At 47.5% G+C, this 72089-nt stretch overlaps 2 protein-coding genes and 2 pseudogenes across 2 annotated transcripts; 1 reads left to right on the top strand and 3 right to left on the bottom strand.

Moving 5' to 3' along the window:
- Positions 1–15557: 15557 nt before the first annotated feature.
- On the bottom strand, positions 15558–17509 carry LOC133930600 (FCS-Like Zinc finger 7-like; annotated as a pseudogene).
- Positions 17510–43343: 25834 nt separating this feature from the next.
- LOC133930215 (transcription factor bHLH25-like) lies at positions 43344–45670 on the top strand (annotated as a pseudogene).
- A 9626-nt stretch (positions 45671–55296) lies between these two features.
- LOC133930214 (uncharacterized) lies at positions 55297–56296 on the bottom strand. Its single transcript, XM_062376880.1, has 2 exons — positions 55886–56296; positions 55297–55635 (listed from the first exon to the last, which is right to left on the bottom strand). The coding sequence occupies exons 1-2, from the start codon at positions 56294–56296 to the stop codon at positions 55297–55299; spliced, it is 750 nt and encodes a 249-aa protein (XP_062232864.1).
- Positions 56297–59007: 2711 nt separating this feature from the next.
- On the bottom strand, positions 59008–71456 carry LOC133930599 (protein CELLULOSE SYNTHASE INTERACTIVE 1-like). The gene is made up of 8 exons (XM_062377273.1): positions 71187–71456; positions 70601–70739; positions 69101–69168; positions 65007–68055; positions 61298–63836; positions 60511–60965; positions 59575–59691; positions 59008–59471 (listed from the first exon to the last, which is right to left on the bottom strand). Exons 2-8 carry the CDS (start codon positions 70664–70666, stop codon positions 59331–59333), a joined length of 6435 nt encoding a protein of 2144 aa, XP_062233257.1. The 5' UTR covers positions 70667–70739; positions 71187–71456; the 3' UTR covers positions 59008–59330.
- Between the last annotated feature and the right edge of the window lie 633 nt (positions 71457–72089).

The raw sequence follows: 72089 nt of genomic DNA, 5'->3' as shown, positions 1-72089 counted from the left end.
TCATTGTCTTTTTCTTTCTTTTCCCCCTCTCCTTGACTTGGTGTCTCTGCAATTTATTAGATTCTAGTTATAGAGGGATATTACGGACTTGTGAATGTTTTGAAATTGGCAAATGTTTATGTATCACTCAAAAGTGAAAAACAAAATAGGATATAGAGGGGCTATGGCTCGTGATAGGCATTTTTTAAGGAAACCTGCAGGAGACTATTTGTTGTATTAATAAGAAGAAGATCCGATAGGCCAACGAAAGTTTTTAACAACCCTGGTACAAAGGAAGATTTGGGGAGTGATCTGACACCTTTTCACGTAGTGTGACACGTGTTTGCCATTGCCGACCACCATTCATGCACGAAATTTGAGGGTGCCTAATAAATGGGGTCGATTAACAGCTAGCCAAGCTATGACGCAACTAGGCCCCAGATACGTTGGGTGTATCGATAACCCACCAGAATATGATGAGAGGTTTTCGAGCTTCATCAGCATAGGATGCAGGCTGTGTTGGAAGACCATCCTCTCTTTGCCAGGCGGTCCATAGTCCAAAGCCTATTCTGGATAGCTAGCTAAGGAAAAAACTTGCATTTTGGTGGTGCCCATGCTATCTGGAAAATGGCAATGAAGTCAGTGTTTGTGCAGCCCCAAAATTGCATCCTGTAGGATCAGGATGTGGAATAATCTATGTTGGCATTCATCCTCCAAATGATGTCATCCGAAGCGTGGGGTCGTAAGGAAACATCATGTGTAGCTTGCCACAGGAGGATAGCCTGGCTAACGTGTTGGTGAGACGTCAACTAAGTGTAGTCGGTGTCACTAGCCCAAGAGTTGTTATGCAAGGCTTTTCATAGGCTTTTGCGCTTGGCCCTGCACGTATTGAAGAGGAGAGTGGCAAAAGTCCACATGTCGTTGCCCACGAGCCCATGCCGTTTGCCAGAAGGAGATGGATGCACCATTGCCAATCAAAATCTCTGTGGCAGTCGCAAAGAGAAGCTTGTGGGTCTTGTCGCAAGGAATCTCGGAACCAACCCATAGCTTCAGCAGGTTCTTCCATTCATGCCAAAGCCATCGTTGCTGAAGCACCCGACCAAAGACTTCCAGCTAAAGAACGACCAAGCTACCCTTGCCCTTAGGATGGCAAACTTGGTCCCAATTGACCTTGCAACTCCCTATGGTGATCCATTGACAACCCGATTAGAGGAAACATCGTCAAGCCGCATTGATTTCCTTTAGCATTGCTAGAGGGGCTTTGATAGCCATAAGGAAGTAGATTGGCTGTAAGGAGAGAACCGATTTGACCAAGGTTAGACGGTCGCTATGATTGATGAACTTTCCCTACCAGGAGGATATTTTCACAGTAGTTCTATCCACCAACGGCTGCTGATCGACTCTTTTGAGTTGCTTCGTGGAGAGTGGGAGGCTGAGGTATGTGATCGGGAAGTCGACACGATGAGCTGGAAGGTCGGCTAGCACTTCATCCATGTTTTTCCTGGAGCATCTTATCTTGGTGACCGATGTTTTGGCAAAGTTTGTTTTCAGGCCAGTCATTTCCCCAGAAGAGTTAAGGACAAAAGCGAGGGTGGAGACATCCCTCACCATTGGGGACACAAAGACTACTACATCATCATCGTACATCAAAATCCACAAGTCAGGGTGTTGTCCTTGTAGTGGTGTCAAGTGGCCCTGCTCCACAGCCTGCGAAAGGATATCCTACAACGGGTCGATGGCTAGGACAAACATAAGTGAAGAGAGAGGATCGCCTTGCTTGAGCCCTCAACCATGCTTGATCGGTGGGTTAGGCACACTGTTGAGGAAGACCCTGGATGATGAAGTGGCTAGGGTTGTGTAGATCCAAGCACGCCATTGTCATGGGAAGCCAAGATGTGAAATAAGGGCCAGGAGGTACTCCCAACAGATAGAGTCAAAGGCATTTGCAATGTCTAGTTTGAAGAGAAGGGTCAGTGTCCTTGATCTATGGAGTTGCTTGGCCGTGTTCCGCATTGCCATGTAGTTGTCGGGATAGACCTTCATTTTATGAAAGCACTCTGGCACCCAGACACAATGGAGTGCATGTGGGGAGCCAGACGAAGCACTAAGATTTTGGAGATGATCTTTGCCACCGAGTGGATGAGGTTGATGGGTCTGAAATCCATGATCTTTTCCATCCCGCCTTTCTTCGGAAGTAGCAAAATGTTTGCCGAATTGAGGATGTGGTATCCACTATTGCAACCGTCATTGATGAAAGCACGGATGGCTCGGATCACGTCCCTTTTGACAATATGCCAGCATTTGTGGAAGAAGTGCCTGGTGAAGCCATCCAGGCATGGGGCCTTGTCTGGTGGAATGCGGCAAACCGATTCAAAGATCTCATTGTCCGAGAGAGGCCTGGCCAAGGAGCTCAAGTCATGTCTGAAAATGCCTCTAGCCCTTAAGTGTGGTTTTGGTAATTATTGACAATACCTATGGACTAATAATACTGTGGAGAATTGTTAGTAGGTTATTCCATAGGTGATGCATGGAGAAGTAATATGCATCAAGATGAATGATCTCTAGGTGATGCTCGGGTAAATGGTGACAATACCTATGGACTGACAATTATATTAAGAATTGTTATTAGGTTATTCCATAGGAGATGCATAAGAAATGAAGCATAGATTCATTAAAGAATGATACGAGATTAAAAGAAATGCATCGTTGTCATTGAGCTCTTAGTGATGCTCATGAGAAGAAGGAGAAGCTCATGAATATTTACAAGAAAAGTGAATGCTAATTTGCTTGTGTAGATCGAGTAACTTAGGTTATGAAATTGTCATGTTTTATATACTAACTCATATATTTTGTGCTTGAGAGTGAGTTGGGGTTAGGTTTCATAAGAGTGCATGAGTTGAATTGAGATATTCAATATGCCAAGTTAGAAGAGCAAGATCAAGACAAGCTTACTGGACAACTTATATGCTTAAATGCTTACAGTTCATGCCTTGGTGGTGAACAAAGTGAAAAGTGTAAAGATCCAGGATACAAAGTGGCTTTGTATGATAAGACAGTGAAGGGCAAGCAATACTCGAGTGCTATGGACCATTCGGTGGTGAAGGGCAAGAAAATAGTTTGGTGCCAAAGGACTAATGCAGTGGTGAAGGGTGAGTAAAGGCTTTGCGCCAATGAATCGTGCGATGTCATGGGAAGCTATGGGTGATTCGCATCAATCATATAAAGATCAAGAAGGGTAGCGAGGACAAACATCATCATCATCCTTAAGTGAAGAGGTGATGACAAGCCTTGAAGAGCTACGAGAAGCGTCGTGACTTGGATGATATGTTCGTCAAGTCCGATAGGATTGCTCAAGGCAAAGGTATAACTAGAATAGGTTTTCTAGTTTTGCCGATCTCAAGCAGTTTGGTGGGAGATAGAGTTATAAGTATGCCACACTATCAAGAGGGACTGCCAAAAGCATCGCTCGATTGTTGCGTCGTGTGCTCAACCATGTGCTTAGTGTGAGATAGGTTTATGTTGAGTGTTCGCTTTAGGAGTTCGGTGCCAAAAATGTGGAAGTGCCCGAATTGAGTTTCGAGTGTTCCTAGTTTGATCCTATATGTTTGATATCATGATTTTTGATGGGACATGTAGCCCTCTAAATAAGCTTTTCGTAGAGTCCAACATCACTGAAATCGGGATCAAAAGTTATCATCGTTTTTCAGAGGGTCAGTTGTGCTGAACCCAGTAGTTCTAGGTGAGATCCCGATGTTTTAGGTAGCTGGAACCTCCGAATATACTCCAAGCAAGGGTGCTCGGTTTGGGCATTTTAGTTTAACCCAGAGGTTCCAGATCAATCCGGAACTTTCAGATTTTGGTGTCCTGCACCGAAACCTCTAGATGGAGTTTGGGTTGGGGTCCTTGGTTGCTAAGGTTGTGTTAACTCGAAAGTTTCATGTTAGGCCAGAATGCCCTGTAACGACTAGTTTCTGACCGTTGGGATTCTTGTGACTCGAAAATTCCGGGTTGTGTAAAATCTGCTCAACGGCTAGTTTTTGAGAGTGGGATATAAATACCCCTTGTTCTTCTAGCGTGGAGGAGGTTACTTGGCTGGCTTTGTGCTGGTGGTGTGAGGTGTTTTGAACTTGGTGTTCCACCTTTGAGTGCTCCCTCTCCCTTTCTAACAAGATTTGGTGAGAATCAAGCCTTGGTGGCTTAGTGAGTAGAGAGAGAGAGAGGTGCGAGAGGGTGTGGTGCTTTGGTAGCCAATGGATTACCGCATAGGTTGCGTGTGTTTGAGCACTTGGCGTTGATCGTGCGCAAGTTTGGGAGTTTGTTACTCTCTGAGCTTAGAGCTCCTGGGTCGCTAGGCATCGTTGGCGAGCACCCAAGGTTGTGGTGTGCCATGGGAAATTTGTGAAGGCTTAGATTTGGCCTCAGTAAGGGAAGAAATTAAGAGTGAAAGTCCAAGCTCAAGTGTGACTGAGCTTGGTGAGGAAAAGGGTTGAAAGAGATCTAGCTCAAGTATGACCGAGTTGCTCAATAGAGACATAGGAACCTCAAATGGAGGTTTCCAAACTTCAGTAACAAATCAAGTGTCTTCGTGTATCCTTTACTTTTGTGCTTAATTGCTATATGCTTGCTTCCAATTCATTCTATCTCTTTTGTATATCTTGCATAGAATTGAATTGCATGCTTGTATCTATGTTTGTGATATCAATTCTTGAACCCTCTTGCATATCTTGCTTAGAATTGTTATGCGTGTCTATCACCCTAGGATTTCAATCCATCACACTTCTTTTAGGGTGTTAGAGCACTAGTTGAACCCAGCGTGTTTAGGTTCTAAGCTGAACCCAGAAGTTTCAGATTAAACCCGGAAGTTCCGGATTAAACCCAAAAGTTTCAGATTCTATATAATCCGCTGCAAAGCTCTGAACCCAAAAGTTTCGGATTTTGTATAATCCGTTGTGAAGTTCTAATTTTGTAGGAACGCTTATTCACCCCCCTTTAGGCGACATCAGTGTCCTTTCAGTGTCTCGCGATGCCCAGTGAGGTGAGGATCATTTCCAGTGACCTTGGCGGTGGTCTCCCCGTGATATTTCAGAAGTGTTGTTGGATGACCACAACTTTATCCTCATGATTGATCACCCACCTGAGGTATTTTGTAACCTTGAAATTCTATTCTTCCTCATCTTCAATTCATCTTTAGGTGAAAAAAAGAACCTCATGTTTTCATCACCCTCTTTGAGATTGATAACTCTGGAGGCTTGCCATTTCCTGGATCTATCGACAACCGCTAGGCCCAAGATGCGCTTTTTCAAGTTGCCTCGCAACTGAAGCTCCCGCTTTGAAAGCGCTTTACTTCCTTGGGCAATATCCAATCGGGGAATGGCATCTAGGGCCATAATGTGCTGCAATTTGAAGTCTGAAAAGAGGGTATGACTCCTTGCCTTGAGAGCTGAGGTCATGTTGCGCAGCTTGGAATCTAGGATGCGGTGGGGGTTATGTTGATTCAAGACATGCTGTCTGGCTGACACGACCACCTCTATGAAGCCTGAAGTCTTGAGCCAGAAGTTCTCAAATTTGAAGGATCTCAGAGGCTGTGGACCATTTTGTGATGCAAGGACCAGAGGGAAATGGTCAAAGTGAGATGAGGAAAGAGGATGAAGGGAGTGCCCTCCAAACATAAAGTCTCACTCTGTTGCAGAACGCACGGTCCAATCTGACCATGGTCGGATTGCACCTGCTATTGCTCCATGTGTACTTTCTATTTTGGAGGTGGATGTCCTTTAAATCGCAAGCATTTATCATGCTCCGGAAATGGCGCATGAATCTTTGGTTAATGTTGGAGTTGTTCTTATTTGATGCTCTGTAGACTAGGTTGAAGTCATCCACAAGCAGCCATGGAAGGCCAGACACAAGCTTGAGGAACTCAATCTCGCGAAGGAAGGCCCGTTTATTCTGTCCAAGCGTCGGGCCATATACTGTTGTCAGCTGGAAGATGGAGAGATAGTCATGAAGTATCCTTGCCGAAATGTGGAAGTCACCCACAACAGTATCTTCTACCCCAACAAGGTCCACATTCCAAAGTAGGATGATGCCACCTTTTAGACAGGGACCCATGGAGGCTAGTTTGGAAGCGAGACTGACCATTCACGCACCCACAAGTGAAAAAGCAAATCCCGGGTTAACATCCGAGAGTTTAGTTTTCTAAAGGCGGGCTAGATGGCAAGGGGTGTCGGCAATGAATTCACATGCCACCAATTGTCTGGTCATGAAACCAAGGCCACATAGATTCCACGAGAGTAGGGAGAAAGAAGAGCATGTCATGGGGAGTGTTGGGCAACTCTCATAATCCGGAGGCTGGTTGAGATATGGCCAGGAGACGTGAGGGGCAAGCTAGGTGGTAGCACAAACATCCAGCACCAGTACTGCAAGGCAGTCACACGGCAAACCCGATAGTTGTGTAGGGACATAACACATCAGCATACGACGGTGGCCAAAAATGTTGGCCCATTAAAGTTACATCAACATAGTTTGGAGATAGCAAAAGCAAGCAGGCGTTCTGCAGTAGCATCAGTGGCTAGAGTTGCTGGCCATGGTGAACGGGTCCTAGAAGAAGTCCTAAAACCATATAGCATGACATAGTATGACCAAAAGTTCAACGTTGAAGGAACGTGCTGGCTAAGCCACGCCATACATGGCTGCTAGCTCCTGAAGGGCGTTTGGGCTCTCTTCAGCCAATGTGTCCACAAGCACCACATCCCTACACTCAACGACTTAGTCTTCAAAGTTGAAGAGCTCTGCCGAAGCCAGGACTGAGTCGGGGAGGGGTCCATTGAAGAGGCACACATATTCTTGGATAGCTACTTCTAGCGGTTGCTCATCATGGAGGACATCAAGCTTGAGACAAAGGTTCTTCTGCACCTTCTTCATAGTGGTCATGCCAGCAGTCTTGGGTAGGCACACGCTCCTCCTGAGTTGTGTGGTGTCGACATCCCGGCTCTTCCTCGTTCGTTTTGCACATGGCATCACCTGAGCTGGGGAGGATGACCCATCCAGCAGTGGTAGAAGCAGTGCTGAGAAGAGAGGTGCACCACCCGCCGCAACACCGGTGAGGTGGTGCTCTTTGTTGGGCCTCAGTCCTGCATCTATGGGCCAGCCAGCCACCCATTGGTGCCTACGCGAGGGCGCGAAGCAGGTGCTCGAAGGCCCTATTGACCAAGACGAGGTAGAACGAGGGCATCATTGGTGAGGCTAGCTTGTGCGGAGGGGGTGCACCAACTTGCGCGCCAGGCCCAGCGTAGCCAGAGTGGTCGACATCGACGCCCTGCTGCTGGAGCAGTGACAGACATACGCACCCTCGGACAATATCATTGACGGCGTGGTCAGATTGCTGAGAGGAGAGAAAGGGGCCGGTCGACATGACAACGGTCTGGGCTGGGTCAACGAGGCAGACGACAATACGGTTCGCCATGGACAACAAATCGCCCGTTGTCTTCATAAGATGTTATTACCCTGCAAGGAAGGACTTGACTGCACAATGGCAAGCATTGTGCGAATAATTGGTTGTAAAGTGATGTCATCCATGGGGCCATAAGCCATCACGAGGAACATGGAGGTACTCCTATTAGCTTTGAGGGCACGATCTTGCAGGGCACCTGGGCGGAGGTCGAGGCACAGGTTCACTAGAGCTTGGTGCGGCGAAAGTGTTGCTGGATGGCCCCCTATCGATGGCACAGCTCCACGGGAGTCTCCAGTTGTGGCTGAGGGAGGCTGACTTCACCGGCCTAAGAGTTACTCACGTCGCCCGGCACAGAAGGCTTGTGAGGCATGACTGGCTCCGGAGCTCCCGAGGTGATCTGCTGCATGCCAAATGCCGCATGTTGGTGCCCACTCACGTTGTCCACCTGCACCACAGCACCATGGGGGTGCAGGAGCATTCCCTGCGGACCTCATCGTGCCTACCGGTGGTTGGCTCACCGGCCGTCGTGGTGGAAGCCGCAAAAGGCGTGGTCACGACCTCCGAGCGGGGGGGGGGGGGAGGGAGGGGTTCATGATCGTAGTCATCATGGCGGTGGTGGTGATGCTCAGGGCGCGGGTGCTTATCACGTGAGGAACGAGAAGCATGGGTGTCATGGTCGGTTCCATGGTCACAGTCGTCAGCGTCGTTTGGTGGCTCGGTGAAGACCGGGACACGGTCACGGCCCGACTCTCCATCCACCTTCCCTCTATACCAAGTGAAGTTGCGCGTGGACAGGCCGGACGGTAAGCCGTCGGCCATGCCCCCTTGGAGGAAGATCGAGCTCTCGGAGAAGTCTTCCATCACGTCCAGATGTACAAGCACCATGAACTTCGTCCCATACTGCCACCTCTCCATAGGCACTGAAGCCACCTGTAACAAGGAAGAAGCACCTTAAGCCGTGCGGTGTGTGAAGGTAAGTCACATCACCTTTGGGATAGGCATTGTTTGTCACAATCCAAACAAAGATTAGTGCATACTGACTTATAAGGATTAAACACTATGTTTATCATTAGCAAAAATTAGAAGATGATATGAACTTAAGGAATTAATGTTGTCTTAGAATGCGTGTAGTCAAACTTTAAAAATTGTGATCACTAATATACACAAAACTATTAGAATTTGACATATAAAAATAATAGTAGTGAATTTGTCATGAACAATACTTTAGCATCATATAATTTTTATCAACTTTTACCGAGAGGTAGTTATCAAAATTAATAGTTAAACATGCTTGTTAGAGACCGTGTCGATGTCCTAAACGATACTACCTCCGTTCTGAAATAGATATCGTCCTAGAATACGTGCATTCAAACTTTAGAAACTTTGACCACTAATATACATAAAACTATTATGATTTGGCACATAAAAATGATAATAATGAATTTGTCATAAAAAATATTTTAACATTATCTAATTTTTATCAATTTTTATTAAGATATAGTTATCAAAATTAATAATCAAACATGCTTTTTAAGACTATATCGATGTGCTAAACGACAAGTAAAAAAGAATATAATTAGTAAGTAAAATAGAACGAAGGTAGTAGATTAGACCCAGAGGTTTGGAATCCTCCCTCCGTCATGAGTTGTGTGCATGAAGATTCATCTTGCGCTACACCTGGTTCCAGCTTGGTACCTCCAATTCTATAATTTGCAGGCTCGGTATCATGCTTCTCTAATTGTCCTTTCTCCCTCTCTCTTCTGAAAATGCAGCCAAGAGATGCTATGATATTACTAGATCGCGATGAGATCTCGGGTAGTAAAATCTTCGTCGTCGTCATAGGATTCAGATCTTGACAGTAACACAGTCGGTCGGATCACAGATTTGAATCAAATTTCTGTCAGTTAACCAAAACTGCAATGGCTCTTCACAACTATATCCAGATTTAGCAAGCCATATCTGGTACTGCAAACTGCCACCTAATTTATTCGATTAGGTTGCTTCATGCCCAGATCTTGATCTAGCAACCAATTGCCACCTAATTTGGCAGTGCATATGGCCTAGTCAAGTTCAATATGCACTTTCCTTTAAAGATTAAGATCTTCCTATGATTATTTCTTAAAGGTCATTTTTACAAAGAACAATTTAATTAAGAAAAATTAGCATGAAAATAAAAGATGTTGTTTCTATAATTGTAATGAGACGATACAACATCTTTTCTTTAATTGTTTTTTTTTTGTTGCAAAGTTTATATGAAGAATTGTTCAAGTTTCTTTTGGTTTACAACCTCCAACCAATGTTACTAACATGTTCGGGACTTGGCTTGAGAAATAGAGAAAGGGCTCAAGAAACAAATTTTGGTTGGAGCTACTGCTCTTTGCTAGTCTATATGGATCAGCCGAAATGAATTGGTGTTTGACAAGGTAACGAAACATACTCTCATATAAGTCATATACAAGAGCATGTACTGGATACGGCTATGGGCTTTTCTCCAGAAACAGAAAAGCCGGGACCGAATGAGGGCGGCAAGTTGTAGTTTGGAGACTACCATGATGGACATTTTTGTCAAGTTTAGGTGAAGATTTAGTAATAGATTAAATATTTGAGATGAATATGTGTGTTTACTTACATTCCCCTTCCGTCTTATGGTCTGTTTGCTCTTGGGTATACGGAGTCAATGCCTACGTTTGAACTTTTGTAATAATGAACGGTCAGATATATCATTGGATGTAGAGGTCAGAACACTTTTATTTACTTATTGAAATAAACTCCTTTTATCTAAAGAAAATCTTAAAAAAAGTCAAGCTCAATATCAAAGCAAACATGGCCCGCGTGTCAATGTCAGATATTCTCACACCCAAATTTATTCGTTTCACCTTTTTAGAACCCAATCTAATGAATCTATAGCCTGGAAACCAAAACCACCACACACTTTGGTTCCCTCCCATGAGACACATATAACTAAGCAACTCACGAAAAATTGTCAGTGCCGACTGCTTATCGTGGTTGTTAATCGTCTAGAGCTAGCAAATGCTCTTATTTTCTAGTCGTTAGGACCACCAAAGCCAGCAGTAAATTGTTGCAAATTGATCACTAGATATCGTACTTTGACATCCATCACAAATTTAACAACCCAAAGTCCATGTCTCACGCCAACCAAAATATTCTGCAGATAAGTGAATTTCAGTTAGGAAACAGCTAGATTTAACTGAATCTTGCATCGACGTTCATGTATACGGGAACAATTTTGTTTTTCCTTTTCGAGATGTGTCTTTGCAAAGCTAGCGCCCCATACCCTCTCAGATCTCGGAAACACGATAAACTAGGGCATTTGTTAAAAAAAAAAACTAGTGCATCAAATGCATTCTATGTCGCACGGCTATCAAGAGGACAGTGAAATGGGGGAGAAATTCCTCTATAGTCACACCGAGTTTAATAACATAAACCATGAAAAAATTCCCTGGATTGTAAAATTCCTTTCTGAAGTTACTTGACAATATTTTCATATCATTGTCAACTGATTGTGATCCCATCCCACAATATACAATCTTTTTGGTCCCATCAATTGACAACTTCTAAACATCAAAATTAACCTATGAATACACAGCAGACTCATATATACAGATCTATGAAACAATTCAAGCCCGTTTGAAATGCTAATATTTTTAACTATTTCCTGCAAAAAGCCTGTGTAATTTCCTTTCCAAATGGCCCCTCAGGCCTCAGGTGCTATTTTCAAGAGAGGTTTCACATCCCAGGCAAGTGCAGGTGCTCTGCCTCTTGAACCGAAAGAAAGGGCAAGATCTTCCACTATTTCAAAGTTTCAATACCCTTTTATGGAGAAAAGAAGAAAGATTTTGGTGGTTATTGTCCAGTCTTTTCAGGTATTAAAGATCTGTGGACCGACCACGTCAACTAACCATATATGATATAGCCAGTGGTGACATCCTACATATTGCAGAAGATCCATGGGGATGGAACCATGGAACTCTTACCTTTACAGTTTCAAGATTGTATAGACTTTGTCAATAAATAGGTTTTGTATCGATCTTAAGGAAACCTACCATGAACAATCTAATTTACATGTGGTCTTGCGGGATTTTAATTTTAGAGTTAACACAGATGATCATATACTCCATCAACTGGATCGTGCAAAAGTTCGCAACAAAATGATTATGGCGATGAGTAATCAACACTACGAGTAGTTGTAAAGTGCATGGCACATTTCTAATGTCACCAAAGAGACTAGATATGTTCTTTTACCCTGTTGCAGCGACAATGGGGGCACAATGCAGTACTTAGCTCAAGGCAATTGCAAGTTGCGAAGTGCAACAAGAACGGGACCTTGAGCAAGAAACAACTAACGCAGAACGTATAATATGTATGTTTCGTCACAATATTTTCCTGTCATTCCCCCAACGTTTAACTATCCAATTGTCCACAACCAAACCTCTCTTTCAGAATGTCACTCAGCGAAATGTTTTAAGCTAGGAGTCACTGGATGAAAAAGTTTACACTTCTCACGCCCTCAAACCAAAGCAACCGCGAGCCTCTTCTATTGCAATGCACAAATTAGGTACTTTCTTACCCTTTCTATTCAGAAATGTTCAAAGATAGTAGACGTATTTTATTTTAATTTGATCTTCGAAATTAGATTTTCACTAATATTTTCTTACAAAATATATTATTTATAGCTACAAAACCTATATAATATGAAATCATTTTGAATTATAAATTTAGTTGTAGAATTTTATATACTAGATATTCTTATAATTTGATTAAATATTAGTCAAAGTACACAAATTTTAACATTTCTAAAAAGAAATATGCCTGCAATTTCTGAGCAGGGAGTAATTTTCCAATAGACATTGGTTTAAACGTGTGCAATTAAATTTTAAAAGGTTGCGCCACTAGTACACATAAGCGTATTAAAATCTGTCCAAAAATATATTAGTATATTTATTGTGAAAAACACTTTCAAACCATTATGTTATCAGTTTTTTATACACATATATTCAGTAAAAATAATAATTCAAAGATGTGTATGGAAGATTGTAGCGATGTCCAAAATGAAACCTTAAAAGAATTAGGAGTATCTACTGAGAGTCGCTAGATATCATGTCAGCATGTCGTTCTAGATGGTTTAACACATATAAATTTCCATGTGCAACTTGTCGCGACGTGCTGTCGTTGTGCCTCGTCACGTCAGAGCTTGCGCCCATGGCTTGTACACAGGCGTTTTAAAAACAGGATAGATGGCTTCCTCGTCCTCAGAACTTAGCAGTGGATGCCAATGGTACGGAACCCAGGGGATATGCTCCTCAGGGGAAATAAATTTTACAGGACTTTTCTATCAAAGATCTTTATAAAATTATGATTTAGTTATGCATCATCTGATCTAATAGTTGATACTTTGATCCAATGATCAAACTGAAAATGAGAGATAACACGTATCATCACATTAAAAAAAATTATAATACCCAGCCTTATAAATTTGCTTCCTCGTCAGGGGTCACGAGAGCCATGGGGCACCAAACACTCCACCACGAGCTGACGCAAAGCGAAGCTACGGTTAAGCTAAAAACGCTATCAAAGTGAGTGCCACTAGTTGCAGTAATCTAGTAGTACTAATTATGTTACAGATTGCGATGCTAATGTGGCACCTTCTGCCTCTGTTCATGCACGGGAGAGGACACGGTCTTGGTGTGATCAGGAGACGTTTCGAGCCCGGATTGGCCATTCCGGTGCCGCGAGATGGAATATGTCCCGGCACCAGGGGAAGAGCATCTGAGGCGCAGCAAAAGCGCGCCAACTTGCTGGCTGCATCGGCTTCGTGTGTCCTCCATTAGCCAGCTGCGAGGTAGTAGGAGCGTAGTGAAAAGATGTTTGGAAAGATTCACAAATCTAGTGCGTTTCAAACGAGATTTCTTTTTTCAACTTGGAATGGCGTAGCATTGGATCAAGCACATAGAAGGAGAGTGCCTTTTTTTTGTTCCTTCCAAAAACCAGAATCGACTTTCAGGAGAAAAGGTTGCACAGATTCGAAAAGAGCTGCGGTTAGCAGTTGCTTAGCGCGGACCAGCTCTGTTCTTGAATATTCGACTATGGCGTGAACAATATTGTTTGAGAAGAAGCACTCAGACTTATGGTACTTATGGTTTCGTGAATTTGACGTTTCTTCCCAAGTGAGAGGTCCCATCAACGATCCATGTGCTCTCCGTTAGTGTGAAGTAGAAACTGCATCGTCTGAAAGAACAAGGGATGACTAAATGAGAGCCAGAATGATACCAAAATTTTAGATTGAGATGTGATGAGAGGGAGACCGAAATTTGGTTCGAAGGATGTTTTATGCAATCCGATGTGCATCTTTGATTCTTGGTGCTACTGGGTACACCGAACAGATGTGTCAGTACAATAACATACAACCTCCGTTTACAAATAGCTAATATTTTTTACTTTACTTTTCAATGTCTGGCTGTTTGTCTTTTTTTCATAAATATTTGGTCATTTCTACAAATATTTTGTAAATAGCTAGAAATATAAGACATGCTTAAGATATTTCTCCACTTTACTAATTAAATATTTGCATAAATATTGTTAGTTAAAGTTTAAACAATAAAAATAAAAAATGATAAGTATTTGCAAACGGAGGAAGTGCAACGCGTCAACTCTTTTCCCTTATCTTTTAAGGGTAACCAGTGGCTGGTCACTTCACTCCGGAGATGGCACGACACGGCGCGCACGCGCCTCTGCGCTCTGGCACGACAAGCCATGCGGCCCAACTGTTCCGCACGCGCCAATCGCCATTCGCTAGTCACGCTCAGCCAAAAGCGACCGGCGGCCGGCCACGCACTTGCCACGCCACCCCCCCCCCCCCCCCCCCGGGAGGCCAGGCTCCCGAATAGGCCGACGACGACGACGACGACGCGTTCGCGCGCATACGCCGCGCCCGTCCGCCCGCCCGCGGCCCCGCCGCATCGGGATACCACGGGGCCGCGCGTCCACGTCGCGCGCCCGTGGGTGCCCACGCCCGTCCTAGTCGGGTTCGCCATCGCGCATCTGTTTTCTGTTCGTTTCTGCGTAAAAAAACAGGGGGGGGGGGGGCACTGGGCAGGGCAGGGCAGGGAGCTGCACGGGCACTGGCGACGCATAGTGGTCAACGGCGCTGCAGATTCTCGGTGGACGCTCCGAGGTGTCGAGATCTTGGACGCTTGTTCGCACGGCTCCTGATTCCTGTAATTTTTTCCTTTCTCTTCTCCCCTCTTGTAGTTGGTTTCTCCGTAATTTGTTGGATTCTAATTCTAGTGGATTCTCCGTAATTGTCCCGTGTACAGTTAGGAGAAGAGGTTGTGAAGTTAAGGAAGGATTAGACCAATAGTTTTCTGCAACGTAAAATTGGAACCCCAGAGGATTGGAATCGCCGCTCCGTCACGAGTTGGGTGCGTGAAGATGCATCGTGTGCTACGCCTGGTTCCAGCTTAGTATCTCCATCTCCAATTTTATAATTTGCTAGACAATGACAATTTTTTGTAATAAAGTATCATGTTTCTCCACTTGTCTTTTCTCCTTTGCGCTTCTGGAAACACAGCCAGGAAATGAGATCTCGTGTAGTATAATCTTCTTCGTCGTCATAGGATTCAGATCTTGACATTTGCAGAACTTGTTACCTTGACAGTACTGCAGCCGGCCGGATCACAAATTCGAATCAAGTGTCTGTCAGTTAACCAAAACTGCAATGATCTCATCTTTAGCAGCAGAGCTAGCTCTTGTCAACTACAACCAAATTTAGAAAGCCATTACTGGTACGGCAAATCCCGTAATAAATTAATAATACTGAAGTACTATCGTTAGGCTAGCTGTGAGATTCTCTCATATGTAGCTTCATGCCCAGATCTTGATCTAACAAGAAATTGCCACCTAATTTGGCAGTGTATATGGCCTAGCCAAGGTCAATATCAAAGCAAATATGGCCCACCACATGTCAACGTCGGATTCTCATAACCAGTTTACAACATCATAACCAAAAACTTATGATAGCTTGATGCTTAGAATCACTTGCGTGAGAGATTACATTGTTCAACTTCACATGGAGTCATTGAGTGGGATAAAAATGTTATTTTTTTGCATGTGGTAAAAACTTTAAACAGATAATTCAAAGTCTTAATGAGAAGGCGATTTTCCAACAATTCAGGAGAACTTAAAGTTCTTCCTTCAGAAAAATTAACAAGATAGGTCCAAACGCCAAGTCCTAATTTGCACAATAATTTAAAACACCCCCCTTATGCTCAAGAGACATCCCAACAGATGCAGTGCAAACATATTGCAAACTTTAGCATGCCCATTTTCAATCTCTACATCCTTCCCTCCCCTTCTGGATTACAACCTGAACCACCAATATACACACAATAACTCCACAAATATATGATATACATACTTCGATGGAAACTAATGGACTTGGGCCCTACAAGGGTGCCAAAAAATTCTCCTTTTTTTCTCCCCTCCGGCGGTGCTAGGCGGCAGCTACGGTGCTGCTGTTGCCGGACTGGTCCGAGCCGCCGCCACTGCCGCCGCGCCAGCCGTTGAGAACCACTTCTTCTCTTTGAGCTCGTCGAGGTTCATCTGCTGCTGCCTGCATTCAAGGCTGCAAAAGGCCACCTCACCCCTGCACAAACACAAAAGTTGAAGCCAAATGATGATTGATTACACAACGATAGTATTTTTCTACCGATTAGTTTCTGTTGGATGAACGATATTTCATCAATTGATCGACAATCTTTTTGCTAACAAAAAATGGCAGATCTTTTAGTGGTGGAGTACTGTTTAGTTGGAAACCCATTCACATTCCATGATGTAGAGGTTACTACTATAGAACGCCACTTGCACATGAACTACTTCGAAAAGGATACAAAAACTTCTTTTCTCCTCATCATTACGTAAAAATGGATTCTTCTTTTCCCTCCTAAAGTGGAGAGATCAATACAAAAGTGCATTTGTTGCTCTCATGCAACCGAAAGGGCAAATGGTTCTTATTTTTCTCTTCTACTTGTTCATTTAATTTTTGTTCAGTTCACTTGTCCCCGTTCAGACTGAGCTCGAGTGACTCATCATACATCATCAAGCATTTACAAGAGCAGAGACAGAGAATCTAACGCGTTAAACACGTCGAATATTCTCCAAAGTCCGGGGGCGATCAGATCAAATTAATATTACTCTGTTTCAATTAGAGGGGGGAAAACAGAGATACTTTCTCTAAGAAGAAGAAGAAACCAGCAGATCATCCAAAAATATGACACATCCAAGAAGCATCAGAGCAATAAACTTATCAACCCCGTATCACAAGCTCACGAAAAAACAGTTTTGCCGTAACAATCCTTTTTGAGGAAATAGCAGGAGTTCCACCGTAACAATCTTTAAGAGGAAAACAAGTAGCAATCTAAGTGGCCCGACGAATCTTTAAGACGCAGACAAGGAGAAAGACTGGATATTTTTCGAACAGAGCATACGCAAATCCCAACAAAAATTGGATATTTTCGAACAGAGCATACGTAAATCCCAACAAAAAGAGCAACGGCTTACGCACATGTAGATGAAGGTGTCGCGGCCGGGGCCGAGGCGGCGGTTGCAGAGCCCGCAGGCCTTGAGGAACGCGGCCGTCTCCGTCCCAAGGAACTCCTCCGAGTGCCGCCTCTGCACAGTGCCCCACGCCACCCCCGTCCCCGTCCCCGCAGCCGTCGCCTGCGTCTGCCCCCTCGCCGGCCGCGTCGGTGGCCGCCCTTGCTCCGGCGGCGACGCGAGCTCCGTCAAGCTCGTCGTCCGCCGCAACGAGGATTCGCTGCCCCTGGGCCGCTTCATGGTCCCCACGGCCTGTCCTCGGACGTACCTCCCGGCGGCGGCGCGCCTTCCTCTCCTCGTCTTCTTGGGTGGGAAGCGTAGGGGAGAGGGGGAGGGAGTGGCAAGGCTCTGGAGCGAGGGAGGAGGGCCGGAGGGGGTGGTTAAAGAGGAGGGGCTGGGGGTGGAATCGGGGGATCTCCGCCGTCCATCGGAATCTGATGGATGGATGGATACCATCCCCCATCAGCGAAGTGATTCCGACGCATTATGTGTTTAGTACTTCTTTCTTTTGAGAGATTATGACGTCAATATTTGGGATTGGGTGCTCTCCCTTTTGCTATGCGTACGGGATTCAACGTATGTATTTGGGATTGGGTATACGGGCTGCTCGCCGGCATCGCACTGCGGTCAATCGCGAAATCTCTTCGGCCTCGCGGAAGGAGGAGGGCGAGCGTGGTGTTCAGTCGCGTGAGCACTTGCAGCGCGCGGTGGAGGCTGGTTTCTTCCGTTCGGCTACATCGGCAATCAGATCTATACCGGAGGAAACTCAGATCGTCACTGATGTGGACACGAAAGGCTTTTCTGTATCGGATCTCGCTACAGCAGGCCATTGCCTGGTGCCGGCAGCTGACCCAGAGGTACGTAAATCTTGTGGTGGTGCAGGTGTGACGGCGGAAGGCGATTCATCAGTGGTGCTTCGCCATTCATCGTCTGTGCTGCTGAAACCGTGGAAAGGCCCGCTGCCGAAGCCAAGACTCTCTGCGGCGAACGTTCGGTGATTGTTTGCCTGAGCAGTACGTGAGACAGGTATCGCAGTCGCCGAAGCTCCATAGCTCACCGGTGTCTGATCCGGATTCTGCGGCGGTTCAAATTTTGGACTGGGTTTCTCACGGGCCTACTGGTGGGCTAATCTCAGACTGGGCCAGGCGGAATCCGGGTCTGGCCTCTCTCCGAGCCAAGCTTGAGGTTTTTCCACCAAACCCTAGCTGGCGCAGGTCTGCTGATCCTTCACGAGGCAAGCCTTCTCCACATCTATCTGCTTCTGCTCGCTCTTACACGGAAGTGGTGATTAATGGGATGGTCGGAGGTGGGCGAGTTGATGGCGGTTAGGGCGAAAGTGTTGGTGGCAGGAGCTCTAGCCGGGGGAACGGGGGCTTTCGACATCCTCGTTTCTTCCGGTAGGGAACTTAAGGGGAGCGTAACATTGGCGGAGGCTGTGATTCGCACTGAGGTCGTGGCCTGAATGGATGGGGTCTTGGCATTGGTGGTGGAGAACATGGTCATGGACACAGTGGTGGTCACAACCACGGACAAGGCAGGGGTCAAAGCGCTGGTCGTGATCATAATGCATCGTCGGCGTAAGATGGAAAGGCTAACCTAGGGCTTAATCATCAGGGGGCCTCAGGTTCAGCCTTTGTCCCGGCCGTGCCGTTAGAGACCAATGAGAAAGACAAAGACTGCTGCTAAAGAGGGGGCATCCCAAGGGGATCTATTCCAAATCCCAAGGGATACCATGGTTGCTAAATGTCCCACCAGCTGCAGGCTAATAGCTTTGGGAGATGAGGACTTGATGACCAAGGTGAAGCGTTTAGCAGCGAAGTGCAACCTGGATGGATGTACACAAAATCTGTCTTTCCTTTCTTTACCTAATGATGTTGTTATTTCGAACATTAAAAATCTAGGTGTGTCTACGGGTAGAGATGATAGGTTTATTAAGCAATTTATTATTTCTATAAAAACATAGAGATTGATCATTTATCTATGGTAGCCAATACATCTAGTTCTAGTTCCAGAGGTAGAGGTAAATAAGATAGCAAGCTTCTAGTTCCTTATGAAAGGAATTTTTTGGAATAGCAGACGTCTAGGAGACTTGGCTAAACACAATTATATTTCAGACTTAGTAAATGAACAATATCTAGATTTCCTTGCTATTATGGAAACAGGTAGAAGCACTTTTCTTGTTTCAACCTTGAATCGTTTATATTGTGGTTTGGATTACTTATGGCATGTTATGCCATCACAAGGAAGATCAGGGGGAATGATTATTGGGGCTAATGCTTCTGTGTTTGACATTGGCTCCATAGTTGAAGGAGATTTTTACTCTCAATTCCTTATAAAGAACAGAGAAGATGGTTTCACTTGGACGTTATATGCAGTCTATGGACTGGCCTAAGAGGATTTTAAAGCAGAATTTCTCACTGAAATGTGTCGGAGAGTGAACTCCTGTCGCAGGGATCCTGAGAGACCCCTTTTTAGAGATTCGGCCGGGGGGATGATCCTGGAAAAACTTGTTTGGGAAATAAGCGGGAACGGAAATAAATGCGATGGCTGGCGGGAGACGGTCACCCTAATGCAAGAAAAAGTGGGTACACCGGGTTTTAGACAGGTTCGGGCCGCACGGAGGTGTAACACCCTACTCCTGTATGAACACTATATTTATCCTTGAAGGGAATTCTTCAAGGAGGTATCTGGTTCTAAGGGGAGAGCTGTTTACAAAGAGCTTGAGGCTCTTATGTTCTAGCTTAACTTGAGCTGGTTCGAGTGTCTGTCGATCTATCTTTGGCCTGGTTCGTCGGAGATTGTTGGTCGTCTGGTGGTCGAAGGCCTTTTTTCCTCCTTGCTTTTAGTGTTCTCCATCCTTTCCTTTTATAGGCGCGCCGACCTCAACATATCCTGAATGGGAAAGAGGGGACACGAATGCCAAGGTGCCACGGAGAAAGGCGTAATCATTTCATTTTGGCGAAGTGACAGGGGCGGTGGAGAAATGCGGCGCGCATTCGACCACCAGCCGCTGCGGAAGCCTCGGGGCGCCCTAAAAGGGGCCCACCGGTCAGCCTCAGAGGTGCCCAGTGCGCCCACCCTGTCTTGTTCTTCTGCCAGGGCAGGGTGGCAGGCGGAGTGCTTCGATTCTGGCAACGTTATCCCGAGGCACCTGGATAAAACGGGACGGGACCCGTGCATTTAATGGACCCACGGCCCCCTGCTAGTGCATGGCAGGGTCTGACACTGGGGCGTGGGCAGCTGAGAATGTCAGGATGTCAGACCGCGCGTGCCTATTAAATACGGCATTGGGCCTTTGACTGGATGACACCCTGACGACGGGACCCTTCGGGTCGTTGAATGATCTTGCGCGAACCTTCGGGGCACCGAGTCCTCGGGGGCTGCCACGTGCAGCCCCGAACACTCTCTCCCGAGTACTGCGGTGGGACCTTCGGGGCACCGAGTCCTCGGGGGCTGCCACGTGCAGCCCCGAGCACTCTCTCCCGAGCACTTCGGTGGGACCTTCGGGGCACCAAGTCCTCGGGGGCTGCCACGTGCAGCCCGGAGCACTCTCTCCCGAGCACTTCGGTGGGACCTTCGGGGCACCGAGTCCTCGGGGGCTGCCACGTGCAGCCCCGAACACTCTCTCCCGAACACTTTGGTGGGACCTTCGGGGCACCGGGTCCTCGGGGGCTGCCACGTGCAGCCCCGAGCACTCTCTCCCGAGCACTTTGGTGGGGCCTTCGGGGCACCGAGTCCTCGGGGGCTGCCACGTGCAGCCCCGAGCACTCTCTCCCGAGCACTTTGGTGGGGCCTTCGGGGCACCGAGTCCTCGGGGGCTGCCACGTGCAGCCCCGAGCACTCTCTCCCGAGCACTTCGGTGGGACCTTCGGGGCACCGAGTCCTCGGGGTGCTGCCACGTGCAGCCCCGAGCACTCTCTCCCGAGCACTTTGGTCTTAGTATTTGGACCCTGCAGATCATCGGGGAACTAGGGTGCTCGGGAACCAGAGGCGGCGGCCCCGAGCACATTCTCCCGGGACTTAGCTTTTTCTTACCTCGCAGGGTGGTGACATGTGGTGGATAGCCGGCCTGGCCTCGGGACTTAGGGACCCCTGGTTCTGAATACACCGACAGTAGCCCCCGGGCCCGTTGGTAGCCGATGGGACGGAGACTGCGAATGGGCCCTTCGTCGCGACCGAGGCCAAGGCTAGCGCGGACGCCATGTGGCAAGCTTTCGAGAGGTGGCCCTTGCGGACCTAGACCTCAAGTACGTTCCAACGGGAAAATGAGTGGACGCGTGTCCACACAACTTCCGAAGGGTATGATAACCATACGGGCGGCACGCGCGGTCGCCGCGCAGATCGAGGAAAATACGCCTGGCAACCGCTGACATCGTGCGATCGGCGGGAGATTCGCCTGACAGTTGCGTCGATCGAGGCGACGCTTCGCCGAGCGAACCGTCTGGGGCGGCAGTTTTCGAATTTTGAGATATAAAAGGGGGAACGGATCGGTCCGTTTCCCCTTTTTACGCTCTCTTGCACTTGCGCTCCTGGCTTCTTGGTGCTCCGAAGCCCTCAGGAAAATCCCAGGCGACCGGAGCATTCTCCCTTCTCCCTCTTCTCCACCAAAAAAAAAACACCTTCCACCCTGTTGAGATGACGAGGGTTGGAGGAGGACGCCGGGACAGGACTTCGGACAGCATCTTGCCGGAGCCTCGTCTGAGGAATGAGGAGGCGGCGGATAAGATTAGGAAGCTGTTGGTACCGGAGGGTCAGGAAGGTGCCGTGGTGGTGAGGCCGGCGACTCTGACGCCGGCGACGACCGTCCCTGGGCGGACCGTTCTCTTCACCTCTTTCGTGGCGGCGGGGCTAGTGCCGCCGTTCTCCGCCTTCTTTCTGCAAGTTTTGGAGACGTACGGCATACAAATGGCGCACCTAAGCCCCAATTCCGTCGTGGCGTTGGCGGTCTTCGCGCATCTCTGCGAAATGTTCGTGGGGGTGATGCCGTCGGCGACGCTGCTTCGCCATTTCTTCGTTCTCCGGCCGGTGGGGAAGAAGAGGGGGTACTCCACGGCGGACGTCGCGGGGTGCTGCAACCTTCAGCTCCGGGAAGGCCTGGGGGATCATTACATTCCCCAGGTGCTGCGCAGCAAGTGGGAGGAGTGGCGGCGGGACTGGTTCTTCGTCGACATCGACCCCCACGAGCGCCTCGAATTGCCAGAGAGGGCGGCGGAACCTCGGCGATCGACGTGGGAGGCGCCGCCGCCAGAAGACGCGAGGCTGAAGCCGGTGCTGGAGCGCATCTTGGAGCTGCGCGAGTCCGGGCTGACCTCAGTCATGGTGGTTGTGGACTTTCTGCGTCGTCGGTTGGCACCCTTGCGAGAGCGGGCCCGACCAAGCTGGTTCTACACCGGACCGGAGGACATCACCAGGACCCAGATTGGCGCGAGCTGGGATCTGGGGCAGGCGGAGCTGCGAGGGATGACCCGAGTGATCACCGGGACGGAGGACATGAGCCGGGCGGAGCTCCCGTGGCCGGAGATGGCGCTCTGCGCCAATCTCAACCGGGTGGCCATCATGGCGGGGCTGCCGGAGTTCGATGCCCAGGGGCCCGTGGACCGGCCACGAAGCCGGAGTCCCGAGGCCTCCGACCTCCCCGGCCTGGAGGAACTTCTTGGCGAGGAGGTCGCTGGTAGTTCGGCGCGGGCTGGCGACGGGGCCGCCGCAAGCAGCAGCCGCCGTGCCGGAGAGGAGGGTGCCACTGAAGTTGTTGAAGAGTTGGCGCCGGGAGACCGGGGAAAGCGACCCCGGGCCTTGATCCTAGTGCCGGATTCTCCGCCGTCGCCGACGGCAGCGGCGGCATTTTCGGTGCTGGAGCCGCGCCTGGTGCGGATGGGGCCTGCATCGACGCCTGCGACCTGCACGGCGGAGACCGAGACCCGTCCGGCGGCACCCGAGGTTCGCACGACGGCGCCCGTGGCCTGCGTAGTGGCTCAGCCGAGCCCCCAGCGGAAGAGGCGGCGGGAGGAGTCCGGACCGACGGCACCGGACCCGGACATCAGACTCCCAGCGGCCAAATGGCGGTATCGGTGAGTCTTCTTTCTTGCTTTTCCATGGGCATTTTCGGCCCGAACTAAGTTTTGACAACTTTCACTTGTCTCCCGCAGGCCAGCTGCAGGCGCTGCTGTGACGGAGAGAGAGCAGGCGCCGGAGTCAGAGCCGAGCCTGCCCGCTGCGACGGCGGAGGCCGGCATAGGATCGGCGGAGGTGCCAATCGACGTGGCGGCCCCTGGGAGAGAGGCGGAGGTGGCAGCCGAAAGAAGGGTGCCGGCGGAACCTACCCCGGGCGCGGAGAGCCCGGGGCGGATAACGGTGGAGGCGGATGTTCTGCCGGGGCCGGTGGACAGGGCGGCCGATGCGGGAACGCGGCCGCCGTCCGAGACCTTGGCTCCGGCGGAGCCTACCCCGGGCAGGCAGAGCCCGGGGCGGATGGCGGCGCAAGGCCCGGCGGAGAGCTCGGCCCCCCTGGAGGCATTGCGCGGAGAAGCCTGGGCGCCCACAGTGCCCGGCCGGCCTGCCGATCCCTTCCTGGCCGCCATTAAAGGCGTCCAAGCAGCAGTCGGGCAACTGGGCGCAGTGGTGAAGGCCAAGGAGGGGGAGCTCGAAGCCGAGTGCGCCCGCCTGGCACTGGAGAAGGCGCAGCTGGCGGGCGCCCAGGAGGAGGCCCGTGCGGCAGCCGCGCGGGAGCAGAAACTCCTAGAAGACATCCGCGCGGAAGCCGCGCGGGAACGAGAAACTCTGAAGACCGCGCGGGCAGAGGCCGCGCGGGAACGAGAAGACGCCGCCCGCTTGGCCGAGGCGTCGAGGCAGCAAGCTGCCGAGGCCCTTGCCAGGATGGGGCAGGCGCAGGAGAGGGAGGCGGCAGTCGCAGCCCGGGAGGAGGCTGCGGAGGAGCGGCAAGCCGAGCTGGCCCGCCGGGAGGGCGCGGACGAGAAGACGCGCGCCGACCTCCAGCGCTGGGAAGATGACCTCCGGAAGATCAGAGAAGAAATCAAGCGCTGGGAAGAGGACGTCTCCGTCCGGGAAGTAGACAACGAGCTATCAGCGTCGGATCTCGGAGCCCGGGAGGATTCGGTGGTCCAGCAGGAGGATGTGCTGGCCCGGCGGGAGAATGAGCTGAGTCGCCGAGAAGGCGAACTGAGTCACCGAGAAGGCGAACTGAGTCACCGAGAGGGCGAAGCTGCTGCTGCGGTGGCCGCCGCGGCTACCAGGGCGGAGGAGAATGCGAAGCACGAGGCGGAACTGGCCGCCCGTGAACGCGCCTTGTCCGAGATGGTGGCCAAGGCGAAGCAGGCTGCCGTCCCCGCCGCAGCTGGCGGTTCTTCTGGTCCGGCCAGGGACCAGGGACTCGAGGCACAGCTGCGGGCCGCCAAGGAGAAGCTCGAGACCGCCTTTGTCTCGCGGGTCAACCTTGAGCATATGCTGGAGGACATCCTCCGGCGGATGCGACGGGCCGTGGAGAAGGGTGGTCTCGGACAGCTTGTCGACGACAAGAAGGGCGATGGCCCCGCACGACAAGTGTTGGGGCTGCAGCAGGTCTGCGAGCGCCTCGAGACCCTGCCCTGGGCAGTTCAGGAACTTGCCGCCCGGGAGGGACGTGGCTTGGCACGTGCCGTGGCCGAGCACGTCCTGGCCTGCTACCGAAGCAGGGACCCGAACTTCCCGTTGGAGCCAGCGCGGGAGGGAGTAGTCGAGGCTGAGGAGGAGGCCGCCCGGGCAGCGGTTAGGAGTACCACCTCCGTGGTGGCGGCCGGCTTCAGGCGAGAGGTGCCGCCGCCGCCAGCCCCCGGGGACGACTCGGAGGATTCAGCTGACGCCTCTGCCGCCGACTAGGCCTTCTGTGCCTTCTTTTCTTTTGTTGTAGATGTAGGAGTGAATATTAGGAGTGAACCCTTAGAAAACGCCTTGTATATGTCTTGTGAATATAATGGCAGCTTTTCCTTGGGCTCGTAACTCCAATTTCTCTGTGTGTTTGATGTTTCTTCTGGTGCTCTGCCTGGAAGTCCCGGGGAGTACTCAGTCGGGCCGTTCCCGACCTTCCCATCCCCGAGAAATGAAGTTGTTCCGGTCGCTGGCGTTGGCGCAGCCAGCCCTCAAGCTCTCGCGAGTCCGCACTGCCTAGGTTAAGAAACGAAGACACAGACTCCCTTGCCCGGGAGATAGATCGATCCTGCTCGGAACACGCCGTGCCTAATGAACACTTTTTCACTTTGCGACCACTCAGTTAGCAGAAGGGAGACGTGTGCGGGCGAGAATGTGACCAAGAGTCCTCGCGGTCCGGTGGTGCCCGGGCTTGAAACGGGCCGGACCGAGCACTGACAGCCTGCCCCCGAGACCTGAGCTCCGGACTACCCGAGTAGCTCGAGCGATAGGATTACCCAGGGTACCCGAGGACTCGGTAGTGCTCGGGGTCCATAAAAGCAGACCGAACACCACGACGACCACGAAGGGCTTCGGTCAGACATTATCGCAAGCACAGTACTCCTTTCTACAAACCGCTATGTCGTTCTGGGAAAAAGTAGACACGCGGCAGGGTTTTTGCGTGCAAGGAGACCACCTCGCCGAACAGATTAAAGCGCGAGAGCCCCCGAGAATGACTCGGGAACATAAATTTACTGAAAGCAGACTTGTCTGAATATAACCACTCACCGGACAGCTGTCGGCCTTCTGGCCAACCGATCCAGGAGGGGTGTGCTTCCGAGCTCGGGGGCCCGGGGACTTGATTCTTTCAACGGAGCGCCCGAGGGCCCAGAGGCATACGAGGCTCCTAGGGTCGGGTGGCCTCGACCACCCAAGCCTAAGTGGTAGGACCACCCGAAGACCCTTGGGGCCGACCAGAGACCGGGGCATTGAAGCCCTCGCGGCCGAACTGCTTGTGATTGCCAGCCTGTGACTTGAGAGAGAATATAGAATTTCTTTGTCTGGTGCGCTCTGTTAGTGCGGTACTTGCTATAGACTGTTCTCGTTTTTGACCCGAGACCTCTCGAATACCCAAACCGGCGAACAAGAGCGGACAGAGGCATAACCTAGAGGTCCTATGGTTCGGTGGCGTCCGGGTATGACAGACCAGACCGAGCACCGACAGCCCGCTCCGAGGGCCCGAGCTCCGGACTACTCGAGCAGCTCGAGCGATTGGATTACCCAGAGCACCCCGAAACTTGGTAGTGCCCGGGAGCCTGTCATGACACCGAACACCACAGCCTACCATGCCGGACGTGGGTCAGCGGCGACTGCTCGCATGCATACCGATCGGGATTCTTTTGTCAACGGGAAAAAAGAGAGAGCGAACTTTTTCTCGCACAACCGAGCTCCTCACCAGACATATTAAACATACGGAATCCAGAAAAAGTATTTTGATATAGCGATTGCTTATTGAAAAACTTAATGTGCAATATTTACAGGGTTGGGTGACATCGACTTACCCCACGGGGCGAAGCCTTCAGACTGCTCGGGCGGGGAGAAGCCCCCGGCCTTACTAACCTGAACCGCGAGCACGGCCATCTACGGGTAGAAGCGTCGAAGATGCTCGATGTTCCACGGATTCGGGAGTGGCTGTCCTTCCTCCGTCGCCAACCTGAAAGAACCTGCCCGGGGGACCGCGATCACGGTGAAGGGACCTTCCCACACAGGGGACAACTTATTCATTCCTTCGCGCGAATGGATGCGTCGGAGAACTAGGTCCCCCACCTCGAGAGACCGGGCCCGGACATGGCGCAGATGATAACGCCGCAGACTCTGCTGGTACCGAGCCGCCCGGACAGCAGCACGCCGCCGGCGCTCCTCCAGGTAGTCTACGTCGTCGCGCCTTTGATGCTCCTGCTCACCCTCAGAGTATGCATGCACTCGAGGGGAGCCCAGAGTGAGCTCGGAGGGGAGGACTGCTTTGGCGCCGTAGACGAGGAAGAAAGGAGTCTCCCCGGTAGCGCGGCTTGGCGTAGTCCGATTGGCCCATAGCACGGCTGGCAGCTCGTCCACCCATCCCTTCCCGTGCTTAGCGAGCACGTTATAGGTCCGGGTTTTGAGGCCTTTTAGTATCTCCGCGTTGGCGCGCTCGACCTGCCCGTTACTCCGAGGATGAGCGACGGAAGCGAAGCAGAGCTTGATGCCGAGATCTTCGCAATAGTCCCCGAACAAGGCACTTGTGAACTGGGTGCCGTTGTCGGTGATGATCCGATTGGGGACACCAAAGCGGCTAGTGATGCCGCGGATAAACTGGAGCATCGTGTTTTTGGTCACCTTGATGACTGGGACCGCCTCCGGCCACTTGGTGAATTTGTCGATAGCGACATATAGGTATGCATAGCCCCCGACTGCTCGGGGGAATGGACCCAGAATGTCCAAACCCCAGACCGCGAAAGGCCATGACAGGGGAATGGTATGGAGAGCCTGAGCTGGCTGGTGAATCTGCTTTGCATGGAACTGGCATGCCCTGCAGCGCCGAACCAGCTCGGAAGCATCCTGGAGAGCTGTAGGCCAGTAGAAACCTTGCCGGAAGGCTTTCCCGACCAGCGTGCGGAATGATGAATGGCCACCGCACTCGCCCTCGTGGACCTCAGCGAGAAGATCGCCGCCTTCTGCCCGAGAGATGCATTTCAGGAGGATACCTCCTGCGCTACGTCGGTAGAGATCCCCATCCACAATGGCATAGCGTTTGGACTGCCGAGCAACCCTTTCGGCAGACGCCTCATCCTCGGGTAGGAACTTTTCTTTCAAGTACCCTCGGATGTCAGACATCCACGAGGCATCTTGAGAACATTCGGCGAGCACAGCGCACTCGTCGGACGGCGGCGCCCTGACGGGGCTTCCCACTGAGGGCACCGCCGGGGTCTCCTGAATTGAGTTCGAGGTTTCCCCTTCATCCTGTTCGGCAGGCAGGACGGAAGGCCGTGCGAGTCTTTCTTCAAAGACTCCGGCAGGGACGCGCGCACGTGAGGAGGCCAGGCGAGAGAGCTCGTCGGCCGGAGCATTGTCGCGGCGAGAGATATGCCACAATTCGAGGCCGTCGAAGCGTCTCTCGAGCTTTCTGACTACAGCCACGTACGCCGCCATTTGAGGATCCGTGCACTGGTACTCCTTGGACACCTGGTTGACGACCAGCTGGGAGTCCCCTTTGACCAGGAGGCGACGAATCCCGAGCCCCACCGCAGCTCGGAGGCCGGCGATGAGACCTTCATACTCCGCCATATTATTGGATGCGCGGAATTGCAACTGTACGACGTACCGGAGCTCTTCACCCGTTGGGGAGGTGAGAACCACTCCGGCCCCTGCACCTTTCAGCGAGAGGGAGCCGTCGAAGTGCATGACCCAGTACCTGGGCGCGTCGTGCCCGGGATAGGCAGAAACCTCTTCTGGGACGACGCAGGGGACGGGCGTCCACTCTGCCAAGAAGTCAGAGAGTGCCTGGCTTTTAATTGCCTGGCGACTGACGAAGTGTAGGTCGAACTCCGCCAGCTCTACTGCCCATTTGACAACGCGCCCGGTGCCTTCCCGGTTCCGGAGAATGGGTCCCAGTGGATAAGTGGTAACCACCGAGACTTTGTGCGCCTGGAAGTAGTGGCGCAGCTTCCGGGAGGCGATGAGCACGGCATAGAGCAGCTTCTGAGCTTGGGGATACCTTGTCTTGGCCTCCCGAAGGACCTCGCTGACGAAGTACACCGGTCGCTGTACCCGGCGGGCCCGGATGGTGGCCCCACCCAGGGGGCTGCCACAGCCCCCAGGGTCGGCGGTATGGTCGGGGTTGGCCGGGCATTCGAGCTCGATTCCTTGGCTGGGAAGAGCAGTGTGCTCGGGCTCGACCCCTCGCTCCGGGGGAGCCACGAGGACAGGTGAGTGGTCGGGGGCCTCTGGGAGCTGGGACCCAGCACCCGGCCCTGAACACTCGTCTCGCTCCACCACCAATACTACGCTCACAACCTGAGGAGTGGCTGAAACGTAAAGCAGCAGGGGCTCACCTTGAGAAGGAGCCACCAACACAGGTGGCGAAGTAAGGTACTTCTTTAAGTCGCGGAAGGCCTGCTCGGCCTCCGGCGTCCAGTCAAAATGACCGGATTTTTTCAGAAGCTTGAAGAGGGGGAGCCCTCGTTCCCCGAGCTTGGAGATGAAGCGCCCGAGGGCGGCCATGCAGCCGGCGAGGCGCTGGACTTCCTTGAGTCGAATCGGGGGTCGCATCTTCTCCGGATTGACCTCGATTCCTCGGCCAGAGACCAAGAAACCAAGGAGCTTGCCCGCCGGGACCCCGAAGACACATTTCTCCGGGTTGAGCTTGAGGCGGGTAGAGTGGAGACTGTTGAAAGTCTCGGCAAGGTCCTCGAGTAGGGTGGCGCGGTCTCGGGTTTTGACCACGAGATCGTCGATGTAGGCTTCGACGTTGCGGCCAACCTGCGAGTTAAGAGTGATACGAATGGCGCGCTGGAAGGATGATCCAGCGTTGCGCAGGCCGAAAGGCATTGACATGTAGCAATAAGTCCCCACCGGGGTAGTAAAAGCAGTTTTTTCCTCGTCCCCTACGGCCATGCGAATCTGGTGATACCCAGAGTTTGCATCTAGGAAGCACAAAAGATCACATCCCGCAATTGAATCTACGATTTGATCAATGCGAGGTAAGGGGAAGGGATCTTTAGGACAAGCCTTGTTAAGGTCGGTGTAGTCCACGCACATGCGAAGCTTGCCGTTGGCCTTCGGGACGATGACTGGATTTGCTAGCCAGTCGGGGTGGAGGACTTCTCGGATGAATCCGGCGTCGAGGAGCTTGCGGACCTGCTCGCGGATAAACTCCTGGCGCTCTGGCGCCTGCCGCCGGACCTTCTGCTTCACCGGGCGGGCGTCCGGACGCACGGCCAAGTGATGCTCGATCACCTCCCTAGGGATCCCGGGCATGTCGGACGGTTGCCAGGCAAACACGTCCACGTTAGCCCGGAGGAAGGCGACGAGCGCGCTTTCCTATTTGCTGCCCAGGTCGCTGCCGATTCGGACAACCTGGGTAGCGCCTTCGCCCACCTCGACCTCCTTCGTTGGAACAGAGGTGTCGGCGGCGAGTCGGGGTCTGGATGAAGAGGGTCCCGGGCCCCCTGAAGAGCCATCAACCTCGGCCTGTGCTGAGACCAGAGCCATGTATGATTGTTCGGCGCAGGAGACGGCGCCGCGGGAGTCGGCGACCACGGAGACAGAGCCTGCGGGGCCGGGCATCTTAACCGTAAGGTATGCATAATGCACGGCCATCATGAACTTGGCAAGCGCCAGACGCCCGAGGATGGCGTTGTAGGGGAGAGGGAGCTCCGCAACATCGAAGAGGACGCACTCCGTGCGGAAGTTGTCCCGGCTCCCAAATGTGACAGGCAACTCAACCTGCCCGAGGGGCAGGGAGTGCCCGGGAGTTACTCCACAGAAAGGGAGTGACAGCTTTAGGCGTCGGGAAGATACTTGCAACTTCTCAAAAGCCTCCTTGGAAAGGAGGTTGAGGCCGGCACCACCGTCGATCAGCACTCTGCCGACCTTAACATTGCAGATAGTGGGAGACACAACCAGAGGTAGCCGTCCCACGGCTGCAGTACTGACGGGGTGATCTGCCATGCTGAACGTGATCGGAGCATCCGACCACCTCAGGGGTCTTGTGGCCTCCTCGCTCGGGGTTGCCGAGCACACTTCGCGCCGCATGACCTTGATGCCACGGCGCGAGCAGGGTGTGTAAGCGCCCCCGTCGATGAAGGCAACCGCATGCTCGGGCTCCTGGAAGCCGAGCTCGGCGTTGTTGGGGACGACCTCGGCATCGCCTCCTTCGTGGGACTCGTCGCGCTCCCTCTGGCGCTGCTCCACGAGTCCTTTGACCGTACGACACTCCGTGAGGTCGTGCCATCTGGTCAGGTGTATGGGACACCATTTACCTGGCTCGGGCCCCGCGGGAGCGGGGACCCTCGCTGGAATAGGAGCTCGGCCAGGGGCCGGGGCTCTTGCTGGAGCTGACGCCCTAGCCGGTGCCGGGGCCCTCGCGGGCACAGAGGCCCGAGGAGGAGCCCGAGCAGGGGCCCTGACGGGGCGCCGATCAACACCCGGCCGACGCTCTTGCCGGCGATCGGGCTCTTGCGGCTCCCTATGAGCGGGGACTTGGGCAAGCTCAACGGGAGCGGCCTCGCGCTTCCTTCTCCTTTTCCCGCTTATCAGAGCGGGAAGAACTTGGCTGGTCGGAAACGGGGCGAGGAGCATGCCATGCCCTGGCCTCCGCAGCCTTGGCGCACTTATCGGCCAGTGCGAAAAGCTCCGCAGGGGTCTCGATCTCGTGCGTACCTAGCTTCTCGAGCATCCGCTCATCACGGACGCCCTGCCGAAAAGCAACAATAACAGCATGGGGGGCCACTCGCAGAATAGTGTTGCGAACCTGGCTGAAACGCTGTATAAATCGCCGTAGCGTCTCCCCTTCCTGCTGTTGGACGGCGTGGAGGTCGCACTCCAGACCGGGACGTGCGAACGTGCCCTGAAAGTTGGCCACGAATTGGTGGCACAGGTCATCCCAGGAGCTGATAGATCCTGGGGGTAAGTTCATAAGCCAAGAGCGGGCGGAACCCCTCAAGGCAACATGAAAATAGTTTACCATCACCTTTTCGCTGCCTCCGGCCGCTTGGACGGCCGTCGTGTAGATCTGGAGGAACTCGACGGGGTCGATGGACCTGTCGTACTTCTCCGGCAGCTCGGGGCGGAACTTGGAAGGCCACCTCACCCGGCGGAGCTCGGTGGTGAAGGCACGGCAACCGGTGCCGTACCCCGCAGCACGAGCGGGGGTTCTTGGTGGCGAGAAGCGGCGAGCCGGGGATCCCCGGTGGTCATGGGCCGGGAGAGAGGAAGCCTGGTCCTCTGCCCCAACCCCCTGCCGGGTCTCCCGCTGACGTTCGAGAGTGACTCGAGCATCTTCGTGGCCCCTCCGCTCGTCAAGGTGCAAACGAAGGTCCCGGGCTCCGGACATGGCCAGGGGGACGGCACTCCGCCTGGAGACCCCTCGGCCCGTGCGGGTGTTGCCCGCTGAGGAGCCGGCTCTGGCGGCACCGTGCTGAGAAGTGGCGCGAGGACTCCCGGCCTGCACCTGGCGACGAGCAGTGCCGATCAAAGCGACGACGTCTTGCATCCACCGGCCTTCCGGAGTGTTTGGCGTGGCCTGAATGGGCGGGTGTCTGAGGAGAGCTTGTGCTGCAAGCAACGCGCTCCCTGGGCTGGCCTCACTGAAAGCGAGCCTGCACCGAGGCGGCACCCGACGTGGCCCAGAGGCAGACCTGGCGGCCGGGGTCCCGACCACCTGCTGGGGGTCGGAAAGTACGTTGGCAGCGGCGGCGGCGCTGATGGGCCCAGCGCCTTGATCCCCTTGGGCGGGAAAAGCCGCACGAGTGGATGGCGGCTGCCGCGGGTACGCAGCAGCGACGGGGCTTTCTTCGTGGGGCAGCGTTCCGTTACTGGAAGTGGAGCCGGAACGCTGGAGACGGTGCCCACCTACCATCTTTTCCTGTGGAGAAAAAAGTGAAACAAACAATCCAGGGATATTCCCCCCTACCTGGCGCGCCAGCTGTCGGAGAGTGAACTCCTGTCGCAGGGATCCCGAGGGACCCCTTTTTAGAGATTCGGCCGGGGGGATGATCCTGGAAAAACTTGTTTGGGAAATAAGCGGGAACGGAAATAAATGCGATGGCTGGCGGGAGACGATCACCCTAATGCAAGAAAAAGTGGGTACACCGGGTTTTAGACAGGTTCGGGCCGCACGGAGGCGTAACACCCTACTCCTGTATGAACACTATATTTATCCTTGAAGGGAATTCTTCAAGGAGGTATCTGGTTCTAAGGGGAGAGCTGTTTACAAAGAGCTTGAGGCTCTTATGTTCTAGCTTAACTTGAGCTGGTTCGAGTGTCTGTCGATTTATCTTTGGCCTGGTTCGTCGGAGATTGTTGGTCGTCTGGTGGTCGAAGGCCTTTTTTCCTCCTTGCTTTTAGTGTTCTCCATCCTTTCCTTTTATAGGCGCGCCGACCTCAACATATCCTGAATGGGAAAGAGGGGACACGAATGCCAAGGTGCCATGGAGAAAGGCGTAATCATTTCATTTTGGCGAAGTGACAGGGGCGGTGGAGAAATGCGGCGCGCATTCGACCACCAGCCGCTGCGGAAGCCTCGGGGCGCCCTAAAAGGGGCCCACCGGTCAGCCTCAGAGGTGCCCAGTGCGCCCACCCTGTCTTGTTCTTCTGCCAGGGCAGGGTGGCAGGCGGAGTGCTTCGATTCTGGCAACGTTATCCCGAGGCACCTGGATAAAACGGGACGGGACCCGTGCATTTAATGGACCCACGGCCCCCTGCTAGTGCATGGCAGGGTCTGACACTGGGGCGTGGGCAGCTGAGAATGTCAGGATGTCAGACCGCGCGTGCCTATTAAATGCGGCATTGGGCCTTTGACTGGATGACACCCTGACGACGGGACCCTTCGGGTCGTTGAATGATCTTGCGCGAACCGTCGGGGCACCGAGTCCTCGGGGGCTGCCACGTGCAGCCCCGAACACTCTCTCCCGAGTACTGCGGTGGGACCTTCGGGGCACCGAGTCCTCGGGGGCTGCCACGTGCAGCCCCGAGCACTCTCTCCCGAGCACTTCGGTGGGACCTTCGGGGCACCAAGTCCTCGGGGGCTGCCACGTGCAGCCCGGAGCACTCTCTCCCGAGCACTTCGGTGGGACCTTCGGGGCACCGAGTCCTCGGGGGCTGCCACGTGCAGCCCCGAACACTCTCTCCCGAACACTTTGGTGGGACCTTCGGGGCACCGGGTCCTCGGGGGCTGCCACGTGCAGCCCCGAGCACTCTCTCCCGAGCACTTTGGTGGGGCCTTCGGGGCACCGAGTCCTCGGGGGCTGCCACGTGCAGCCCCGAGCACTCTCTCCCGAGCACTTTGGTGGGGCCTTCGGGGCACCGAGTCCTCGGGGGCTGCCACGTGCAGCCCCGAGCACTCTCTCCCGAGCACTTCGGTGGGACCTTCGGGGCACCGAGTCCTCGGGGTGCTGCCACGTGCAGCCCCGAGCACTCTCTCCCGAGCACTTTGGTCTTAGTATTTGGACCCTGCAGATCATCGGGGAACTAGGGTGCTCGGGAACCAGAGGCGGCGGCCCCGAGCACATTCTCCCGGGACTTAGCTTTTTCTTACCTCGCAGGGTGGTGACATGTGGTGGATAGCCGGCCTGGCCTCGGGACTTAGGGACCCCTGGTTCTGAATACACCGACAAAATGGCTCATGTATGTAGTTTGGAAACCAACCCTATGATAATAGGGGGGGGGATTTTAACATTATGAGATGCCCTGTAGACAAAAATAATGGCAATTTTGACCCTTGGTGACCTCATTTATTTAATGCAATAATTGACACATTAGATTTACGGGAGATTGAGATGAGTGGAAGACAATATACATGGGCAAATGATCTAGATCCACCAACCTATGAGAAACTTGATCGAGTTCTCATGAGCACCGAGTGGGAATCCAAGTACCCAAAGGTTAAGATCGAGGCACTCGATCGGTCTCGATCAGACCATACCCCTCCTTTGTTCAGCACGGGTGATAATCTCCTTTATGGTACACAACCCCTATTCAAATTCGAATTAGGATGGTTGATTCGTGAAGGTTTTGTTGAAATGGTGACCAATGTATGGCAAAATGAGAATAGATGGAGCAATGCCATTGAAAAATAGCAAAACAAAATTAGAACCCTTTGACAGTACATAAGAGGTTGGGCCAAACATACTTGTGGCATTCTTAAGAAAGAAAAATATCAGCTCAACACAATGTTAGATGAGCTTGATAAAAAGGTTGAAAATAATATTTTCACGCATAATGAGGTTGCAATGAAGCATTTCCTAAATGAAAGGTTAGATCATTTGCTAAGAGAAGAAGAGCTCAAAAGGTATCAAAGAGCCAAGGTGAAGGTCCTTGATGTCGACTAGAGGGGGGGGGGGTGAATAGTTATTTCTGAAATTTAAAACTCTACAGCGGATTAGATAGTGTCCGGAGACTCCGAATCAATCCGGATACTCCGGGTTCCGGAGTATCCGAGTTCACCCGGATTATCCGGACTATACAGGAACTCAAAATCAAAGTAAATGTAAGTAAATCTAATGTAATCTACGAGTTACCACTGTCTCTATAAGATGGATAAGTTCCTTTCAACAATAATCATGCACTCAAATACTCGCAAGCAACAATATTGAGGCAAATCCTCAAATAACAATTTGAACGAGTAAATTACAAGAAATTAAATAGAGACAAGATTTATTCCTGAAGTTTGGCCACCTCACAAAGAAGTGCCTACGTCTCCATTGAGGAGCTCACAAAGAGCCGGGTCTTTTTCAACCCAATCCTCACCCAAGCGACCACAAAGATCGAGCTTGGGTTCTTACTCAATTCGTGGGTAATATAAACTTTCCGTTGCACTCCACAATGATTGGGTGCTCTACGGGTGACCTCTTGCCGTCTAGAAGCACAAAACTTCAAGAGAAAAGAACGGAAATTGTAGCTTGGCAAGAACTCAAAATGCTCAAAGATTTTCTTGTTGCTCTCTTGCTCCAAATCTCACTCCCCAAACTTAACTCACAAATCTTAGCAAATATTAAGCACTAGAGGGGTTTGGGAGGACTATTGAATGCTCTAGAGAGTGTTTGTTCACTGGTGGTTCAGTAGCATTAAATGAAAGGGGGTGAAGAGTATTTATACCCTTCTCCCAAAAACTAGTCATTATTGTGCTATTCAGGCAGACTCGGGGTATCCGGGTTCACCCGGAGTCTCTAGGTAGCACAGAAACTCACACACCTAACCTGTCAGAACTAGCCGTTACACTGACCCGGAGTATCCGAGTTCACCCGGAGACTCCGGGTAACACTTTGAGAAAAATCGACTAGAACACTAGTTCAGAGGATGCTCGGAAGGTCCGGAAGCATCAGGACCCGGAGATTCTGGACTAACTCGAAGACTCCAGCTAAAACACCCTTGCCTAACCGAGAGTCTTTCTCGGAGTCTCACTCAGAGACTCTGGGACACTAACAACATTTGGAGTATCCGAACTAACCCGGAGACTCTGGGCTCAGACTTTAAAGCGAGATCGAGACTCTCTCTTAGAGTTTCACTCAGAGACTCTGGAACACTTGCACAGTCCGGAGTATCCGGACTAACCCGGAAACCCCGGGCTCAGAATTAAAGCCAAACTGAGAGCTTTTCTCGGAGTCTCGCTCGGAGACTCCCGGGCACCTAACAGAATCTGAAGTTTCCGGACCAACCCGGAGACTCCAGGCTCAGACAACTCTGCCCTTTTTTCCGGTATCCGTGAGTTATGGTGTCTCTCAAAATTTGGTTTTCACAAAATATTTTGAGCACTAAGACACTACCAAGACTACAAAAAGCATCCCTCTTTATAGTACGACATTCCTAAACTCAAATTCAAAATTAAAATGAATTGAACTCTATGAGTTTCTTCATGCCGCTTTTCCTTTCTTTTTGAGGGACATCGACTTCTTTTAACCATTTTCAAATGGACTAAAACCTGTTCATAAACACTATAAACCCATTAGTTCCTTAATCATTTGTCATCAATTAGCCAAAACCCACAAGAGATCAAGATGCACTTTTAATCTCTCCCTTTTTGGTGATTGATGACAACCCGATTAAAGCTTACAAAGGATAATAGAATTTAAGGATTTTGAATTTTAAGGTATATGGTGAGCTATCTCTAAATGTGTGCATTGCCTTGAAATAAGAAATTTAGATCAAATGCACATATTTAAAGAAATTTTGCGAGAGCTCCCTCTATACCTTAGAATTTGTGGGGTGCAAAAGTGAGTGAACATCTATATTCGTGATGCATATGACAGGATATTTCACAAAATCTAAGAAAGAGAGAAATAAACATTACAACAACTAACTCATGGCATCACACTAGCACAAATATAGTCTTACGAATTTATAAGGTTCAACTACAAGCACACCACACATAGTTCAATACAATTATTACAAATGTCTCAACGATCCAACGGAAACGATGAAAGATTTAAGAATGAAGATAGACAGGACACAAGTATTTCTCTCCCCCTTTGGCATCAAGCACCAAAAAGAAAGAGAAGCAAAAGAAAGATTTAGCCACTGTCCTCTTCAAAATCGTCATCGCCACCATCATCAGATCCGTCTTCATTGCCATTGTCCGAAGAGCTTGCTTTGGCTTCTTCTCCTCATCATCTGGAGCATGAGAGGGACCCTCAGCAGCTGTTTGGGCTTCATCATACCAAGCCCAAGGGTTCTCAAATTCTAGCTCACTAGCTTCTTCTTCATTGATAATTGGAGAGCAAGGTGGCTGAATACCAAGATGAGTGTGAATATCCTTTTACCTTGCTTCAATTTTCCTCATCCTTACTTTGGTCTCTCAGATTTGAGTAGCATTGTGAGTGCAAACTCAAAATATTGCCTTGAGTGCACTCTTGATAAAAGATTGAGAGCCACGAGAGGAAGAAACACGCTTGGGAGCCATTCTTTGTGCACTTGGAGTTGCAGGTGCAGGAGAGGGTGGAGGAGATGACCTAGAGCTCATAATTCTCATCCGATAAGGTTCGTGCTTCACTTCCTTGAAGAAATTTTTCTTGGTGACCCTTTCAATCATATACATGATGTAAGGCGCATAGGCACAACTTTTGTTGGGAGTATATGAGGTAGCGTGGATTTCCTCCCAAACAAAATCTATCACATTGAAAGGTTCACCCACATTAGACATCCAAGCTAGAAGGTTTCTTGAAATTCCTTGAACATTTGTGGCATCACCTCCTTTGGGATTCAATGTGAGACGAAATATATTGTTTAAATACTTGTAGTAGGGCTTTATCCCTGTTGTCGTGCCATGTATCACCCTTCCATGATCCAAATACATAAAGTCCATATCATCTGGTGACGACTGATTCTCATTATGGATCTTAGAGTTGTGCAAGTCACGAACGTCGAAACCAAAAATGTGAGCAAAGGTTTGGTAAGTGATTCTATATTTCTCTCCTTCTATCATCCAGGACATGGATTGGTTTTCTTCATGATCATAGGAAAGTGTAGCATAAAATTGTGCAATAACTTCTACACTCGAATCACACTTCAGACTCATAAAATTCTTGATTTTCTTTTCCTCACACACTGCAATGATGGCCTTGAAAGTTTGATCATTCTTTTGCTCCATGTAATCCCAATCAATCCATTGCATTAGAGTGATAGGATTTTTCTTTGTGAGGATCACGCTCTCATAGAAGTCAATGTGAAACTCGTTCCAAAAGTGTGGGTCTACCACGCTCTTCTCATACTCATAAGGATCTTCATTTCTGTCCTTTTTGCACTTGGCAACCTTCTTCATATAGTCAATCATTCTTGTTGGTATTTCATGCACTGCATGAGCTCTGTAAGGCCTGTGTAGCTTCAGAGGAGCTAACACAATGTTCTCTTCTTCTATTTCTTCTTGCCAATGGATACTAGAACCGGCATCTACGGCTTTCCATTTTCCACGACCTGCTGTTATAGGGGCTGTTCCCCTTGCTCTGAAAGTGCCCCTTGCCCTCATAGCTTGTAGCTTAGTCAATCCACGGGGCGCATTTTCAGATTCTGCCGGCTCCTCGTTCGAATACCTCTTGATTCAAAACGCTGAGGAGGAGCATCGCTTTAACCTTGAGCTTGAGAGTCACTTTTGTGTTTCTTCCTCCTCTCATAGCCATATCCCTTGTTCCGATCCATCTCAAAGGTCCTGAGGTATACATGAAAGATATATAAGAGAAGGCACAAGGATTGGTTGAGAAAGAATTTGGAATTGAAAGAGTGCTGAAAATTCTGACAGACCCGGAGTATCCGGGCCAACCCGGATACTCTGGGTAGCCCGACCCCAGGTCAAGAATTTAGGGATTGAGCGAATCTTCCTCCACATTGTGAAACCTTTTCTAGGAATTGATTCTAGGGATCACAAGGAATATCTTCACCAAATGATTCTAGACCAAGCTATTGATAGATCGGTTGAAGAGTACCTTTTAGGGCTAGAGGAGCACGGAGAGTCAATCTGGAGGGAGGGTCAGAGATTCCGACCTAGAGATGATGAAGATTTCAAGAAGATCGCCAAAAAATCCTTGGACAAGACTTGAGATCGCCAGAGCTCTCCTCTCACGGTGAAGGGAAGGAAGGAGTGAAAGGATGGAAGAAAGATGAAAACCGTTCGGGGGTCTCTGTATAAACTGGGTAACCCGGAGACTCTGAGTGGAGTCTAGAGTCCAAACCGAGACCCTTTCCTGGAGGGTGACCAGGACCCTCCAGGTTGAGTGATAGAATCCGGATACTCCAGGTGGACCCGGAGACTCCGGGTTCTATCAACTCAACAGAACCAGAAGCTCATGGAACAGTGTCAGATTTCGGATACTCCAGCATAGTCCGGACATTTCAGGATCTAAAGAATTTGTAGATTGAATTAGGAGCTGAGATTCGATGGGGAAAAGATTGTTGGACAAATGAGACATATATTTACCACTTGTGATCATCCAACAAACAACATTACTTAACTATGATCACAAGTGGCAAATTATGATCCAAAGATCAAAGAGTCGAATTTTTCAAATATAGCACACAAGAGTTTTTCGCAAACCTCTATCTACTCAAACTATAAATCTACAACAATCAATCGTACGCAATATATCAAGCCACGTTACAAGAATCTAGGATATTAAGCTTACATCTCAACTCGCAAAACCTTCGCTCATCTAATGGCTTTGTGAGGATATTAGCTAGTTTTTTCTCGGTTCTCACATGGCGAATATCTATATCCCCTTTGGTTGAGTGGTCTCTCAAGAAGTGGTGACGTATGTCTATGTGTTTGGTTCTTGAGTGTTGTACGGGTTGTTGACTATTTTGACGGCACTCTCATTATCACACAAAAGTGGGACTTTGGTCAGATTGTAGCCGTAATCTCTCAAGGTTTGCATCATCCAAAGTAGTTGAGCACAACAAGCGACCGCAGCAACATACTCGGCTTCGGCGGTGGATAGGGCTACGGAAGTTTGTTTCTTTGATGACCAAGACACCAAGGACCTACCCAAGAATTGGCAAGTTCTAGATGTATTCTTCCTATCCACTTTACAACCAGCATAATCGAAGTCCGAATAGCCGATAAGTTCGAAGGATGAACCTTTAGGGTACCATAAGCCAAGGTATGGAGTATGAACTAAATATCTAAGAATTCTCTTAACAGCCTCTGAAGGTTATGACTTGATTTGGGTAATCGTGGATCGACTCATAAAGTCAGCACATTTCCTCCCGGTGAGGAATCGATACAGTGCCAAGGATTATGCTGAGTTGTATCTCACTTGGATTGTTTGCCTTCATGAGATTCCGAAGAATAATCTCCGATCGAGGTACTCAGTTCACTTCTGATTTCTAGAGGAGCCTTCATGAAGCCATGAGAACTGAGCTCTTCCATAGCACTGTCTACCATGCTCAGACCGATGTTCAAACTAGAACCTTGATATGTGGAACCTTTCCAAATCATCGCCAGATGTGGAGAGGTGGCCTATCAACTGGACTTGCCTCCATCCCTCTCCATCGTTCACAATGTGTTCCACATCCTGCAACTGAAGAAATGTCTTTGAGTCCTGACCGAAGTGATCAAAGTTGCAAACCAAGAGTTGCAGCCAGATTTTTCATATTGTGAGTAGCCAATCCAAATCTTGGATGAAGCGGAACGCAAAACTCGACAGTAATCCATCAAATTAATTAAGGCCCAATGGGGCAACCATTCAGAGGATGAAGCAACGTGGGAGCATGAGGATGAGATGCGCTCCGAGTATTCCGAACTCTTTGAGAGCCTGTAAAAGTCGTTGTAATTTTTCCAAGTTTTGAACACTCCTCACGTGTCTATAGTCATCGCCGTGTTGAATGGAAAGTTTCTTCCCAAAGGATTGTGCATAAAAGCCTCTCAACCAGGAGAACCCTACTCCTAGATGTTTGACTGCAGTTCATCTACTGGTCTGACCACCAGAAGTGTTTCAACTCCTAAAAACTCTCTGTGTAGATTTCAGTCCAACCACCATTTTCGCGGTCCAACCTAGCTGCGGTCTGGCCGAGTCTAGTTGTGATCTGACAGCCAACTCATGTGTGGGCCTGATGACTAACTTATCATTTTGTTAATGAGAATCGATGTGATTCCTTCCCAATTGTTGAAAAATGCTTTCCCCTTCCATCACCATCACCTTCTCCCAAGAATTTCTGAATCTCAGGTTGAGATTCTTTTTAAGGGGGGAGGGGGGAGGTTTGTCATGTCCCGAAAAGTTAATCATGTAATTAAGTGTTCTTATTTATCATCACGTTGGGTTTTTACACATTTGAATATAAGGTTTAGTTAAACATGTTTCAAAAGTACGTGGACATAATTTAGAGCTCGTTAAAAAAACTCTAAGTGCCTTGGAGTTTGAGAGGTATGCAAAGAGGGGTGGCTAAGGAAAATTCAGCAGAAAATCTCTCTCGCGGTCTGACTGGGGCTCACCCATGGTCTAACCATCAGGTGGCAACCACGTGAATTTTCCACGTGGGTTACCGCGTCTTGACCGGAACCACTCGCATTTTGACCGCCAGAACTCAGCAGAGGATCGACTTAAGGCAATCGATCTCTCTCACTCTCTCCCTCTCACACATTTTCTCTCTCACTCTCTCACTCCTCCCATACCGTAGAAGAGAGAGACCTTGCCAATCATCATGTTTGAAGGTCGAAGATCAGAGGTGGGAACTTCCCCAAGCTTTCCGAAGGGCTTCACCAAGCCTTTCCCCATTCCTCCCGCCGCCAGAGGAGTTCTTCACTATTTTTCTCTCACCACGAGCTCATTTCCCCTCTCCAGAGTCCAATCGGCGGATCAGAGCTTCCCTAGAGGATTTTGATCCAATAGAAAGTTCATCTACACTGAGGTAAACATCCTCCTATCATTTCCCCATCATTTCCTAGCCCTACACGATTGTCATTTTGATTTATACCAGAAAACCCTAGTGACACTAGATCTAGATCTTGTTTTGTGGGTTTTATGTGTTTGGGCTATGCATGTCATCCGAACGACCATGTAAAACGTCCCCCTAGTCTTGTGGAGTACTTTGGTGCCCTTCGTCACTGATGGTTTCGCTGGAGTCCTCGCCGGCTACCTCACAAAGGTGTTGCCGTAAGGGTCTGACGATCTGACCACTAGTAGGACGGTTCAAAAGTATAAGTCAGCCGCATGGTCAAGGTCTGACCTCTACTAGGGCGGTCTGACCGTTGGTCGGTGGTTAGACTGCCATCATGCCTATGGTTTGACCACCAGAGCCCAAAACCTTTTGCACGCCGGCGGTCTGACCGTCACTTCAATGCCAATTTGATTGCCAACCACTTAAAGCTATATGGACTTAGGTTGCCTTATCCTGGGTTTCAAACTTCGCAACTCTAATCTTTTGGTGTTCTTTTGCATGTGTTTTCAAAACATGACACTCTGTTGCTATCCAAGCATGCATATTTTTCCATAGTTCATTTGTTTATACAATGTGTTCTTAATTCATTTAGAAAGCGTTGCGCTGATGGTCCAAGCGAGTGAAAGTGACGCCAATTTACCTGAGTTCTATGAGCCAGGAGTATCAATCAACCGCCAGAGCAGCAAGGTAAGCATCTAAACATATTGCACCATTTTTATTGAATTGAATGGAATCTAAATTGATAAGTCATTGCTTAGGTATGTTTGCATGCTTAGCTAGTCGTTGTTGGGCTTATGTGGGTAGACCTATGTTGATTGTATTACCTCTACCTTGAGTTGTTGATTATCTATATCCTTGTAGCCTTGATAACATTGTTGATGTCTAACTTAAGAGTTGTTCGAAATACTTAGCAATGCATAGGTCCTCGGTAGAAGATGAGCAATGGTTCAACCGTTGTTCGCGAGCTGAGGGCTTACTTATTGTCCTAATTACAATGAGAATGATGTGATGAGCTGAGATGTGGGCGATACTAGGGGTAGGTCGGGAGTGGAACTCGGATATCATAGACCGCTTGCATCGGTTAAGCACCATCCATCGGTACTGTTGGCTTTAGCAATGTTCGTACAACCACATATTCACACAATGGACGAATGAGCCGAGTATCATATGATGTGTTGATGCTTGTTGTACGTCCCTATGATGCTTAGGAAAAATAAAGGAGAAGCAATGTGGGCGGGAGCTGAAGGTGTTCGAGACACGCTCGCTGTAACCTCAGTGCCATAGGGATATGTGCAAGTGGGTAGTTCCAGGTATAAGAAAGGTTGTCTCAGAGGCCAAGAGAATGGACATGGATCGTGTGAGTAAAGTTGTACCCCCTGCAAGGTATAAGAACAATTCAAATTATCGCGCTCTCGGTCATGAGCATGATTCTATCTATCTGCATCAGTCGTAGAGTTTCCATATTTAGGGATATGGCTTGTTATGTCGGGTTTGGTTACTAAGGAGTATTGATTACATGAGATGGTTCCTTTTACAGTTATGTGTAGGTTGATGTTGTAGGATAGTTGTGCCTGGATTTAAGTATAGATACTCATACATAGAAGTCTAGGTCGCTTACACAGATAAATTTACTTAACATTGTGGCATGCTCCTTGCTAATGACTTAATGGATAATCCTTGGAGTCGGGTTATTTATATGTACCAATATGGATTAAGTCTTGCTAGTAGTTTCGTACTCACGCTGCTCTTTCAGGTTCCATTTGTGAGGAGGAGCTCATATTTGGCTACTTCACACTCGCCGATGTAGGTGGCAGCAATGAGTAGTACAAGCTACTCGTATGGCGTGCTTTTGGGTGGAGCCTAAGGGCATATAGCTTCACCTAGCTTTTGGTATTAGTAGATGTTACCATTCTGCTTCGTAGTTTCTCTATTCTTTTATTGTAAATTGTTGGAAATGATGATACTCTAATGTTTGTAATATAATTAAATTACTCGCTCTTTGTTAAGCTTTGTTATGATGTTATATGTTGGAAAGGCATGTGTTCTAATCTTGGGCACAAAATATGTGTTGAGACTACTAGGGTGATATTCTGATTAATTATTGTAGTCATGATTATGTAAATTATCGACTTAATTATTAACTAGAATATTATTTGGATGGTTCCTCACAACGCATCGGTTGGATTTGACTTTGTTGCCTGTCCAAATTGATTTGATGTTGTAATCGGATTGTGCTTTTCTGTTTTATTTGATCTATGGATCGTGAGATATCAAAGCAATTTTGATCCAAAGGGAAGCATTAGGGAGGGAGAGATGAAAGTGAAGGGGGACCAGGATGGTGAGCACATCTGCATCTTTTTTGGAGACATTTGTTTTTCAATCCTGCTCCTTTGCGCAATTTTTTGGGTTATGCATTAATCGATTTTTCTCTTTCCCCTGTTTAATTTGATCCAATTCAGCACAAATCAAGCTTCAATCGCAGCATCGAATTTGGATCAGCAAGGTGAGTGTGTAGTTTTTTGATGGAATTTTTTTTATCCAATTCCCCTATTTTGTGGAATTTTTATGGATCTCACGTTTTGCTTCACAGAGTAGCAATTCGTTGTAGCGTTTGGGCAAGGGGAGGTGGACCATGCTGTGGCGGAGGTGTTGATGCTGTGGCGGACCACCACCCATGCAAGGCGGCCAAGGTCAACATCAGCTGGGACTTGTGCATCAGGGACCAGGGCTCCCCCACGGACTCCTCCCCGACCATCCTCTCCTTCCCCGACCACGCCGCGTCCGTGTCCACCAAGGCGGAGGCGTAGGTGTCAGGCGCCCCGCACTACGGCATGCCCGTGAAGGCTCCCAAGAACAAGCTGGATGCGCGTGCTACCATTCCAGGCCCAAGCGCTCAAGGCCAAGCAGAGCTACGACGCCATGGTGACCATGGCTGGCATCGAGCCCATGAAGGCTCCGGTGACCTCTCGGCTAGCATCCAAGAACCAGGACCACATCCTAGCTGAGCGGAAGCACCGCACGAAGCTCAACCAACGCTTCATCGCCCTCTCCAAGATCATCCCTGGCCTTAAGAAGGTACATGTATGTGCACCCAAATCCATGGCTCTGTATGACTGTACTAGCCAGCTAACTCCAATGAACTGAACTAACTAGTTTGGCGTTGCTTGTAGATGGATAAGGCGTCGGTGCTCGGCGACACGATTGAGTACTTGAAGTAGCTGCAAGACCAATGAAGGGCTTAGAGGATGAGCTTCGCCAGCAGCCGATCGAGGTGGTGGTGCTGAATAAGAAGTCCCAGCTGTCCACCAACGACGATGATGGCTCATCCTGTGATGAGAACATCCTGGGTGGTGAGGCTGGCATGCTGCCTGAGATCGAGGCTCGGGTGTCGGATCACACGGGCTGGCCAGGATCTACTACGAGAACCACAAGGGCGCGTTCATCATAGCATTGTTCGAGGTTGAGCTCATCAGCCTCACCATCAAGAACACCAATGTGCTCCCCTTCACCACCTACTCCATTGACATCACCATCATGGCCACGATCAGTCAGCTCCTCACCATCATGCCATGTTGTTCTTGTTCAGTGCACACTTATGACATTGAACATATATGATTTTGTGGATATTTTAAAATGGCTCACACATAAAAATAATGATGTTAGGAACTTCAAGGGGAAACTCAACTTGAAATAGATACATAGCTTACCACTCTTCAAACTAGCATATGCAAATATGTGATAAGCATTTTCATGTCATACAAAAACAACTTCTTAAATTATGACAAGAATATTTGGTTTATGTAAGAAGCAACTCCCATATAGTACTAAAATCAGTCTATGCAAATATGTGAGTATTTTCATATCATAAAAAACAACTTCCTAGGTTATGACAAGCAAGTTTAGTTTAGCATAGGCATTGTAGAAACTCCTAACACATTCTGCAGTATCAAAGGTCAGGCCAACATAAGGCTCCTGAGGTGATCAGAAAATTTCTTCTAAATCCTAGCCTTCTATAGAACCACCACTCAGCTCACCACCATTTGCACCCATAGAAAAAAGGGATTTTTGTCTCTAGGGCACTGATAAAGCGTGGTTTGGTCCACACCACACCGCACTTCTCGTTTTTGTCCCAGCTGCACCATAGAAACATGGCTTGGTCTCTAGGACACCGTGTTGAATAAAATAATCATATGGTGAGTGAAAAGACCTTGTTGCCCTTCTCCTCATTGTTTCATTACCAAGCGGGTCCCACTAGAAAACTGCTGAGATCCGCTCCAGCCCTTCCTCCGAGCAAGCAGCACCAGGTGAGATCACCATGCACAGGGGATTGATGGCAGCTCGGTGCTAGGTCATCGGCTGTGGAGAAGAAGGCCTTGCACCATCGGACCACAGCGAAATGACGCGGGAGATTGCTCAAGCCTCGCCTCCACTCTCAAATTTGTCGCCAGCCTCTTCTTCTCCTTCCTCCCATTGCCTGGGCAGTGCTTTACCGCCATGCGACCGCTAGTGACTGAGGAGCCAGGCCACCGCCCAAGCCAGCCAATGGCACCCATGCCCAAGCTCCTTTATCTCCTCATGTTGCTCTATCCCCCTACTATTCTCTCATGCCCACTCACTCTCCTCTCGCTGAGAGCACCATAGAAGGAGTGATGCCACCAAGCTGCTCACACACCGCCGCCAAATCCAAAGCATTGCCTGATTCCACCGACAAATCTGCCCCACCCAAGCCCAGGAGAGTGAAGGGATAGGTCATCCAGGTCGTCTCCGACCACCTTCCGCTGGATATTGCATCGAATCTCATGTGCTGCCATCTTCTTCCCCGAGTCCAGTGACCATCTCCATCCCTCACCGTCGTACCGCCTCCCTGTAGCTCTAATCTCCAACTCAGAGTCTAGTGAGCTTTGCCCTGTGTTGTTCAATGTTTCACGCGCATCACTTCTGTCTTAGCCCATTGCCGGCATGGTCCTCCATGAGCATCACTCGCAGCCGCTCCTTGTGGCTCACCACTGGCTGCTTTTTGGTTGGGCCTGTCCATCGGGAACCCCTCCAACGCGCTCTCTATCATGTGTAGATGCTCATAGTGCTGACCCCTCACCGTCTTGTCACTGAAATCCGTCGCTCGCCGTGAGCCAGACCATCGTGAGCCCTGCCCATCTCTCTCTCTTTCTCCTTCCTTTGTGAAGCCAACTCATGGTGAGTCGTAGACTCATCCCTTCTCCCTATATGACCGACACATGGGACCCACCTGTCAGCCACACAAAGAGAGGTGAGATGCTGACGAGAGAGATCAAGGGCATTTGTGTCATTTTCAAACTATGCTTTCTCCTCATTAGCTAAAAATGGTCATTTTATTCGGCACGGTGTCCTGGAGATCATGCTACATTTTTGTGGTGCGGCTGGGACAGAAATGAGGAGTGTGGTGTGGTGTGGACCAAATCACGCTTTATCAGTGTCCTAGAGACAAAAATCCCTAGAAAAAAATGCTTGGATCGCAAGGGTGAGTACCCTCTAATGAAAGCTTTAGTTCTGACACTATACGTAAATCCAAATCACTATTGTGATTTGGATTTACCTAATTATATCACGTAGGCACATATACGCTATTGTGTAGACAATTTTAGCACATATAGGCATATGAGAGACATGAAGGTGGCTATTGGTGCTAGTATATAAGATTTGTTTCATCTAAAGGTCAATTCAGGTTCGTACCTTATTTTCTAATAGACTTTTTTTCTTTTTTAGCGCGCTTTAATTTTTAAATTACATGTGCATTTGATTGAGTTATCTTCTCTAATGAATAAGCTCAGCACCTAGAAGTTTAATAAGCATATTGTATGATTGTTCAAAAGCAATTCATTTATAGATGACAAGCCTTTTATATGAATTTCATAAGCATATCTTGCTTATCCATTATGCAGATTTAGAAGTATTTTATTTATACATGACAAGCCTTTTATATGAATTTTATAAGCATGTATTTCTTATCAATTATGCAGTTTCAGTAGCAATTCATTTATACATGGCACACCTTTTATATGAATTTCATAAGCATGTCTTGCTTATCAATTATTCAATTTGTCTTTTTCTTCTTATTTATTCAACATGTTGAACCTTTTTTTCTTTGTTTAATTCATAAAAGAGGAAGCATCTGATGCTATGAGAAAAGTATGCGTTGGAATCATGGAGCTTATTGGCAACCTCTTATGTATCAGAAAAAATTGGATTGTTTGCATCGTACCAACAAAATTCATATGCTATAAAATGGACTCTCTAAATTTATATGCTACAAAATGCTTAATCATGCATGCTACTTTATTTTGTGTAGGTCAAAGCTTGTACTTCCATGCAAGGTAACATCCAACTGTAAGGTGATTTCAGTGTTGAAACCCTTTTTTCTATGATATCTGTCATTAGTGTTTCAAATATGCACATTCTCTATTTCTGACAAGCTTATACTCTTTTCTTTTTCATATTTTTGCACTCCATGGAATCAAAATGATCAGTTCAATGCTTAGTGTCCATACATTCCGGGAAAGAAGAACCAACTCATATGGGATGAAGAAAATATGCAGAATTCTATCAGCTACACGAACTGTAGTCATAATACGTGCTTATCTCTATGTGATTCGTGCACAAAATAAGATCATATGTGTTTTTGCTTCAAATTCCATGTGATATGCACAACTATCTGGTAGCAGAACTTCATGTGATGTGTTCAACGGAAACACATTCGCAATGTCCATCAGTGATGTATTGCACTTGAGATGAAATCTTTCAATATTTTGCTATTTCTAGAATAATACAGATGATAAATCATGGTCATATATAGACAATTTTCTGTTCAGATGACTTTTTTTTTGAGAAATTTTATGTTCAGATCTAGATTTCTCAAATAAATGGTCATATATATAGTTGGATTTTGAATGATCAACTGGTCGCAAAATGCAGGTAAAACAACTAGACAAGAAAGACCAAAAGCAACAGTACAACAGAGAATGCTGTGAAACTCATGTCTGGATTATACTCCATTAAAATTAAGTACATCAAAAAGAATAGTGCAGTAGAGATAAAAGCAACAGCTCAAAGAAGCATTAATTTCAGACGTACTGGAAAGCCATTGTCACGTCCCAAATCCTTAATCACGCAATCAAGTATAATCATGCTTTTTAAACATTATGTTTAATTTTGTGTAATTGTAATTCGGAATGCTAATGCACTTCGTTAAAAATCAATTGGATGAGAGAAAAGAAATTTGAGAGGGAAAAGAATGAAATTCATAATCAAAAACGGACCCTTTTCTCTAAAACGTGAGCCCCATATGTGGGCCAACCACCCCACCTCTCTATGGGTAGCAGCCCACTCCCTCTCTCTCTCTCTCTCTCTCTCTCTCTCTCTCTCACACACACACACACACACACACTGGCTCCCAAGCTCCCTCTCCCGAGCTCCAACCGCCCAAGGCAAGAGGAGCACCCCCTCTCTCTCAAAGTCTCTCTTCCTCCCTCAAATCCGAGCTCAAGAGGAGGATTAAAGGTATGCATGTGGTACCATTGCATTCTCTAGCTCTTGAGCTGCTCATCTACCCAATTCATTTTCATTTTCGTGAAAGATTCGAGTAGTTCTTGAAGTTCTTGGCATTCTTGAGCTTTTTGGAGCAAAAATGGAGTTTTGGGCGAATATGAGCTCACTTGAGAGCAATTTTCTGGGCTGACCCGGATATTCCGGCCTCACCCGGATACTCTGGGTTCAGCAGAAATCGTCCGTCGAATTATGTTCAAAATTTGTTAGGGTTTAGAGTGCAAGATGGATTTAGAATCCTTTGGATATGGCATATACACGTTTGTGTAGCACAGATTTGTAAAGTGAGTCGAATCACCCGAGGGGGAAAAGTTGCGGAAGAACCCAAGTCTGTATCACCCAGATAATCCGGGTAAGCCCGGAGACTCCAGGTAGCTGCGTTAACGAATAACCGAGAGCCTCTCCCAGAGCCTCACCCGGAGTGTCCGGCACATCCCGGATAGTCCGAACCAGCCCGGAGGTTCTGGGTTAAGTTAGAATAGTGGCTAACCGAGAGCCTTCATCAGAGGATGGGCCGGAGGCTCCGGAACCCGAATATTCCGGCTTTCCCCGGATACTCTGGGTCAGACAAGCAAAAGGCAGTAACCGAGCGCCTCTTCCGGAGGTTCACCCGGAGGATCCGAACCCAGATACTCCGAACCAACCTGGATACTCCGGATGGCTATTATTTTCCGGATTTTGTTTAGATCATTTAGTATTGCATTGATTCGCATATCTTATACTTCTAGCATGTTGTTGAGCATTGTGGCATACCTCATTGCATTCATTCATGCTCATCATTGCACGCGTTCTTGTTTAGCGAACAAGGAGCCAAAGCGGGAGATGACCGTGGTCGAAGAGGACTCCAATCTTCCGGATTTCTGCGAGTGTTGCGTGGGTAACTTTAGGTAGCCACCTGAGCATCAAGGCAACCATCTATCATATTGCACCTTTGTCGAATTGAATGAAATCTAAATATTGATAAACTATGCTTATGTATAGGTTTGCATGTATGGGGAGTTGATGTCGGGTTTTTATGGGTAGAACCTATGTTGATTGCATAATCCCTACCTTGAATTGTTCATCTATATCCTTGTAGCCTTGGTAATGTGGTAAATGTCTAAGAGTCGATCGAAATACTTAGCAATGCATAGGTCCTCGGTAGAAGACGAACAATTGTTCGACTGTTGTTCGTGAGCTTAGGGCTTACTACTTGTTCACGTGTATGGTTATGTGGATGTTGGTTGGATGAGTGGTGAGTATGAGACAAGATGTGGGCGGTGTTAGGGGTGACGTCTGCCTCGAAGTGAAGTCCTGGGGGCAGTTCGGGAGAGGAACTCAGGCACCGTAGATCACTTGCATCGTTTAAGGTCGATCATCGGGGTAGTTGGCTTTAGCACTTACCTTACTCACCACATGCCGATCTAATGGTAAGGTGAGCCTAATACCTTCGCAGTTGTGGCTTTGTGGGCTTGAACATCGATAGTGCGAGCAAGCGGGCTTGTAAGTGGTATTAGTTTGCTCCGGGAGTAGTTCTAGTGCCGCCGCACCGAGCGATGCACGATCCACACGGTTGGAGTTGGTTAGGAAAGGTTGTCACGAGTACCCTCTTGTGTGCACTTTAGCGAGTGGCACAGGTCGTATGGTCCTCGTGTCATGTGGGTCTAGGAGTATCCCCTGCAGGGTGTATAAACAGTTCGAACTGTCGCGCTCTCGGTCATGAGCATGCTATTGTTTCATTTGCACCCGGTCGTAGAGTTCTCTTTTGTGGGTGATGGTTCGTATATGTGGTTGATGGTTCGGTTATTATGGTGGTGGATGAGTTGGTTCAGTTTACTTATATGTTCAAGTACGTATGTTACATTTACGTTACAGTTTTATTTATGTTCAGTTGGTTATTACAGGGTAGAATTGTATGTTTGGTTAAGTATAAATGCTCACACATATATGTTTAGATTGCCTACCGCATATATTTTACTTAACCTTATGGTATGTCCTTGCTAACAGCTCAATGCATAATTCTTAGAGTCGAAATATTATATACCCATATTGTGTAAGTCTTACGAGTACCTTCGTACTCAGGGTGCTGCTCTTAAATTGATGCAGGTATTGCTGCTGCCGAGGAAGATGTTGTCTTTGGCTACTTCCTACCTGCCGATCAGGGTGATGGACAAGAGTAGTTCATCCTACTCTAGTAGGTCGTGCTTTTGGGACGGTGCCTAAGGGCATGTGGCACCGCTCTCTCTTTTGTTGTATAGGTTTCTTCCGCTGCGTAGTTGTTGTTTCCCTTTTGCTGTAAATTGTTGAAAACCGTTGCATGTTTAAAGAACTTGTAATATAATGTTAATTACTCGCTCTTTATTAAGCTATGTTGTGATGTATTATGTTGGAAGGCATGTGTTCTGATCTTAGGTACAAAACACGTACCGGGACTACCGGAGCGGTATTCGGGTTAATCGTTGAAGTCGTGATTAAGTAAATGATCGACTTAATGATTAATTCAAATACTGTTTTGACGGTTCCTCGTACCCATGTAGTTGAACACGGTGCCTAATCGGGTGGATGGTTAGATTAGGAAAAACATTAATTAATATGTTTTTTAATCAAGATGTACGGGCAGACGTGCATTTAGACGCACGTACATGCATTAGCCGCCTCTTAAAAAAATTATATAAACACGCGAGGCATTTGGAAGCATGATCAGCAATTGAGCTACCTCTATTAGTCCATACTGTCATAGCAACTACAGTTGATATACAATCCGTATTTACGCGAGTAATGTTTGCCAAGTCAGTAACCACGAGTACCCGCAATTTTTTTAAAAAAAAAAGGTAACCACGATACCATCCAAGCCCGGCAATGATGCGACCGAAGACGACGCGCGACGCGACACCATACGCGCGTCGTGGAAACGCACACGCCTGCGCGCACAAGAGACGCGACTGCATAGGAGGCCAGGCATGACGCGGTGACCTCAAAAGCGAGCTCGGCAGCAGGCACTGCCGGAGATGATGCACCGATGCATGGATCTCCTTTTGGTGACCATTGGATCCGATGGTGTCACCATGAACTCCACTACTCCAGGTCCAGGACGACGTAGCTCTACTTTACGTGAGATCATCATGCAGGAGAAAAATGCGCGGATGAAAAGATGCATGCACGGGAGAGAGAGGGCAGCTGGTGGTCTGCTCACTGAACATGCTGGTGGTCTGCTCGGTGGTAAGACCATTTCTAACCGTTTCCTTTCTTTTTCACCTAAAATTCCTTTACAGAGGGATTCCCTTCTCAGATTCATTCACTTCAAATTTCTACATTCCAACAGCATTCTCTTCCCTGTTTCCTTCCCCAATAAACTTCTAATATTCTATCATTCTTCATAACTACCACCATCCCGCACAATACGGCGTGTATCCGTGGTACGTATACACCCTACATGTATTTTTTATGGAGATAAGAACGATCGCTACCTATCCAACCCAATTTTTTTCCACGATCAATCTCTCTACCGTTATCTTCTCTGTTTCGTACATAAACGGTCTTATTGTCGGTACCGTGTGGCCGCTAGCTTCGTGTACAAGAATCTTGTCGTGGAAGGCAGGAAGCACATGGGAGCTAGCTTCGTGGTCACGAGTCTTTTGATGGAAGGAATTATGCACCTGCCCGATACCTTGCAGGGGAAGCCAACCGCGGATTGCTTCGTCGAAAAGACTGGAGTCCCTATAAAAGAGGTGGCCTCCATAGTTGAGAGGCACAATTGCCTCCATATTTCACATCTACACAATGAGCTCATCAGAGTCTGAAGATATGTTCATGTTTTCGTCAGACACAAGCGACGAAGAGGACGAATTGATGTTGTTGGTCGCCATCGAGGAGGAACAGGCTGCATCCCAAGGTCGCAGCTGGCAGCGTGGCACCGTGCCTGGCCATGCGGTCATAGACCGTGGGCACTAGGAAGGTGTTGCTAGGCTATTCAGGGACTACTTCGCTGATAACCCAATGTATGGTGATACATTGTTCCGTCATAGATGAGACCATCTTCGCTATCCAACACATATATAGGTTATGATCCGTACTAATGATTGTTCACCCTATAAGGTTTCGGATGAGCCGGCCATTGTTCTTGAGAATTGTCGCTGTTGTGGAGCACCATGACCCATGGTTTCGGCAGAAGAGGGATGCAACTGGGAAGCTTGGTCTAAGCCCCCTACAAAAAATGACAGCGGTCATACGGCAACTGGCGTACGGAGTCAGTGCAGACGCAGTGGATGAGTATGTTCGGATAGGGAGTAGCACAACAATGCTCGCCCTGAGGAAGTTTGTCCAAGCTATTGTCTTGCTTTTCTCCGATGAGTACCTCCGCGCTCCAACTGCAGAGGATACTACTCGACTATTAGCCATTGGCGAGCAGAGAGGGTTCCGCAGGATGCTGGGGAGTATCGACTGCATGCATTGGGTTTGGAAGAACTGTCCGAAAGCGTGGCATGGCGCATATACCGGTCATACGCACAAACCGCCCATAGTTTTGGAGGCGGTTGTGTCGTATGATCTATGGATATGACATGCTTTCTTTGGAATGCCTGGTAGTCTAAACGATATAAATGTTTTGCATTGATCTAACATTATCAGCAAGGTCACGAACAGGACTGTGCCTCCTGTGTAGTATATTGTTAACGGTAACACGTATGACATGGGCTACTACCTAGGAGACAGAATTTACCCCGAATGGGCGACCATAGTGAAGCTAATTTCAGCACCAAGAGGGAACAAGAGCATGCATTTCTCTGCCATGCAAGCAGCAGTTCAGAAAGATGTGGAACAGGCATTTGGTGTCCTGCAGTCGAGGTTCGCCATAATTCGCGGCAAGCAAGAGTTTGGGATCAAAGCACGCTGCACAACATTATGACCGTATGTGTCATAATGCACAATATGATCATTGAGGACGAGAGGGACGGTGTTGATGTGGAGGTGTACGACTATATGGGTGAGAAAGCGACAGTACATCGCGATCCAGACCAAGCCATCATCCAGTACATCAAAGTCACTGAAGCAATCATGAACTAAGCATTGCACCACCAATTATGTGATGACCTGGTGGAGCACCTATGAGTCGTCATGGAGGACAGTAGATCTGGTGGAGCACCTATGGAGTCGTTACGTCATCCATCATAATGTTGTGTGTCATTATTGTTAGTTTTAGTTCTCATCAGTTGATTTTTGTATCCTTAATGCCTGAAGGATTTGTATCATTACTGTGCACCTTATTTGGTAACTCTATGTGAGCCATGTTTGTAATCTTTGATCGATAATAGTCCTGTGCATTTCGTAATTCAGAATCTTCGATCGATAATGTGTGGAAGTAAACTCAGCTTATAGAACCTACTACCTCGATCCAGAAAGTAGCACAGGACAAATAATATGAGCTTAGTTTGTGTAAGCTTAATATTTATCACATTGCACACACAGTTTGGATGCTAAATATTTTGAATTTCAGTACACATAGTCTGCCAGGACAAAGAGTTATTGCCAATTCAACAAAACCACATTGCAAAGAGCTGAAACATGGGCGACTACGGGTTCTGCTCTACGAGATTCCATTGTGCCAGGATATCTTCCTGCCTCTTCCTGTAATACTCTTGAAGGGGACCACTAATACTTTCCAAGTCGACCTTCATTATACGCTCGTCCTAATCATTTACTCGGACGGATGCCTGCAGACGCATGATCAAAATCTGCTCCTTCTTCAACTCCACCATAACCTTCTTTGTTTCACTAAGATCAGCAAGGTGCCTTTCATACATCCCACCCGACACGGTAGCCAAAGATGTAGTGGAAGGTGATTTGTGAGCACGGGCCACTTTAGCTGCCTCCCTTCCAATAGGCCTAGGAAGGTCAGCGTTTGATGCTGCGTCGTTTGCCACTTCATTGCACGCAGCTTGGCTGGACTGTGCATCGACTACATCTTGCATCTTTTGTGCCTTAGTGGACTCGTGCGCGTGCCACTTGGGGTGGTCGGCAAGCATGACCTAGCAATGCGTGTATGTGAACGGCTTCCCCTCAATCCCCTTATACGTTGTGCAAGCTCAAGCCATCTGCGAAAAAGCAGGCAGCTAAATGATACAATGGTTATCTCACTACACTACTAGAAGCCTCTTACCTTCCTTGTCCCATTGCCTAAACTGTTGTGCAAGGTTTTACAACTCTATAAAATACTATGTAACATTTAATATGATCTACTAATACAATGGTTATCTTTACATTGATAACACAGCATACCTTATCACGCTCGTTGGTCCCGCTAGGATTGAGCTGCTCAACCTTCTTCACATGCACCGCAAACTTGCTAACTGCATCCGTGATAAGCTTTATGTGGTTGATCAAAGCCTTATCGGACCTAGTCATCATGGTTGGCTTCCTATAAGTGTTGAAATACTTGGCGATCCTACCCCAATACGTATCCTTTGACTGATCTGTTCCAACCATAGGATCTTGGCTCACGTTTAACCATGCTGACACGAGTAGCTCATCCTCCTCGTCTGTCCACTTTGTTCGGTCTGTCTTCAGCTCCCCCTTCTTCTTCTTCTTGGAGGTGGTCACCTTCTTCCTACCCTTCTCCTCGCTACCCAAGCTGAATTGCCTCATCTCCTCATGCGGTACAGGAGTGTCCAAAACCACAAACTGGGACATGTTCGAGGGAGGTGCCACAGCTGAGGGACCCTGCCCCCCCCCCCCCCAGCTTCGGCCCTGACCAGGTCATCTGAACAAAACCATCCTAAAGCATACTCTCGTAAAATGGATCCATGTAGCCCCTTCAAATCACAAGAACAGACATCAGTAGTTTTGGAGATTGAAACCATAAGTGTAAAAAAAATCATTTGCAACATCATTTAAGCAAACCATTTCGGACCTAAAATGATACACATAGTTCAAACTACATGGCACACATTATCTCAATTTCCTATTGTCAAAGCACAACTACTCAGTGCCACTAATGCAGTGATATTGCAGTGCATTTCAGTGCCAATTCCAAATTGATTACTTGATCTTATTCACTATCAAACTCACTAGTTGTTCATACAGTTCAGTGCAACTTTCAAAGTGATAACATTCTTATATACACTGCTATTCGAAGCTATCTACAAACTTCCATGATGAAGCTATCTAAATACACTACCCTCCGAAGATATCTATATAGTTGCAACATGATACTTCCCTACACTATGGTCTTAACACTTGAGTGCCCCTTTCAAACCGATAACAGCGGGAGACCTACACTAGATCAGTTCAGGTTTGCAACACATGATAAAATCATAACACATGCCTAGTTCATAGTTCAAACATTGCATTCAGCTTCATAGTTCATACATTGCATACTAAACCAACTCATACATTGCATACTAAACCAACTACATTAACCGAAAAAGGCATACAAGCATCGGAACAATAATATCAAAAGGCTTGTTCTCCACTAATCGACACCATTTCACACCACAGCTGTACTCCCAAAATATCAAACGGCCTCTTCTCCACTAATCAACACCATTTCACACTTGTACTACCAAACACTCGACCTGATTACAGCCTCCATGAACAATCCGAATCAATCGACACGGCATCCTCCGTACTGGAACACAGAACCTCATCCGAGCTTCATTCAAAACAAAGGACGTCGTTGCCGTCATTGTCCATGGATCCTGATGCTTCATCTTCAACGGCCACTCTGGTACTGTCTGGCAGAGCAACATGGTTGGGCACAATAGTAACGCGCAATGCATCCTCCACTTGGAAAAAAGGCTACCCCAAATCCGTCGCAATGGCATCGACCTCTAGCAGTGCCATGTTCAGGTCCACAACAGCAGGGGTATTGTCCGGACTCAAGTTGTCATTCGCAACCTTCTTCAACGCGGTAGCCACCTCCTGCACATGGTCCTGCATCATCGACACAAACGCGGCAAGCGCTACAGCGTCCATCTACGACATGGAGTAGGGGATTCCATGAGCACGCAAGCCAAGTGACCCTACTTGCCGAGGCCGCCTTCTCACAGTGGCGACGCCCACCCAGCTGGCCCAAGCCGACCAACCATTCCCTACCCAAAACGGATGACAAAACCGGGACGAAGGCGATGTCAGCGGAGCCCTCGCCTTCCCCACCTCCCCCCCCCCCCACACCACCGGCGCCGCTCAGACCCCTACCCCACACGACAGGCCGCCGCCCCACCTTTCACTAGATCCGTGTTTGAACTTCCACACGCTAAAATCCGCAAGAGTGTGCTGAGAAATTTGTACCTCCCGTCGCCTGTAGTCGTCGCCGCCGCGTCGCCTCCGGGCAGGTCCCCGCTTCCCTCCACGCGCGCAGGATCTATCCTCCAGGAGCCAGCCGCCAACCTTCCGTCGCCACCCTCGCACGCGCCACCGCCGCCGCCCCTCATTTCCTCATCTTTCGCCCGAGCACGCGAGCCCAACGTCCAGACCCTTCCCCGCTCGCTGTCTCCGCGAAGGGAACCTCTCTCCTTTCCCGTCCCGCGCCGCGCCGTGATGGGAACACGTTGGAGCGCGATTTTGGTTCTCGTCGAGCTCGTTTTCCCATCACGAAGAGATCGATGCCCGAGAGGGGAAACCCTTGGGGTTTGTCTAATGGGCTAATGGCCTCCACAGCCATTGCATAGGCCAAGTTGTGCTCCTTTGCGCCCGGTGGCGTGAGAGCCACCTGACGATGCATCTAGTCCCACGCAATGGCCTCACCACGCCACCGTGTCCGTCGGGGACGGCAGGCGTCCAGGCGGCGCGCCGATGCTCTGCCTTATGTGTACGGCCAACTTACGACTCGTGTCAACGTGCGTGTGGTACGGAATATGTTAGAAGATCTTACTATCATGTTAGAAATAAATAAAGGGAAAACTCCAAATCACCCCTGAACTTTGCCTCGATCTCTAAACTTCACCGTGAACGTAAAAAAGATTGATTAATTCAATACATGGGTTGTTTAATTGATCCATTTTATGTCTAATTCAGTAAACAAAATAGACAATGGATGCCAAGATGATATTCTGGTTCATGGCTTCTCGGTAACAGAAATGTTTGTCGGTGATTCTTATGGGTCACAAATAAGTAATAATCAGCAAACCACCAAAAGTCATCGTAGCATTTCACTACCAGAAATGCTTTGTTGGCGACCCTTGCATATCACAAATATTATCCTCAAGCCCACGAAACCCATCATGGCATTTCATTATATGAAGTATTCGCAGTTATTGTACTTTTTAAAACTATCTTTGATTAAGTTGCTGGTCATATCAAGCTACCAACGGGTGCAGAGTTTACACATGAACATAACCAACCACAATATCATGAACAACTCAGCATTCAGTTAACACAACTCAGTATTGCCATGCACAACAGAGAAAGAATATGACACAGGCATGTATTGGTTATAAACAAGTTTCCGGTCCGTATGACAAAAACCTAAACACAAAATATACTTATTCTGTTTACACATTTACAAAGATAAAATCCCGGGGAAAAAATAAATGAATGAATTCTGTTACAATCAGTACAAAACATCTGACTCCCAGAAAGGTACAACAAAGGACAACTTTCTCTGCCGGCTATTTACACTGATGCACAAACATGATAATATTTAGCAGAGGATAAAACAAGAACCACTCTCAACTTTGTTATAGATTTTAACTTACACAGAGCACCTAAATATGTAGGTATACAGTTATTTGTTTGACCACTGGAATTCAATTTCCAGGTTCCTATTAGGACCGCTTTTGCTCTCGGGTAGCAAGGTATACTCACCAGCAACTGAACCCAGCATGACAACCCGGTCGATTTGGATTGTCACTTTACCAAATGATTTCTGCAACCACAAGTTAGAAAGATTGAGGGTGCAATCACAGTGACGCAAAGCAGAAAAAGAATTTTAAGTGATCAATGTAATACACCCTCCACTGATTTCTTACCTTTCCAAATTTGCTGTTGTTTTTGCAAGAGATATGAAGCTTCTGGCCTTTGGGAGGGCTGTCAAATGCCCATGCAAAGGCTTCATCCCATTCAGGTGTTGCGCCAGTTGACACAATCTGCATATTAAGTTGTGTAAGTTAGGTCAACAATGATTGCATGCAATAAAATTAGTGCTCAAAGCCATGTTTATTGAGAGGTGAATGACTTTTCAGTTATCACTAGTAAGGGAAAAATAACTGACAAATAGGTCAGTTCAAGGTGCACATTTTCATAAAGCAAAATCAACTGCTAAATGCCAATAGCGTTGATATGTTTTAGGATAGGCACCACCACAAAGGCACTAAACATTAGGAGTTATCGCAATTCATAGTATTGGTGATAATATTAGAGAGCGATGCAATAGCTTCCATTGTACGGCAGAAAGTTTTGTGAAAGAAAAGGAGAAGTGCAAACACTTCTATAGTTTGTCACAAATTCACAGTTTCTATCTCTGATCTGTCTGACTCGTTATTTTCTTTCATTGTGATGGAAACCTTAGGGAGCACATTTTAGGGTGCACTGGAATTTAGTATACTTTCAGATTATGACCTAATACACTCAAACCCTTAAATTTTAATATTTGGGAAGCCTAAGAATTAGCAGTAGGACAAGTGATGAAACAACATGCCTTAAAGCAAATTCCAGTTAGGCTAAGCACATAAAGCACGATGGAAATACTGTGCTCAGCACAGCACTGTCCGAGCTTGAAATGAGCCGTCAAATTGTGATCCAGTAGCTCACAATAGAAGTGGTGCCAACAGAAGACAAAAATACATGCCAATAAAAATAAATGCAGGCTATAGCAAGTTCTTTATTGTCAGTGTTAAGATAAATGACCTAACGAGTAGTGATGGACCAGTATCCCTAAAATGAGAAGCACACCAATTTTGGTATACCTTTGTCAGCCTTGGTGGATTATTTCCAAGAGTAAGCTTGCAGAATGCACTAGCATTTCCAACTGATTGCCTTAGATTGTTGCCACGCTTTATAGTAACTGTAAGTGTCCCAGGCAAGCACTGAAGAAGCAGTTCTGCCTTTTCTTGAAACCGGGGTGGACCAGATTGTATCAAGTACTGAAGTAGAGGAATAGCCTCAGAGGCAGCAACTGATTGAGCTTTAAATACTTCAGCTGGGCAAGCTGACCAAGCTTGCCTAAGAAGATATAGTGAATCCAATGCTGCTTCTTGAGTTGCCTCAGAACCAGTTTTAAGGGATGTTACAAGATGAGGAATGCATAATGTAGCAGGTTCAGTGACCCTCAGACGAGGGAAGTTGCTAAGTAAAGCATTAAGTGCTTTAAGATACTCCTCATTAGCACTTCCAGATGCCCATATATCCTTCTCAATCGAAGCTGCATGCGTAAACATCATTAGAAGCTGTATATGAAAATTTATTCCAGGTTGCCAATAGAAATATAGATTGCTTTGCAACCAAACGAAATACAAAAACACCTCTTTTGTGTAGTACTAGTAAAACATAATCTCGGATTGGAACTCGAAAAGTAAGCGTGAACTCACAAATGTCAGGACCTTGATTCCTGTTTGCTAGACATTACTAATAATTTACTTATATTTAGTACGGAATTTAGGTATTAACATCTTTACCATGACAGGTATATCACATAACAATGAAGTTAATATGCAAAATGAATATGAAAGAAACAAGAAAGGAATATTGTTTTACCAGTTATAACTCTGACTGTTTCACTGGTGGCATACTCTTGGATAGTGTGATTATTGAATAGAAGTTTGATAAACATTGCTGCCTGCACAGAAGTGTCAGGATTGCTTGAACTGATAAGGTCCAGCAGGACCTGGACACCACCAGATTCTGCAACTGCTCTCTTATTTGCTCGGCTGTACATGACTAGATTCTGCAAGGCGCAAATTGCTACCACTTTCATCTCTTCAGTTGGTTGATCTTCGAGAAGATTAACCAGAGCACGGCATGCTGCAACAGCATCAGTAGAACGAGCAAGAGCTTCGTTTTGGAAAAGATCTCCAAGAGCAAGAGCAGCAAGCAATCTTCCCTGTTGAGACTGTGTCTGTGGATCCAGAAGGTACATGGACAAAGGTGCAATAGCATTCTTAGCAGCCTTTGCCTCCCTTATTCTTACATTGTTCAGCAATGCCTCAATGAGTCTGGCAGCAGTTTCCTCGCATTGATGACTCCTCAAGAGATCCAGCAATGCTTCCACAGCACCACTTTCAGCCATTGCTTCTGCACTTGTTGAATCATCACTCTCTAATACAAGCAGGGCATTCAAAGCACCCACGACAGTGCTTTCAGTTCCCGACCTGAGCAACTGCACTAGTACTGCAACAGGTACCTCAAGGAAAAACTCAGTACTGTACTGCAAAATGCTAGACAAGACAGATGCTGCAGATTCCCACACAACATGAGGCAAAGGCGGGTCAGATTGCAACAACGCCTTGGACAACTCAAAAACACCACCCTCCTTTGCAATAGTATTTGGCCAAGCTATTGCAAGATTAGCAAGAGCTTTTATAGCTCTCTGCTGTAAATTTGGCAAACCTGATGAAAGAACTTGAATAAGAGGAGTAATGGCCTGCTCTGTTATTGTATCCTTCTGGAGGTGTTCTTCTAGAAGAAGATGGGATAGGAGTTCTGCAGCTAATTGTTGCACGGCTGGTGGAGATGAATTCAGTAAGGTAATTACTGGCTCAATAGTTTGCCGAGGTGTCAAGTTATAATCAGCACGGCATTCAGGATGCTCCAAAATATTCACAAGAACCTGCAAAGTGCTATACTGCCCTTCAGGACCCATGTCTGCCTTACATAACAAAGAGAAAAGAGGCCGTACTACTTTGGCTGCAGATGGACCTTTTGCTATGCTAGCATTGTTTGTCAAAATCCGAAGCATTTCTGTCAACGCGATGCAAAGAAAATCTGGAGCATCATGGAGAATATCGAGAATGCTCTCAATTACACCAGCCTTAACCATTTCCAATTTGCAAGCCGGTCTATCCTTTCCAAGTTTCACTAAAGCTCTAGCAACTGCCTCATGAAGCATGTAGTTCCTGCCATACAAAAGCCCAACAAGAGGAATGACTGCTCCATGCGCTGCCACTAATTCTGCCAGTTGCTCATCATCTAGAAGCCTGTCCAATGCACGAACCACAGAAAGCTGGGCTGGGTTAGCTTCACTAACCAGTAAACCAACCAGGGGTTCCACACAACGTGCTGCAGCCATTGTCGAACGGATCCTTGTATTTGCAAATAGAACACAGCATAGTTCTGCCGCATCTCCTTTCAACTCAGCTGAACAATCGGAAGAAAGAATCCGGCACAGAACATCCACTGCATTCATCTCAACATCTGCAACAGCAAGTGCCCTTGATGGATTGTCACAGAGCAGCCTAACAAGTGCTGATATAGCTGCGTGCTGCTCCCTCTCCATGCCAGTACTCAGAATCTCTACAAGTGGTTGAATAGCCTGCCGAGCTGACTCACTGTTCCTGACATGGTCAGCACAAAACAAGCTTTCTAATGCCTTTGCAGCACTGTAACGCGAATTCCTTCCTCCTAGACGAAGGACTGCGACAAGTTGGTTAACAGCACCAAGTGCTGACTCATGGTGCCTTATTTCTGCACTACTAAAAAGAATGCCCAGCAATTCAGTTGTAGCTTCTTCTGTTGCATCTTGTGGGCTAAGTGACAGGTATTTGGTAAGTGCTTCTAGGATTCCAGCTTCAGCCATTAGCAGCATGTTTGGGGGACAATCAACAGCTAATTGTGTCAGAAGACCCAAGGCCAAGAAAGGAGCACCAGGTCTTTCAGGAATGGGTTTAAGTAGATCAACAAGAAGAGGAATAGATTTTCTCGAAGTTGCACCAACCCTGATATCATCAACTCTGAATAGCCTCTCCAATGAAATTTGATCAGGATTAGGCACCAACATGAATTCCTCTGATAACTCCAAAAGATCAGCTATATCAACATCAGCACATCCAAGCAACGATATAAGTCCAATGGCCGCCCCAGAATTAGCAACAGCCAGAAGAGTTCCTCTGCTACCATTGCAAACCAGACTTGACAAAGCTTGAGCAGCAAAGTACCTATATGCTGGCTCATCTGACCTTAACAAGTTTGAGAGCACAGGAATTGAGTGCAATGCCGAGTTAGATCGAATTATCTCTCTTTCTTGGAACAACAAAGCAAGAAGCAAGGCACAGACCCATGAGATATTATCTTCTTCACCCTGACAAAAGCATGAACAAACATTAAGGGTAGTCGCAGGCTCGCAGCAATCGAAACAAACTGAACAAACTATATGTAGCAAGAGAATAAATAACAGGTAAGAAAGAAAATAAGAGAAGTAAGAATATGAGTTCCGACAGATATTTGCAGAGTGGATCTCCCATATGAAAACAAAGAATTTAGAGAACACCAATGTTAATCTGTAATCCAAAAAGATGCCTAACTTACAAAGGCGGAGTGAATATTATCAAAATGCCCAAGCGCTAGTCATGGTATCCAACCAATAAGATGAAAGAAATGCACAAAATCTAAATTTACTTTTGGTCCTGTCTGATTTTGAAGTGTTTGTCCAAAGGAGATATACTAACTTATAGTATGAATACTTAAATCCCAAATCAAACTTCAATAAGACATTTGGATGTCATTGCAGGAGTAAAATATATCATGAGCTCAGAAGAGTCGAACAAATAAATAAGATTGACCAGCACCGTATCTGTGCATAGACTTATAATGCAGATTAATGTAATCAAGGACAGAAATAGAAGCAGAATGATTAAGCCAACCAACACAATATATATTTGGCAACAATTGTGCACAGACAACACCAATCATTACGGCCTCAATCGACAGTAACATCCCTTAAATTCTATAGGCATAAGTAAACACAATCCCATGTATCATGGTAAAGCATCAAAATTTATTACAGGGCTCCAAGAATGGTAAGGATTAATTAAATCGGTGTTTCTTAGTTGTACAATAGACGGAATCCTTAAAACCAATTTGGTCGAACACGATAATCCAATCTATCAATACTTACTATAACTTGACCTCTTAGCTGGGTTCTCTGACAACTTGATTACTCAATTTATATAAGCATCAATGAGTTTCTCAAACCAAAGCTTCTTCCACAATATCACTTGGCAAATTACGTCATCGCCGCATTCAGCATATACATTAGTGTTGCTTTAACTTATTTAACGCTTACCAAACTAACCACCTACAATGTAAAGAATAAAGACAGTTCCAGGGAGCTAAGTAAATTTTAGTAGATATTGTTGTAGTTTGTGTATGTACTGTAAAAATACTGAAGCATAAGAGATACTAGCCACGTACCAACTAGCATTCATACAAAGGATTACGATAAGTAATGGAAAAAGTAACATTCACATACCACATATAGGAATGCATTTTGTGAAATCTTCTCGGTGAGCATTTCTACTGCTCCAGCTTCTAGGATTTCTGCTCTTGTTTTGCTGTCATGGCGAGAAAAGATGGCAAGTAGCCATAGTGGGATCATGTTGCCTGATATTACAGCAGTGCGGCACAAAGTTTCACCATTGCTGTTGTTTTCTTTGGAGTGTCTGGAAATTCTAATATCTGTTATGCTTTCACCACTTCCATTTTCAGCAGGCATGTTTGTCATATGGATCATACCAACTAAAGAATGAATCAGTTGAATATACAGGCTTGAGTCACCCAGAATCTCTATCTGCTTCTGACAATGCTCTTTTGCTGCACAAACAAGAAGAGCACATCCACCAACTTTAACTTTAAGCATGTTGGAGCCAATGACTCTCCGTGTGATGGATGATATGCAACCTGGTGTTTCAGAAACCAAACCACCCACAACATCATGTTGGTCGGAACAGAGTCTTGACACAACTTCTATTGCTTTATCTTGCAAGGAAGGTTCAGCATCAGCTATGCATGATACAAGGGGAAGTATAGTGTGGGGATTTTCCGCAAGAACTGCCCAGGGAGCCTTGGTGTGCCCACTTGATGCCTTTGATCTCGATAATAGAACCAGTGCATCAAGAACTTCTGATGTTGCAGCAGCTTCACCATTAGCAGCTTCCAAAAGCCCAGCTAGAGCAAGGACAGCACCAGAACGGTTAATAGTATCTGAAAGCAGCTGATTAATAGTTCGGCACTGTAAAAGACGAGCTATTGCTGCTGCAGCATGAGTTCTTCCATCAAGAGTTCCATCTCTTAGCACACATGTTACATGAAAGACGATTTCTTCAAAAGACACTTGAATAGATAATTCCTGATCAAGAAAAAGGTTTGCCAAAGCTCTAGTTGCTTGTTCTGCAACTTCAATAACTGTAGAATTGACAAGTGAGACTAGTGGAGCTAATGCATCCCGTCCAATTGCAGCAACCTCCTTGTTTTGCTTGATTGAAAGAAAAATGGCAGCAAGGCAACATGAGGCCTGCATTAGTATTTTGTCAGACTGCATATCAAGCAGCTTCATGACCGATGAGAGTGTCTTCACTGCAATCTGAGTTTCTCGCAGGTCCTTGCGGCAATGAAATAGACCAGCAAGAGCAGATGCTGATTTAGCCTGAGTCTCTTCCTTGGGTGAGCTTAGAATTTTGATCATTGTCTCAACCGCATCATTTGCAGCACTCCCTTCATGTAGAATATCATTAAGTGGTGCAACAGAAAGCAAGCTTTTCAAAGCATCCAGAACATAAACTTTTGACTCAGGCTGTTCACTTGTTAAGAGAGCAGATAACTGACTAATAGTTCCTGTATCTGACTTGTGAATGAGATGATTCAGTGTTTTAGAAGCTATCTCTTTGCCATTATCACTGCCATTTTTCAGAAGCCATAGTAAAGCAGGAACGGCATCAGCACTTTCAACACATGCTCTTATGTCTTCACTGTGATTGCATAAATTGCCAATGATGGTTGCTGAATCTTCTTTAGCTTTGGGAGATCCAGTTTCCAAAATTTGAACAAGAGGAGGTATACCACCAGCAGCAGTGATAGCCCATTTGCTCTCATCATTCTCCTTTGACAGCAGAGCAAGCAGAGCAACAGCACATTCCTGCTGCTGTTCTGAGGAAAGACCAAGCAAAGAAATCAATAGCTGAACACCTTCACGGCCTTGCAGAGCTTGCCATAGATCACAATCCTTCTTGCACAGAGCAAAAAGTGATTTCATGAGGTCATCTTGCACCTCAGTACCTGCCATGGTTATTAAACCAACAAGCAAGCGTTTAGCATCAGAATCTGCTAGTGTCTTGCAGAGAACCGGGTTACTGTACAAGCTAGCCAAAGCTTCGATTATGCGCTCCTGTACAAGGAAGGGCACCTTAGGCTTAAACTGCTTCAACAGTGTTTTCTCAATGACAAGAGGATCAGAAGCACTGATAGATTCTGCATTTGTGTCATATATCATCAAGGCTGAGGCCAATGCACCAAGAGTGTCTGCAATCTGTGCAGGTGAAGAGCATGACTCAAGACTTTCACCAAGGCTTGAGATTACATAAGATAAACCACCAGATATATTTGCTAATGCACACATTGCATTTTCTTGCAAAGCTTGAGCAGATTCACCCTGCATGAACTCTTTTGATGGAGCAATAGTAGCATTTATCAGAGCAGGAATCCCATTAGAATTAGCTATCTGACGCCTGGCCTCTTTACTCTGTGCAGAAAGGGACTTGAGAGCACCAGCAGCTTCGGCTCTAATGGAAGTTTCATTACCAGGACCAAGTAACTTCAGGAGCTGCTTTGTTGTTTCTCCGGATAAAACTTTAGAACAAACAGAAGAGTCTTCCATCATCAGAGAGCCAAGAAGATAGCATACATTTGCGAGGGTGTTTGTTTGTCCAGATCCAACCAGCTTTATAAGTATATCAACTCCACCGCATTGAACAGTTGCTGACCAAAATCCTTCTGTGTTTTTTGATAAATTCTTCAGTGCTCCAGTTAGCAGGCCATCCACCGAACTCTCATTCTTGAGACTAATTTTAAGTTGCTCCCATAGTACAGGAACAACATTTTCCGTTGAGAAAATCTTTGATCCAACATGATCTCTTATCCCACCTTGTGAAACTGCATAAATGGTTTTGGCAGCTGCAGTTTGGCTTTCGGCTGACTTTGACCTGAGAAGAGCAAGCAATGGAGGGATGCAACCACCAAGTAGAACTTTCACCCTTAGCTCTTCTTCCTTGCAAAGAGACCCCAGAACAGTGGCAGCAAGCATCTTAACCCCGGATGGTCCAGACCTAAGGAGAGATACAAGTATCGGAACAGCCTGTGAATGCGATCCAACAGCTCCAAATGCAGTATCACGTGTTTGAACAAGATCTAATAACTGCCTCAGGGAGTTCTCTTTCTCTTGAGCGGATGAAGAACTCTGCCGCAACTGCTCAATACACTGAGCAACGCTTGAAAGTGTCTCCTCATCCTCCACATTAACTCGATTCCTGCAAAAAACAGAATTATAAGACTTTCTAAACTTAACAAGAGATCTTATGTGTTGCATGAGCACAATTAGATATCAAAAAATTACAACAAAAAAATGTATGGTGTTAAAAGATACATGATTGAGTTATATTACTTAAAACATTTTCTGGAAATAAGCTGACAAAGGGTTTGTCAACAAAAGCATTCATGCAACCCAATGTTCATTTCAACACAAACCAAGAAATTGAAAAATAGCAATACCCATATAGGTAAATATGCACATAATCTATTTACTTTATGCAAGAGTGATAATTTCGCTGTAATTAGTACTGGTAAATTTGCATTGCTAATAATGTAATTGTAGCATAGCCTCTTAGTTCTCATATTTTACTTTATCAAATGTCTGCACTAAAAAAAGAAGAGTTATTTAATGTTTCCCAATAGTATTCTGAATTGGCTATTAGTATCTTGTAACAGCTAGTTCCTAGACCACTGTAGGCATATACTCCCACCGTTCTCTTGTCATCCTAGAATGCATGATACTAACAGATTTCGCATCAAGAGTACTTCAATGCCAATGTATTTTAAATATCTTTTGCTAACACATAATTAGAAAAACCTATGGACAAAGGCGTCTATAGGATAGTGGAGACCATGCTGATGCCCAAAGCAGTGAGTAAAAGAGAACAGACGTGGTAGCATCCATTTTCAAGAGTCCCAGTTCATCAATAGTTGAACAACATTTATCTGCTTTCTTTTATTACAAATCAAAACGAGGATATTTCACAAGGCTCAACGGAGTAATTTAGTTTTGCCAAGGCTGGAAATGTAAACTTATGTGCTTGAACAGTATGCTAGCATCTTCAAATCAATTATGTGTCCAGCAGCAGACCCTGCATCAGGCTATATCAATTTTGTTAACCTTAAAATGGTCCCAGTTTTTTTATAAAAAAAATAGACAATAAGAGGCTTGCGACAAGTGAAACAGACATGTTAGAGATCAATCTCCTGTCCTCATTTCAATCTTTTATCTACGAAATTTTTGCAAGCAGAGTCAATACTTACTTGCCCATTTTCATGACTGATAGAGGAGTTGATGGCTCTGAATCTTGAACTTTGTCCACATGCCTTTCCTGTTAATGGCACGGAAGCAATTATTATCAAGACTCAGTCCATGATGCAAAAATTAAAGGTAACTACTGAACGTTACATGAGCTCATATCTCATCGCAAAAAGCATTGGATGCCATAAATTCTAAATTCAAGGAAAAGATTACGCTCGAACAGTCAAAAGAGAGTACAATCTTAAAGGTTCTCAAATAATGGAAATAATGCCTTATGAAGTAGGTGCAGGTTCAAATTGAAGGATGTGTCAGATCAATCCCATGTCATTTTTTTTTCAAATGATAAACAAGATACAAAAGTCTGCCACCTCACTAATATGCGTCCAAGTTGAATGAAATCACATGGTTATGAACATTTCAATGTAAGGGTAGTACAGGTAGAACCAATTAAAACCATAACAATAATATTTCAAAGGTGCATATGAAAGTACTGTTCATTACTTAAGTTTAAAAGGAAAATCTTGCCAGCAAGAGAAAAATTGAAGATAGAAACAATAAGCACTTCTTTTAGGGCATCAGTGCTCTTTCCAATTATTTGGATGACTGAAATAAGTTTCTGGCTTATGCTGTGACTTGCTTAATTTTTCCAAGAAATTGCTATCCTGGGTATTCATAAAATCAAATTGCTGACATGACACATGATTTTATATGCAGAAAACAGGAGTGAAAAGGACAACAATGATGGAACATAACAAAGGAGAGAGAAAAAAGGTTGCATTTTCATCAAACACACAGCCGAAAAGGAGAACCTGAGATTCAGTAGTTCAAGATCATGCACAGAAGCAATAACGAAATGAGCAGCCATTTAAGCATTTTCATGAGCTTTCACTTCATCCAAGTAGCTACATAACATATAAGTTAGTTTCCATTTTTTTCCAATAGTCATATGTGCCAAAAGATAACATAATACAAACACATTACTTGACTGTTCAAGTTATGGCATTTGTATTATTTGCAGAACAGTTATAAGATCTGTTCAAGCCATTTTTACCATCACCTGCATTGAAATATACAACAGAAGCATGTTTTTGATAGTTTTGTTATGGACTAAAGGATGACACACATATTATGCAACAGCTTCTTAGTTCTCTGTCTCAAAAGTCAAGACACGGCTATTGCAAATTATGGCCCACACTCATGCTGATAGACCTAGTTAATTGGATTAAAAAAATACAGCTCCAATAAAACCCCAGTGCTTAAAATTTCACATATACGCAGGGAAGACTTTTCTGGAGTGGACTGAATACTGATCTCGCTTCCAAAGCATATCCTACAGTCTTATTGTTTATCCTTTCCTCCACAATGACCACATCAAAATCCCAGACAGACCAAACAATTCCTTTCAAGCAGCAAGACAGCAGAATTACGACTCGGGAATACTAAGAAAGCGACACGCTGGCACTTCACAAGCTCAGAACCAAACAATCCAGTAGGAGACCAACCAGATCTGCGACACCATTGCTTCCGCCATTGGTTCCATTGAACCGCCACGCCAAGGCGGCCGCCATTCTCAGCTGTTTAACTCCTCGAGCAGAGCAGAGGAGATCAGACTATCCGCTTCCTCAGTGCCAAGCTCTCAACCTGAAACCAACATAAGAGCGAACAATCTGCGTCAGATCCACCACAAGATCATCCAATCAACCGAATCATGCATCGAATGAACAGCAGATTTCGCCTCAGACTTAAGCAGTAACCCCAGATCTAACCATACACGAATACGACAGCTACTGCTACTACGAACTAAATCAGGCACTCCCAAATTGCAAAATCAGCAAAACAGCTACTGCTAATCGCTGAATTTGGCGGCAATCAGCCCGGGAGGTCTTCGCGCGCGCAGCTAGATCGCACGCCTCCGCTTCGAGACGCTCGCGACCCCGGAGCTAGGCGCTCCCGCACTTAAACCAGCTGCACTGAAGCAACTACCAACGCTGAGCCCCCGCCACACCGCAACCCAAAACCCTCTACCAAAAAACCAGAGAAAAAAACCGCGAAAATTCAGAGCGAAGAACGCCGGAGAGGGTGGCGAACCTCTCATGGAATCGCCGCGCCAGGGGGGGGGGGGGGAGATTTTGAGAACAATCTCACGTGATCGCCCCCTGCTACCTCGCGGCCGCAGATCCAGTGGGGAGGGAGGCGCCTATATACAGAGGGCGCGTCCGTCGGTTACTCTCTCCTTTTTTATTTTCTGCGGAATTTATTTCGCTAATTTCCGGGGCCTAAAAGGGGCGGCATTGATAAAGCAAGCGAGCTCTCCTCTCCCCCACTGCCGACAGTGGAAGTGGGCAAGCAAGCTATGGAGTGGCAGTTTTGTAGGATTACCCCTTACATATTAATGCTTACTGAACCCTTATCTCTATAATAAGGCATAAGTTAGTTTTTGTATCACCTATTTTTTTCTCATCTAATAAAAAAATTTAAAATTCTAATAATATACTGTCACACCCCAAACCCTAATCTAGTCATTAAGCATATATACATCATGACATCACGCTTCATGTTGTTAGTTTTGTTTTAAATACTTAAACATATTTTAAAAATATTACATAATTGGTCAAAACATGTTCCTACCGTACATAAGTATTGTGAAAATTATTTAGAAATAATTAGGAAGACACAAAGTCATTTAGGAAGGAGAAGAAAAGGAAAAGAAAAAAAGGGTAAAAAGAACGAAGGCTTTCAACACGTGAACCCTACACACAGTCTAACCGAGACTCCCCACGGTCTAACCATCAAAGCGCAGAGGTCTCACTTGCTCTCTCTCGTTCATTCGCTCCCTCACTCACTCCTCTTCACCAAACCGCTAGAGGGAGAGGCGACCACGTCAACGGGGGAGATAAATGGAGAGGACTTCCCCGAGCTCTTCGAAGGCTTCTTGAGCTCCTTCCCGCTGTCTTCTTTGTTGGAGACGCTTTCACGTGACTTCTTCCACCT

This window comes from Phragmites australis, chromosome 10, assembly GCF_958298935.1.
Source record: "Phragmites australis chromosome 10, lpPhrAust1.1, whole genome shotgun sequence".
Taxonomy (NCBI): domain Eukaryota; kingdom Viridiplantae; phylum Streptophyta; class Magnoliopsida; order Poales; family Poaceae; genus Phragmites; species Phragmites australis.
This window is presented reverse-complemented; position numbering and strand designations above follow the sequence as displayed.

Coding starts and splice junctions, on each gene's coding strand:
- LOC133930599 (XM_062377273.1), bottom strand. CDS start 70,666: ATGGCGGCCGCCTTGGCGTGGCGGTTCAATGGAACCAATGGCGGAAGC. Junction 60,966..61,297: donor AACAGTCAGAGTTATAACTG/GTAAAACAATAT, acceptor TTACGCATGCAG/CTTCGATTGAGAAGGATATA. Junction 59,472..59,574: donor ACAACAGCAAATTTGGAAAG/GTAAGAAATCAG, acceptor TTGTGGTTGCAG/AAATCATTTGGTAAAGTGAC.
- LOC133930214 (XM_062376880.1), bottom strand. CDS start 56,296: ATGTCCCAGTTTGTGGTTTTGGACACTCCTGTACCGCATGAGGAGATG. Junction 55,636..55,885: donor GGACCAACGAGCGTGATAAG/GTATGCTGTGTT, acceptor ACGCATTGCTAG/GTCATGCTTGCCGACCACCC.